The 72089-nt window shown below is 23.8% G+C and overlaps 7 protein-coding genes and 1 non-coding gene across 8 annotated transcripts; 3 read left to right on the top strand and 5 right to left on the bottom strand.

Annotated features, from left to right (window-relative positions):
• The first annotated feature begins 2390 nt into the window (after nt 1-2390).
• On the top strand, nt 2391-2462 carry Trnaw-cca (transfer RNA tryptophan (anticodon CCA)). Its single transcript has one exon. It is a non-coding gene; the product is annotated as a tRNA-Trp (tRNA).
• A 25815-nt stretch (nt 2463-28277) lies between these two features.
• Nucleotides 28278-32031, top strand: LOC128964978 (uncharacterized). Its single transcript, XM_054311634.1, has 5 exons — nt 28278-28281; nt 28396-28484; nt 29482-29605; nt 29824-30740; nt 31972-32031. Exons 1-5 carry the CDS (start codon nt 28278-28280, stop codon nt 32029-32031), a joined length of 1194 nt encoding a protein of 397 aa, XP_054167609.1.
• Nucleotides 32032-33547: 1516 nt separating this feature from the next.
• Nucleotides 33548-35793, bottom strand: LOC128962995 (aldehyde dehydrogenase X, mitochondrial-like). The gene is made up of 8 exons (XM_054309455.1): nt 35739-35793; nt 35420-35572; nt 35077-35358; nt 34921-35007; nt 34572-34853; nt 34196-34491; nt 33709-34024; nt 33548-33596 (listed from the first exon to the last, which is right to left on the bottom strand). The coding sequence occupies exons 1-8, from the start codon at nt 35784-35786 to the stop codon at nt 33564-33566; spliced, it is 1497 nt and encodes a 498-aa protein (XP_054165430.1). The 5' UTR covers nt 35787-35793; the 3' UTR covers nt 33548-33563.
• Nucleotides 35794-48984: 13191 nt separating this feature from the next.
• LOC128963972 (aldehyde dehydrogenase, mitochondrial-like) lies at nt 48985-51345 on the bottom strand. The gene is made up of 8 exons (XM_054310529.1): nt 51209-51345; nt 50794-50946; nt 50431-50712; nt 50255-50341; nt 49894-50175; nt 49537-49820; nt 49129-49444; nt 48985-49017 (listed from the first exon to the last, which is right to left on the bottom strand). Exons 1-8 carry the CDS (start codon nt 51245-51247, stop codon nt 48985-48987), a joined length of 1476 nt encoding a protein of 491 aa, XP_054166504.1. The 5' UTR covers nt 51248-51345.
• A 1343-nt stretch (nt 51346-52688) lies between these two features.
• LOC128963943 (aldehyde dehydrogenase, mitochondrial-like) lies at nt 52689-55103 on the bottom strand. The gene is made up of 8 exons (XM_054310495.1): nt 55048-55103; nt 54632-54784; nt 54268-54549; nt 54093-54179; nt 53741-54022; nt 53376-53659; nt 52972-53287; nt 52689-52876 (listed from the first exon to the last, which is right to left on the bottom strand). Exons 1-8 carry the CDS (start codon nt 55084-55086, stop codon nt 52844-52846), a joined length of 1476 nt encoding a protein of 491 aa, XP_054166470.1. The 5' UTR covers nt 55087-55103; the 3' UTR covers nt 52689-52843.
• A 1265-nt stretch (nt 55104-56368) lies between these two features.
• Nucleotides 56369-58956, bottom strand: LOC128963934 (aldehyde dehydrogenase, mitochondrial-like). Its single transcript, XM_054310483.1, has 8 exons — nt 58741-58956; nt 58330-58482; nt 57954-58235; nt 57775-57861; nt 57417-57698; nt 57052-57335; nt 56650-56965; nt 56369-56553 (listed from the first exon to the last, which is right to left on the bottom strand). The coding sequence occupies exons 1-8, from the start codon at nt 58777-58779 to the stop codon at nt 56521-56523; spliced, it is 1476 nt and encodes a 491-aa protein (XP_054166458.1). The 5' UTR covers nt 58780-58956; the 3' UTR covers nt 56369-56520.
• Nucleotides 58957-61840: 2884 nt separating this feature from the next.
• On the bottom strand, nt 61841-65699 carry LOC128964987 (aldehyde dehydrogenase X, mitochondrial-like). The gene is made up of 8 exons (XM_054311643.1): nt 65501-65699; nt 65318-65380; nt 64449-64601; nt 64080-64361; nt 63902-63988; nt 63516-63797; nt 62232-62515; nt 61841-62156 (listed from the first exon to the last, which is right to left on the bottom strand). The coding sequence occupies exons 2-8, from the start codon at nt 65351-65353 to the stop codon at nt 61841-61843; spliced, it is 1440 nt and encodes a 479-aa protein (XP_054167618.1). The 5' UTR covers nt 65354-65380; nt 65501-65699.
• A 3906-nt stretch (nt 65700-69605) lies between these two features.
• On the top strand, nt 69606-70442 carry LOC128965000 (acireductone dioxygenase-like). Its single transcript, XM_054311656.1, has 2 exons — nt 69606-69772; nt 69944-70442. Exons 1-2 carry the CDS (start codon nt 69632-69634, stop codon nt 70382-70384), a joined length of 582 nt encoding a protein of 193 aa, XP_054167631.1. The 5' UTR covers nt 69606-69631; the 3' UTR covers nt 70385-70442.
• The last annotated feature ends 1647 nt before the right edge of the window (nt 70443-72089 follow it).

Genomic DNA, 72089 nt, shown 5'->3' with positions numbered 1-72089 from the left:
TATAATAGTTATAGTTAATATAATTAATATAATAATAGATTATTAGTAATATATTGTAAATATATATTTTTTTATATTTAATTATTATTATTTTTRAAAAAAATAATAATAATATTGTTTTACATACAGTTGTTTYAATATTATTATATATCAGTACAATATAACTTATTTATTTTAATACAGTGTACTGGTATATTATTATTATTATTATGTAATATAAAAATATTTTAATTATATATAAAATAACTACAGTATAAACAATTATATTAAATAATTTTTATTTTTACATTTATAAACATAATATTTTTTTAAAAATCTAGCGGGACTGGTATCCAGCTATGTTAACAAACAATTGGTGTGCACTGTTAGCCTAATTATCTACGGTATAGCCAGCAGCCTGACAGCCAGTATGCCGTCCTATGGCTATCTACTACTTGTTCATATCATATCGGGATTGTTTCACGAAGGCTATCGACTAATCATCGATATCTGGATTATTGAACTCTGGACCCGACAGTGCGGCTCATACCTACAGGCACTGAGTTTTGCCGATTCGTTGGCCTCGATAGTCGGCCCGTTGATAGCCGAACCGTTTCTATCGGATCTGTCTATCGATAGTATCATTGACGACAACTACACAACAAATAGCACATTAAATATTAATAATAATAATCATAATAATAATACAAATATATATAATATAAATGAAACTAAAACCATATCTAAAATCTATATACCGTTCCTTATATGCGGTTCACTGACAGTAATTTCGGGGATATGTCTGGCCGTACTATACTTTATCAATGGCTACGAACCGAGACAACTGGTAGTACCAGATAAGGATATGGAGTCAGACTATATGGATGATCAAGTGGTGACGGATGATAACTRTGCCAAATATAGTACCACATTATGGACAAGTCTTAAGCTGAAACTCGCTGGAGAACTGGCACCTAATTCGCGTATACTATCCATAATAATCACCTGTTCAGTGGTAATGGGCTTGTTTTGGTCACTTGGTTCGCCATTCAGCTACCTGTCCACATTTGCCCAGCTATCCACTGTGCGGCTAACACAAAAAACATCAACATTTCTATTGGCCGTACTATCCATTGCTACGGCCATCAGTCAACTAGTATGCATACCAGTGTCAAAATATCTACCTGTCCGCTACATAATGTTTCTATCGTTAGCCCTAATACTRTTGGCACTGTTACTCATGATGTTTGCATTGGATCAGTCACCAATGATCATATGGTCGGCCAGTATAATGTTGGGCATAGGTAACGGTCCACTAAGCGGTTGTCTGATGAACTATATCGAGCGTATAACACCCTATACCGATATTGTCGGTATGTTTATAGCATTTATGGCTAATCTAATCTATTTGCCAATGTTTTACATACTGGGCAAATTTATGACTGCCTATCCCATGATATTTGTCTATTATAATTTAGTAACAGTTTTGTTGGCAATAGTATTGTTAATATATATCGATAAAATTTGCAAAAAATTGTAATTATTAAGTGGAAAAAAACAAAATAATTTAAATAGAAAAAAATTGTATAATAAAAAAATATAACTTAAAATGTTTACAAATGAGTATTAATACAATTAAATTTAATAAATAYAAAAAAWATTTTTTAATGRCTAGTAATAATTGAATAGTAATAATACTAMTACTGAAAAAAATAGATTAATAGTATTAAGTGAAAAAAAATAAAATAATTTAATAATATAAAAAATTGTATAAAAAAATATAACTTAAAATGTTTTACAAATGAGTATTAATATATAAATTTAATATTTAACTAAACTTTTTGAATAGTAATAATATTACTACTAAAAAATAAAAATTTTAAATAACATAATATTTATTTATAAAATTTTTTGTGGCTTAGTGGGGGGAGAGGGTTCAGTAGAGTGGTGCAAATAAATAGATTGAAACTCTTGGGAATTCCCGGTTAGGCGGGTCGGGGGGGGGGGGGGAGCAAAAAATATATGGATTTTTTATAGAAAACAATAAAAAGGAGTGAATTTATCATTTAAATAAACTGTATATATATATATATATATATATATATAGTTTATGCCACTTAAAAGTATAAATTTGAGTAATATTATGTAATGATTTAGCCAGGGTACTTTATATAACTTACCTAATATAAGRTTGACTGTATTAACTAAGTTACCTTGCTAAGCATAAAGTTAACTGTATATGATATTACTTAAAATTTAAACTTTTAATTAGCATTATCTGGTATATAAGTGCAGTTAAAGTTATATAACAACACACACACACACACACACAGTCAGTATGTTTTAAGTATAGGCGCTTTGCATTGAAGGTTACGCGTACTGATTATCATTGGCACCTGTAGTTTATTGACGACTCGGTGGCGCAACGGTAGCGCGTCTGACTCCAGATCAGAAGGTTGCGTGTTCAAATCACGTCCGGGTCAATTAAAACATTTTTTCGTAAATATTTTTTTTATTAATTAAAAATATTTTTGCACAACTTTTTTATTTGTTACTAAACTAGAGATATAAATTAATTTTTTATATGTATTTTTTTAAATAATAATAATAATAATTGATAGGTTTTTATATTTGCTATTAGTTTTATATAAACTATACAAGTTTTCAATCTCAGAGAGAGAGAGAGAGAGAGAGAGAGAGAGAGAGAGAGAGAAAAATTTAGAGAGAGAGAGTATATTGGATTTTTAAACAACAATTTTTTTACCAAATTTTAGTAAATCCCTAATAAATTCATTTTCAAAAAAAATCTCAAGTAATACCAACAAATTTTCCATAAATTCACTAAAAATAAAATCAATTAAAAATATTTTCTAAAAATATTTTCTCAAACTAATAATATGTATTTTTACTAAAATTTAGAAAATATGAAGTTTTGCATATATATATATATATATAATATACAACATATATAYAGTATAAGATAAAAACAACTACAATAATTACTTGTTTTAACTAAATTAATTATAATCATTAATTTTTAAAAAAATTAAATTAAAACTTTTAATATTCAAATAAATATTATGTTGTCAATTCAACAAAAACAAAAATACTAATATTGTACTTTATTTATTTACAAATAGGAAAATAAATAATAATAATAATAATACTGTCTGTCACAAAATAAACAATTAATTTTTTGAATATATATAGGTCATACGAAAACACTATTTAAAAAATTTAATTTTTAAAAAAATTATAGACAAACATGTGTACACTAATTGACTTAAATATAATAGTAGTTATATTTATTTATACTACAGTATATACAGTATATTAATCAATAAAAAAAACAAATTTAATAATTTAAAAAAAACAAATATTTGTATCATTACGTGTGGGCGACCAACTAAGCAAAGTCATCATTAATTAACTTAAATTATTATMAGTTTTCATTACTAATATAATTGATTTAATAATAATAACACGTGTATTATTTTTATTTTAATTGTATAAATAGTCGCATTAATAAATTTATATTGTATTTTTTTTGATTATATTGTTCTTATATTTACTGTATTTTAGTAATATAACTAAATTTTAAATATTTTATAATATAACTAACATTCAATACTATATATATATATGTTTATTACACTTTATGTGCAGTTACTTTGTTGTAAATTGTTTTGTTAAGTTATTCATATGATAATTAAAAAAATAGATATATAAAATACATGAAATTTTTGTTAAATATTTTTATATTATTATTATTACTACTACTAATACTACTATTATTATTTAACTTATAATTGTAACAAATTAAATTATTTAAACTATTATTATTATTATTAAAATGGAAAAACAAATATCTGTTTGATTAAAAAATTAGTTTTAACTTACAATTCACAACATATGTATGACCAGATACTCTGGTGACTAACCGGACGGTACCGTTTCGACTCAATACTTGAGTCCTCATCAGCGGTCTATGACTGTCCTCTCAAAGAGAGAGACAGCTTTTAGTCTACTATTTTGGTATTCATGGGAAGGGAGAGTCATGTGTTTATTTGTTTTATATGTTATAAATTAAGTGATATTTTTTAACAATTTTTGTTTCAAACAAATGTAAATTAAAACTATATTTACAATTTAACTTGTATTCATTTATATGCCATAGAAACTGGCCTATATCTAGGCCAGTTTCTATAGCATAAATATATATTTTATTAATAAATTTTATTTAATTAATTCAAAATATTGATTGGGTATATTAGTTTGAGAATTATGTTGGTCATTCATAATTGGGTTATTATTCAATTTATTAGCTTGAATGTCCCACATTTCTAAAAACTTTCTGGCACTAGTATTATAATTTTGATAAATTATTTTGGGATTTGAAAAATTAATATTATGATTGAAATCAATTGAATGGTCCGCAACATTAGATTTATAATTAATACTATTTAAAGCTTTTTTATGCTCATCAATTCTTTTATATAATTTTCTTTTTGTTGTTCCTATATACTTATTAGGACAATTATTACACATTAAATTATATACTACATTTGATTTATTATTAATGTCATATGATGGCTTATTATTTTTAAAAATACTTTTTAAATTATTACCTCTCTTATATACTACATGTACATTATATTCAGATAAGAGTTGTTTAATTTTATAACTAATCTCTCTGATATAAGGAATAACTATACATTTATTGATATCAAATTCAAATTTTTTATCTGATTTATTATTATTATTTATAATATTACTTATTAATTTTTTAGGGTAATTATTGTTTTCTAAGATAGTACTAATAAAATTTAATTCAGTATTTAGCAAACTAGGTGTATTACAATGTGAATATGATCTATCTATTAAATTTTTTATTACAGAGATTTTATTATTGATAGGATGATATGAATTAAAATTTAGATATCGGTTAGAATGTGTCTCTTTCCTAAAAACACTTGTTAATAATTTATTATCATCACGTTTAATAAAAACATCTAAAAATGCAATTGTATTTAAATTAGACTCTCTTTCAATTGTAAATCTAATTGTTTTGTAAGGTATACAAAAATTATTAATATGATTGTAAAAATAATCAGCATAACGTTTATTAATTATAATAAAAGAGTCATCTACGTAAAATCTTAAATATTTAGGTTTATATTTAGATGTTTTAATTGTATTTTCAAATATATAGCTAACTAAAGCTTCGGCAATTACCGGAGATAGGTTACACCCCATAGGTGTACCTGATATTTGTAAATAAATTTTATTATTAAATATAAATGAATTATTTTGTAAACAAAATCTAATTAAATTAATAATATTATTTATTGGTATTTTAGTAGTATTTTTAAATTCATTATTATTTTCTAATTTATTTTTAATTATTTTTAAAGTTTCAACAATAGGAATATTTGTAAAAAGATTTTCAATATCTAAAGATATCATAGTTTCATTATTTAAAATATTTAATTTTTGTATTTCACAACAAAATTGTTTAGAGTCTTTTAAACTATATTCACTATTTCTAATTATAGGAGATATTAAGTTTGATAAATATTTAGCAATTTTAGATAACGGGTAGTCAAAATATGGACATATTATACGACATGGGTTATCTTGCTTATGTATTTTAATTAGTCCATAAATTATTGGTAAATTGTAGTTATCAGGATAAACTTTTCTATATGTTTCATAAGTAATAAAATTATTTTTATGTAAATATTTTAAATTATCTATTAATTTATTAGCTATTGTTTTTGTATTGTCTTTACCAATAATATTATATACAGTTTTATCAGATAAAATATATTCAATTTTTTCTATATATTCACTTTTATTTAAAACAACAGTTTTATTTCCTTTATCTGAATTGGTTATTATAATATCATCATATGATTTTAGTTTATTAATTGCAAGCAATTGATTTTTATTTAAATTATAATCTGAATTTTTATTATGTTTTAAAATATTAACTAATTTATTTCTAATAGTTGCGCGATCACTTTGATTTTCAATTAATTTTGTTAATTTAGGTTCAATATTTGCTAAAAATAGTTCAGGTTTATATGATTTGCATGGGATTTGAAATTTAGGGTCTAAACTTAAAATATACATTTCATCCTCATCAAATATTTTATTTGATAGGTTAATTACCCAATCATTACAATTAATTTTTAACTTATTATCATATTTAACAATCTTATTATTTAAATTATATAATTTATCTTTTAAATGATTTCTAAGTTTATATTTTTCGCTATTACAATATTTTGTTATACGATTATCTAAATTATTATATAAATTTATATCTAATTTGTTTTTTAAATAATTTAAAATAAATTTTATGTTATTATCTAATTTGTTTATTTTAATTCGATTTTGAACAATTCTACTTTTTAAAAAATCATAACTGCAGTTTATTGCAGCTTTTTTACTAATATAAAAATTATCAATAGGTTTTACTATTAAACTTTTAGGTATTAATTTATTTTTTAAACATTTAATATTAAAAGTTAGGTATTCCTTACATTTGATTAGTTTAATTCTCTCCCTTTCCCACTCTTTACCTTTACGTAGACATTCATCTCCGGCAGCATTAATAATTTGTTGATTTATATTTATGTTGTTGTGAGAGCACATATTGATTAAAAAATTAGTTTTAACTTACAATTCACAACATATGTATGACCAGATACTCTGGTGACTAACCGGACGGTACCGTTTCGACTCAATACTTGAGTCCTCATCAGCGGTCTATGACTGTCCTCTCAAAGAGAGAGACAGCTTTTAGTCTACTATTTTGGTATTCATGGGAAGGGAGAGTCATGTGTTTATTTGTTTTATATGTTATAAATTAAGTGATATTTTTTAACAATTTTTGTTTCAAACAAATGTAAATTAAAACTATATTTACAATTTAACTTGTATTCATTTATATGCCATAGAAACTGGCCTATATCTAGGCCAGTTTCTATAGCATAAATATATATTTTATTAATAAATTTTATTTAATTAATTCAAAATATTGATTGGGTATATTAGTTTGAGAATTATGTTGGTCATTCATAATTGGGTTATTATTCAATTTATTAGCTTGAATGTCCCACATTTCTAAAAACTTTCTGGCACTAGTATTATAATTTTGATAAATTATTTTGGGATTTGAAAAATTAATATTATGATTGAAATCAATTGAATGGTCCGCAACATTAGATTTATAATTAATACTATTTAAAGCTTTTTTATGCTCATCAATTCTTTTATATAATTTTCTTTTTGTTGTTCCTATATACTTATTAGGACAATTATTACACATTAAATTATATACTACATTTGATTTATTATTAATGTCATATGATGGCTTATTATTTTTAAAAATACTTTTTAAATTATTACCTCTCTTATATACTACATGTACATTATATTCAGATAAGAGTTGTTTAATTTTATAACTAATCTCTCTGATATAAGGAATAACTATACATTTATTGATATCAAATTCAAATTTTTTATCTGATTTATTATTATTATTTATAATATTACTTATTAATTTTTTAGGGTAATTATTGTTTTCTAAGATAGTACTAATAAAATTTAATTCAGTATTTAGCAAACTAGGTGTATTACAATGTGAATATGATCTATCTATTAAATTTTTTATTACAGAGATTTTATTATTGATAGGATGATATGAATTAAAATTTAGATATCGGTTAGAATGTGTCTCTTTCCTAAAAACACTTGTTAATAATTTATTATCATCACGTTTAATAAAAACATCTAAAAATGCAATTGTATTTAAATTAGACTCTCTTTCAATTGTAAATCTAATTGTTTTGTAAGGTATACAAAAATTATTAATATGATTGTAAAAATAATCAGCATAACGTTTATTAATTATAATAAAAGAGTCATCTACGTAAAATCTTAAATATTTAGGTTTATATTTAGATGTTTTAATTGTATTTTCAAATATATAGCTAACTAAAGCTTCGGCAATTACCGGAGATAGGTTACACCCCATAGGTGTACCTGATATTTGTAAATAAATTTTATTATTAAATATAAATGAATTATTTTGTAAACAAAATCTAATTAAATTAATAATATTATTTATTGGTATTTTAGTAGTATTTTTAAATTCATTATTATTTTCTAATTTATTTTTAATTATTTTTAAAGTTTCAACAATAGGAATATTTGTAAAAAGATTTTCAATATCTAAAGATATCATAGTTTCATTATTTAAAATATTTAATTTTTGTATTTCACAACAAAATTGTTTAGAGTCTTTTAAACTATATTCACTATTTCTAATTATAGGAGATATTAAGTTTGATAAATATTTAGCAATTTTAGATAACGGGTAGTCAAAATATGGACATATTATACGACATGGGTTATCTTGCTTATGTATTTTAATTAGTCCATAAATTATTGGTAAATTGTAGTTATCAGGATAAACTTTTCTATATGTTTCATAAGTAATAAAATTATTTTTATGTAAATATTTTAAATTATCTATTAATTTATTAGCTATTGTTTTTGTATTGTCTTTACCAATAATATTATATACAGTTTTATCAGATAAAATATATTCAATTTTTTCTATATATTCACTTTTATTTAAAACAACAGTTTTATTTCCTTTATCTGAATTGGTTATTATAATATCATCATATGATTTTAGTTTATTAATTGCAAGCAATTGATTTTTATTTAAATTATAATCTGAATTTTTATTATGTTTTAAAATATTAACTAATTTATTTCTAATAGTTGCGCGATCACTTTGATTTTCAATTAATTTTGTTAATTTAGGTTCAATATTTGCTAAAAATAGTTCAGGTTTATATGATTTGCATGGGATTTGAAATTTAGGGTCTAAACTTAAAATATACATTTCATCCTCATCAAATATTTTATTTGATAGGTTAATTACCCAATCATTACAATTAATTTTTAACTTATTATCATATTTAACAATCTTATTATTTAAATTATATAATTTATCTTTTAAATGATTTCTAAGTTTATATTTTTCGCTATTACAATATTTTGTTATACGATTATCTAAATTATTATATAAATTTATATCTAATTTGTTTTTTAAATAATTTAAAATAAATTTTATGTTATTATCTAATTTGTTTATTTTAATTCGATTTTGAACAATTCTACTTTTTAAAAAATCATAACTGCAGTTTATTGCAGCTTTTTTACTAATATAAAAATTATCAATAGGTTTTACTATTAAACTTTTAGGTATTAATTTATTTTTTAAACATTTAATATTAAAAGTTAGGTATTCCTTACATTTGATTAGTTTAATTCTCTCCCTTTCCCACTCTTTACCTTTACGTAGACATTCATCTCCGGCAGCATTAATAATTTGTTGATTTATATTTATGTTGTTGTGAGAGCACATATTGATTAAAAAATTAGTTTTAACTTACAATTCACAACATATGTATGACCAGATACTCTGGTGACTAACCGGACGGTACCGTTTCGACTCAATACTTGAGTCCTCATCAGCGGTCTATGACTGTCCTCTCAAAGAGAGAGACAGCTTTTAGTCTACTATTTTGGTATTCATGGGAAGGGAGAGTCATGTGTTTATTTGTTTTATATGTTATAAATTAAGTGATATTTTTTAACAATTTTTGTTTCAAACAAATGTAAATTAAAACTATATTTACAATTTATGGCATATAAATGAATACAAGTTAAATTGTAAATATAGTTTTAATTTACATTTGTTTGAAACAAAAATTGTTAAAAAATATCACTTAATTTATAACATATAAAACAAATAAACACATGACTCTCCCTTCCCATGAATACCAAAATAGTAGACTAAAAGCTGTCTCTCTCTTTGAGAGGACAGTCATAGACCGCTGATGAGGACTCAAGTATTGAGTCGAAACGGTACCGTCCGGTTAGTCACCAGAGTATCTGGTCATACATATGTTGTGAATTGTAAGTTAAAACTAATTTTTTAATCAATATGTGCTCTCACAACAACATAAATATAAATCAACAAATTATTAATGCTGCCGGAGATGAATGTCTACGTAAAGGTAAAGAGTGGGAAAGGGAGAGAATTAAACTAATCAAATGTAAGGAATACCTAACTTTTAATATTAAATGTTTAAAAAATAAATTAATACCTAAAAGTTTAATAGTAAAACCTATTGATAATTTTTATATTAGTAAAAAAGCTGCAATAAACTGCAGTTATGATTTTTTAAAAAGTAGAATTGTTCAAAATCGAATTAAAATAAACAAATTAGATAATAACATAAAATTTATTTTAAATTATTTAAAAAACAAATTAGATATAAATTTATATAATAATTTAGATAATCGTATAACAAAATATTGTAATAGCGAAAAATATAAACTTAGAAATCATTTAAAAGATAAATTATATAATTTAAATAATAAGATTGTTAAATATGATAATAAGTTAAAAATTAATTGTAATGATTGGGTAATTAACCTATCAAATAAAATATTTGATGAGGATGAAATGTATATTTTAAGTTTAGACCCTAAATTTCAAATCCCATGCAAATCATATAAACCTGAACTATTTTTAGCAAATATTGAACCTAAATTAACAAAATTAATTGAAAATCAAAGTGATCGCGCAACTATTAGAAATAAATTAGTTAATATTTTAAAACATAATAAAAATTCAGATTATAATTTAAATAAAAATCAATTGCTTGCAATTAATAAACTAAAATCATATGATGATATTATAATAACCAATTCAGATAAAGGAAATAAAACTGTTGTTTTAAATAAAAGTGAATATATAGAAAAAATTGAATATATTTTATCTGATAAAACTGTATATAATATTATTGGTAAAGACAATACAAAAACAATAGCTAATAAATTAATAGATAATTTAAAATATTTACATAAAAATAATTTTATTACTTATGAAACATATAGAAAAGTTTATCCTGATAACTACAATTTACCAATAATTTATGGACTAATTAAAATACATAAGCAAGATAACCCATGTCGTATAATATGTCCATATTTTGACTACCCGTTATCTAAAATTGCTAAATATTTATCAAACTTAATATCTCCTATAATTAGAAATAGTGAATATAGTTTAAAAGACTCTAAACAATTTTGTTGTGAAATACAAAAATTAAATATTTTAAATAATGAAACTATGATATCTTTAGATATTGAAAATCTTTTTACAAATATTCCTATTGTTGAAACTTTAAAAATAATTAAAAATAAATTAGAAAATAATAATGAATTTAAAAATACTACTAAAATACCAATAAATAATATTATTAATTTAATTAGATTTTGTTTACAAAATAATTCATTTATATTTAATAATAAAATTTATTTACAAATATCAGGTACACCTATGGGGTGTAACCTATCTCCGGTAATTGCCGAAGCTTTAGTTAGCTATATATTTGAAAATACAATTAAAACATCTAAATATAAACCTAAATATTTAAGATTTTACGTAGATGACTCTTTTATTATAATTAATAAACGTTATGCTGATTATTTTTACAATCATATTAATAATTTTTGTATACCTTACAAAACAATTAGATTTACAATTGAAAGAGAGTCTAATTTAAATACAATTGCATTTTTAGATGTTTTTATTAAACGTGATGATAATAAATTATTAACAAGTGTTTTTAGGAAAGAGACACATTCTAACCGATATCTAAATTTTAATTCATATCATCCTATCAATAATAAAATCTCTGTAATAAAAAATTTAATAGATAGATCATATTCACATTGTAATACACCTAGTTTGCTAAATACTGAATTAAATTTTATTAGTACTATCTTAGAAAACAATAATTACCCTAAAAAATTAATAAGTAATATTATAAATAATAATAATAAATCAGATAAAAAATTTGAATTTGATATCAATAAATGTATAGTTATTCCTTATATCAGAGAGATTAGTTATAAAATTAAACAACTCTTATCTGAATATAATGTACATGTAGTATATAAGAGAGGTAATAATTTAAAAAGTATTTTTAAAAATAATAAGCCATCATATGACATTAATAATAAATCAAATGTAGTATATAATTTAATGTGTAATAATTGTCCTAATAAGTATATAGGAACAACAAAAAGAAAATTATATAAAAGAATTGATGAGCATAAAAAAGCTTTAAATAGTATTAATTATAAATCTAATGTTGCGGACCATTCAATTGATTTCAATCATAATATTAATTTTTCAAATCCCAAAATAATTTATCAAAATTATAATACTAGTGCCAGAAAGTTTTTAGAAATGTGGGACATTCAAGCTAATAAATTGAATAATAACCCAATTATGAATGACCAACATAATTCTCAAACTAATATACCCAATCAATATTTTGAATTAATTAAATAAAATTTATTAATAAAATATATATTTATGCTATAGAAACTGGCCTAGATATAGGCCAGTTTCTATGGCATATAAATGAATACAAGTTAAATTGTAAATATAGTTTTAATTTACATTTGTTTGAAACAAAAATTGTTAAAAAATATCACTTAATTTATAACATATAAAACAAATAAACACATGACTCTCCCTTCCCATGAATACCAAAATAGTAGACTAAAAGCTGTCTCTCTCTTTGAGAGGACAGTCATAGACCGCTGATGAGGACTCAAGTATTGAGTCGAAACGGTACCGTCCGGTTAGTCACCAGAGTATCTGGTCATACATATGTTGTGAATTGTAAGTTAAAACTAATTTTTTAATCAATATGTGCTCTCACAACAACATAAATATAAATCAACAAAATATCTGTTTGTTATAAATATGTTTTAACTATAAGTCTATGTTTGTCGCTATTTATTTCGGTAAATATAAATATAATTTATAATATATAATGTATACAGTAGAAATATAAGATATATAAATGAATTTCAAAATAAATAAAAAAAAWATATATATATATATAATATTTATTGCCACTTATTAAATTAAGTAATACTAAATTTAATTAAAATATTTTATAATTAAATAATTATTTATTTAGAGATTACCAAATAGTTTAATGCGTGCATCGATGACTGATTATCAACTAATATATGGYATAACATTAAAACAATTATCATATGCTATTTCAATACATAATTTTATAGCAATGTTGGGAGCAACGGGTATTTTTTATATTAAATTACTTTWTATCTAAATATCAAATGAAAAACAAAATTAATTTTTTTTWAAAAACCTACAATTATTACAATTTTATACAATATATTAGTTGGTCTAATATCAAGTTATATAAGTAAACAATTGATTTGTATGGTTAGTTTGGTTGTATTTGGCGCATGTAGTGCTGTWTGGGCCAGTCTACCGACGTATGGATGGCTTTTAGCATCGATGGCAGTGTCCGGTCTGTTTTACGAAGGATTTTATCTATTGAGAAACGTATGGTTAGTTGAATTGTGGTCCAAACAGTGCGGTCCATATCTGCAGGCATTGAACTTTGCCGATGGTCTGGCCAGTATAGTGGGACCACTATTGGTTACACCATTTTTATCGGACACAATACAAAACGGTACACACATTCAGCATACAATGCCGACTGAATCGCGTATATACATACCGACAATAATAACCGGATCGTTGACTGTCGGGTGCGGCATATATATTGGTATACTTTATTGTTGGAAACGGTATGAACCGAAAAAAGTGGTCACTAATACACAGAATGATACAAATAAGTCGATACCGTTTTATAAAAATTATTTAAATTGTTTACGTATTGAATTGGCACCCAATTGGTACCATTTTACACAATTATTGTTGTGTTCAATAATATTGGCAATGTTTTTTGCATTTCAATCGCCACTGTATTATTTGTCAACATTTGCACAGTTATGTGATCTACATATGACTCAACAATCGGCCGCATTTTTGGTGTCCGGGTTTTCAATAGCATCGGCCGCCAGTCAACTGGTTTGCATAATTGCAATAAAATACCTGAACGTCAACATAATAATGTATACATGTTTGGCACTGATAGTTATCGCACAATTACTATATCTATTTTTGGCCACCCATTCACTGGCCATTATRTGGACGGCAACCATACTGTTTGGTATCGGTTTCGGACCACTAGCCGGTTGTATAATAAATTATATGGAAATCCTATTTCCCGTAACCGATATGGTCGGCATGTTTTACTCATTAATTTTTTACATTGGATTCATATTAATGATACAATTGTTAGGAATTTATATTACTATTGATATCATGTCATTAGTTTATTGTAATTTATTAGCCGCTATTTTGGCAATTATTTTACTAATTTGTGTTAATATTTTGCATTATTTACACAATAAAAACAATTGAATAYTATATTGTGATAATYCTGATGTGATTTACMATTAATTATCTATTAATTAAATTATTTATAGTTATTTTACTTACTGTTAWATTCAAAACTATTATCTATATATAGATTTTAATATAGATTTATTATAATATATACWTTAATTGTTTGTAATATTAGTATAATACTGTATTAATTAAGTTAAAATATTAATARATATAATTTTTWWAAATAATATAAAGCAACTATTATTTATAAAAAATTTTACTTTATTATATTAATATTTCTTAATAAACAGATTAATTAATATTATTACTTTTTTTAATTATATAATTATTTTTATATATATTTATATAACTCAAATATTTCACAATAAAATTTACAAAACAAWTTTAARTTATTTATTTTATATTATATTATATACTTATTAATATATATATATACTGTATATAAATAGTACTATTATATTAAGTATATAGTATTAAAATTAATATTTAAGTTACATATCTGATAAACGCTAAWAAGTTTTATCATTAAAAAAACATTATTTTTATTTTAATTTATTTTTTAAATATATAATTCAATAAAACAAAACWAACTGTATTTACTAGAATTAGCTAGATAAATATTTTGTTAATTGATAAAATTATCATAAATTATATATATAATTTATATATTAAWTACAACGAAACATTTTAGTTTTTCAAAAAAAATAAACAATAATATAATATTTAAATTATTTATTGCTAATTAATTAAATTATTTTTAATAATTAGTTTTAACAAAAAAAACATAAATGCATACTTGTTTTTACTTGTTTAATGCATTTTATAATATAATRTTTTAAATAATAATATATGATTTAAATCATAATATATATATATGTGGATAATACTCACGCAAATAAACACGTGTAAATTATTTTTGTGTAAACAATTATAATTTTGTTTATAAGTTTGTATATTTGTAAAATTATTAAATATTTTTTTATAATTAAAAACAAAATATTCAGTTTTTATTATACAATATATTAAATAATCTTTTATTTTTTTCTGTTAAGTAATTCAATTATTTTATATAATAAATTTAATGTAAAGTTTAGATAAATAAATATTTTGTTTAATCATTTRACTATCGATAAGAAATCGCTATAAAAATATTTTATACAAATACGTAAAAACTTAAATCAAAAACGTGTTAATAATCATATATATATATATATACATTATATACAGTATACATACACCTACAACATGTGATAATTTTGACATAAAATATGGCWATTTACTTATCATATAATTATCTATATAAGCTACTGGTTAGTAACTGAAAATTTAAATATTTAAWTATTATAAACTATTGTATTTTTGTTGTTGTTGTTGTTGTTTTGCTTTTTAGTTGTAATATTTTTTTTCATATATTAACTATACTATACATTGTAGACTAGTATATAAAAAATATATTTATTTTTTTTTTGAAAATATGAATAAAAACATATCTTTGGTCTATAAATATGTTTTGACAATAAGTTTATGTATAGCACTATTTAATGCGGTAAATATTATTATCTTTTTTTAAAATTATTATTGCTATTAACTAAAAGTTAATTAATATATTATTTTTATAAAAGTCTTTTTATAAATAAAGATTATTAATTACATTATTAATTATTAATTAAATTATTCAATTTTATTATTAGATATTTAATTATAATTATTATTTAATAATCAAATTTAGAGTTTTTAATGGTATATAATTTTTATTTTGAAATTAAACAAATATATTAATAAACAAATATTTGTGTTTTGAATATATTGAACAACAAGTTTTAATTTTTTATTACTATTTATTTTATTAAATAATATATATATATATAAGTTATGCACATTAACTTAAATTACTATAATATTATAAATAATTTTAAATTGTTTAATTAATATAAGTTTTTAATTATATATATATATATATATATATAAATTATTTTTAATTGTATAGAGATTACCCAATGCTATACAACGTGCATCAATGAGTGATTATGAGCTAATATATGGCATAACATTAAAACAATTATATATATAAATAATTAATAATTATAAATTATATAAATTATATAAATTATATAAATTATATAAATTATATTTATATAAATTATATAAATTATATAAATTATATAAATTATATAAATWTAWATAAATTATAAACACTATAATTGTGAACTATTTACTAAACGTTGTCTACTAAATATAATATATTAAYTGAAAATAAATAAATAAATTAWAGCATTTATTTACTGTATAAAAAACTAMATTTTATAATAAYAATTGTTTATTATTTAACTAATCTAACTATAAAATTATCTATTTTTTTATGTAATATCAATAAAAACAAAGTCGGTTTGGTATCAAGTTATGTGAATAAACAAGTGGTTTGTATGGTTAGTTTGATAGTTTATGGCACCTGTAGTGCCGTATTTGCCAGTCTACCCGCTTATGGATGGCTAATGGCAATGATGTCGGTGTCCGGTCTGTTTTACGAAGGTTTCTATCTAATGAATAACTTATGGATAGTACAAATGTGGTCCAAACAGTGCGGTCCATATCTRCAGGCATTGAATTTTGCCGATAGTCTGTCCAGTATAGTGGGACCACTACTGGTCAGACCGTTTCTATCCGATTCAATACAAAACGGTGCACACATTGATCATACAGTGGGCACCGAATCTCGTATATACATACCGACACTAATAACAGGATCGTTGACTGTCGGGTGCGGCATATATATTGGTATACTTTATTGTGTCAAACGGTATGAGCCGAGTCAATTGGATACTAATCAAAATGATAAAAATGATTTTAAACAGCTTTTAAAAAAATTATTAAACCGTTTACGTGTTGAACTGGCACCCAATGGCTATCATTTTGCACAATTATCTATGTGTTCAATAATATTGGCCTTGTTTTATGTATTTCAATCGCCACTATATTATTTGTCAACATTTGCACAGTTATGTGATCTACATATGACTCAACAATCGGCCGCATTTTTGGTGTCCGGGTTTTCAATAGCATCGGCCGCCAGTCAACTGGTTTGCATAATTGCAATAAAATACCTGAACGTCAACATAATAATGTATACATGTTTGGCACTGATAGTTATCGCACAATTACTATATCTATTTTTGGCCACCCATTCACTGRCCATTATGTTGACGGCAACCATACTGTTTGGCATTGGTTTCGGACCACTAGCCGGTTGTATATTGAATTATATGGAAATCCTATTTCCCGTAACCGATATGGTCGGCATGTTTTACTCATTGATGTTATATATTGGATTCATATTAATGATACAATTGTTGGGCATTTTTATTACCATTGATGTCATGTCATTAGTTTATTGCAATTTATTAGCCGCTATTTTGGCAATTATTTTACTAATTTGTGTTAATATTTTACATTATTTACATATTAAAAAACTTTAAACACTCAACAGTTATTAATTATATTATTAAATTACATTATCCATAAAATTACATAATTGTATTTAATAAGAAATTTTAGATTATTTTTTACTTTAATTTTTATAAACATGTATACAATAATTATGTTATCTAGTTAAATGTTTAGTTAATTAATTTATTTATCTTAATTAATATGTAATTTATTTTTTTTAATTAATACTGTATTCTAGAATTAACTAGATGAGTTTGAACTCATTGATATAATTATCATAAATTTAAAAAAATGAAAAAAAAATAAAAATTTTATTTTTGTCAATAATAATAAGCTTACGTATTAAATAATAATAATAAGTATTATCTCTTTTTTTTTTGCTAAGTAATTATAACGGGTGGCTCATCAAGAGTTATTTTCAAAATACACCATTTATTTCAAAAATTATTAATTGAAATTTATTTTAAAAATATATATCTTATTTATGAATACATGGGATTTCATATTTTATTAAATTTAATTTTTAAATTGGCGCCATTTTATGGCAATAAATTTACAAAGTTGCAAGTCAATTTTTTTCGAAACTTTTCTAGCATATTCTATAGAATATTTGTGTAGTTTTTCACGAAAAAGTTATACTATATATTTTTAATAAAATTTTAATTATTGTTAAAAATACATTTAGTTTCTTAAACATTATCATTAAAACTAGAAAGAACTTAAAAATTTTTAATTAATAATAAAATTTAAAATTTTGTAAATTATAATATTTTTAAAAATTCATAACTAAACATTGGCTTAATTTTTGACAAATTTTTTTCTATTTATCAAACAAGTATCTATATCCATTTACACTGACATGATAACCAAAAATTTTTAAATAGAATATTTATACCTATTTAACTTTTAGTATAATTTTAGTTATGTTATGTACAGCCGCAATTTTGATTTTTTAAAATTTATTTTTTAAAAATAATAAACGCCAACTACCCCACACTAAATCTACATTAAAATATTTTTGATTTTATTTAAAGTATAGAAATAGCGTTATTTTTAAAAAGATAATAGGTGTTGGGCCAGTCGTTAGTATTTTGCATCATAAATAAAATTTTGTTTGAAAATACTTTTAAATTATTATTATTATATATATATATTTATAGATAAAATCATATAACTCTAATTTGTTTTTTGTTAAACTATAACTATTATCATAGATTGGATTCTAGATGTACTCAAATTTAAAGATTATTTAAAAATACAATTTATATCACATTATATGAATATGTTATAGACATAGACTATAATGTTTATACACTTAGTATTAGTTAATACATTTTTAATGTATATTTATATATACAAATATATATATCAGGGTCAAGTTAGAGAGGGTAAGTAGTAAAGCAAATTAATCACCAACATTTATTTATTTTTCAAAAATTATGTAATTTATTAAAAATATATAATAATAATTTACTTATTTTCTTGGAAAATTTACATGGAAATGTTCTAGAATTAAATGATTTTTTTTTGGGAATTTTATCTTGATCTCCTAATCCCCGCCCCCTATTAATATTTAATTAAAAATTTTATTTTGTCATATCATACCTTTATAAAATCCTCAAAAAACTTTGTTTAACCCTAATATTTTTCATAACATTTTTTTTTATTTAGCAGAATCGAGATTTAATTATTACAAGTTTTTATATATTGAACATGATTTATATCATTGAAATGTATTATTTTATTTATAATAGATTTCAATGGAAAATTTGTAAATCCTAATAAATTTTGTTTAATCATTGAATATACTATTATAAAATTTAAAAAAAACTTGCGTTTAACACATGTTAACACACACACACACACACACAACACACACACACTCACACACACACATACACACAAATACACACAAATACACACACATACACACACATACACACACATACACACACACACATACACACACATACACACACATACACACACATACACACACATACACACACATACACACACACATACACACACATACACACACATACACGTTATTTTGACATAAAATATGAAAATTAATTTAAATGACAATTTAGTTGATACTATGGTACAGTAATAACAGCAGTTATAGTATTAATAATTAAACTTATATTTAAAAAAACAAAATTATTTATTTTATATTTGTTTTAAAATAAATATCATTACAATTTATCAAATGTTAAAAATGATTTATTTTATATTTTATTTTAATTATAACAACAATCTGTTTGATATTCATTTTATTAATACTATTATAAAATTATTATTATTATTTATATAATTTTTATTAATATTAATAATATAATTATTATTATTACTATTTAAATTTTATTTAACACTAAATGGACAAACAAATATCTGTTTGTTATAAATATGTTTTAACAATAAGTCTATGTTTATCATTGTTTATTGCGGTAAATATTAATAAAAATTTATATTATAGTTAAATTTATAATAATAATAATTATTATCTTAATGATAATATTATAATAAATAATTATTAAAATAATTGTTTGTTTGTTATTATTTTAGAAACTACCCAATGCTATACAACGGGCATCGATAACTGATTATCAACTAATATATGGCATAACATTACAACAATTATCATTAGTATTGACTATTAATAATATTATGTCAATGTTTGGATCATTGGGTAAGTAATTTAACAAAAAAAAATAACAAAATAAGCTTTTTAGTTGGTTTGTTATAGTATATTATAGATATTAAATATTTATCATATCATACATAATATAATGTATATTATATTACAGTAATAAACATAATTAACAATTGAGTAAAATAAAATAATTAGTGAGAATTTAAACATTAAATATAAAGTTTAAAAATATTTTTGACAATTTTATTAAATTTGATAATCTAATGTATTTTTTTTATAAAAATATCAATATATATATAGTTGGTTTGGTGTCAAGTTATTTTAATAAACAATTGATTTGTATGGTTAGTTTAGTAATATATGGCACCTGTAGTGCCATGTTTGCCAGTCTACCCACATATGTTTGGCTAATGTCAATGATGTCGGTGTCCGGTCTGTTTTATCAGGGATTTTATCTAATGAAAAACCTATGGATAGTACAAATGTGGTCCAAACAGTGCGGTCCATATCTGCAGGCATTGAATTTTGCCGATAGTCTGGGCAGTATAGTGGGACCACTACTGGTCACACCGTTTTTATCGGATTCAATACAAAACGGTATACATATTGATCATACAGTGGGCGCCAAATCACGTATATATATACCGACACTAATAATGGGATCGTTGACTGCTGTTTGCGGTGTATATATTGGTATACTTTATTGTATCAAACGGTATGAGCCGAGACAAGCAGCAGATACTAACCAAAATACAGATACAGTTAATTCAATACCGTTTTTTAAAAAACTAATAAACCGGTTATGTGTTGAACTGGCACCTAATTGCTATCAGTTTTCTCTGTTAATATTAAGTACAACAATATATTCAATGTCATCAATACTACTGTCACCAGTGTTTTATTTGTCAACATTTGCACAGTTATCTCAACTACATATAAGTCAACAGTCGGCCGCATATTTGGTTTCCGGGTTTTCCATTGCATCGGCCGTCAGTCAACTGGTTTGCATACTTGGGCTTAAATACCTGAAAGTCTACATCATATTGTATATATGTTTTGCACTGATAGTTATCGCACAGTTATTGTATCTGTTTTTGGCCACACATTCACTGGCCATTATGTGGACGGCAACTATAGTGTTTGGCATCGGTAACGGACCAATAGTCGGTTGTTCTCTAAGTTATATGGAAATCCTATTTCCCGTAACCGATATGGTCGGCATGTTTTACTCATTCAACTATTATATTGCATACATATTAATGATACAATTGTTGGGCAATTATATTACTAGTTATATAATGACATTTGTTTATATCAATTTATTAGCCGCTATTTTAGCAATTTTTTTGCTAATTTGTATTAATATTTTTAATAATTTACGACATAGAAAATTAAAAATTAATCAATAATTTTAATAAAAAATTAATAAAAATATAATTTAATGCAATAATTAATGCAATTATTTATGTATATATTTAGTTAATAGTTAATAATATTAATTTACGACATAAAAAATTAATAATTATTCAATAATTTTAATAATTCATTAATTTAATGTAATTATTTGTTTATGTGTATTGTATTAAATAAACAGAAAAAATAACTAATAACTAATAAAAAAAACTAATCAACAAATAATAAATAAAACTTTTTATGAAATGTTGAAATTTATGAAAAGTACTATACTTTAAATAATCTAATTATTATTAATGTGTTTTCAATTAAATTACAAAAAAATATTGTTTTAGTTTTATTGTTTTATAATGTTATTTATATATATATATATATATATTTGTATATATTATATCATATAACAGTATAATTATGTATAAGCGATGTTTATTAATAATTAATATATTTTGTAGAAAAAAACTATTAAATATTTTTACCCAATTTATACCACAATATTTCTATTGCAATAATATTTATCAAAATAATTAGATTTTTTTAATTATTATTTTTTGTTGTTCCGTATACTGTATATACAAAAAAATATAATTAATTTCAATTACATTATGATAGCTATAAAAGAAAATATTTCATTAATAATTTATTAATTTATATTATATTTTATCTATAAATTTTAGTAATTTCATTAATAAATTATATACAACATTAAATTATAAATGTTAATAAATAATTAATTTTATAATAATTAGAAATATATATTTAGTACCAGTGTCATACAGATATAATAATTTACTTACAAAAAACAAAACATCTATAATTAACTGCATTTAGTTGCTATTATTTAATACGATAATTAATAAATTAAACTAGACTGTTTTAATTTTTGTAACTGGTACGATTTGTTATTATCAAAATTTTAATTATTGTATTTATAGATGAAATATAATATAACTTAATAAATTATTAACGAAATATTTTCTTTTATAGCTATCATAATGTAATTGAAATTAATTATATATATTTTTTTGAATATACAGTATACGAAACAACAAAAAATAATAATTAAAAAAAATCTAATTTTTTTCTACAAAATATATTAATTATTAATAAACATAGCTTATACATAATTATACTGTTATATGATATAAATGTATATATATATATATATATATATATATATATAAATAAAAATAACAATATAAAACAATAAAACTATGACAATATTTTTTGTTGTAATCTAATTGAAAACACATTAATAATAATTAAAGTATTTAAAGCATAGTATTTTATATAAAATACATCATTATTATAGTGTAATATCAATAAACAGTAACTTTATTGTAAATTTGATAACTAAAGCGCTTTTTAAAAAAATAGTTATATTAATTAATTGTGTAAAATACAATAGAAAAAATACTAATAAATAATATACTAAAATAAAAATAATAATTTAATTCAAAAAAAAAAATCATAAATTAATTACTAATAATGAAAATTAAAGCTATTATCATATTATTATTGTGGACTTTATTTATCTATAAAATACTAATGCTTTCAACAGAGTATTTGAAATATAAGACAAACAATGAATTGTATTTCAATAAATCTATTAATGTTTTCGATGTAAACACTATGCCATCGATAACATTGTGTTTCAATGATACCGATCAATGGATTAGTAATAAATTATCAGATACTGGCGATCCGTTTAAATATTTGTTTGAATGTTCAATAAATTATCATAAATGTCATCTATTTTATGATAAAAACTATTTGCGTTATACCTATTCTGGTAAACAATGTTTATGTTTATTTTACCAGGGCAACTTTACCAAATTGCCAAAAATTATAAATTTATTAAGCAATAGTATAAAGATATATGTTTATAATATTACAAAAATAAAAATAGGATTATCAACTAGCAATACGCCGACACATTTTCAATACAGCTATAAACGATAACTATAAATATTTTGTATATCTTATAGAAACAAATCTTCAACAATACCTGCCGTTTCCCTATCAGACTGATTGCCAATACTATGATATCGATGATGGGGTCGACAAACAATCAACTGATGGACGACTACTACAACTACAACCAAAATCACGAACTGAATGCATGTTAAATATAATGACTGATAGAGAGTATAGAAAATGTAATTATAATTACTATTGGATTCAATATCCTATAGATAATAATATTTCAAGAATTTTTGAACTTAATAAACATTTTGATAAATTAAATAATAATAATAATAATATCAACGATTGTATTGTCGATTATAAAACTAGTGAATTATATACTAAATGCAAACCCGATTGCAATCATTATAAGTATGATATTTCAGTTTCGGAAAGTGTAAATTAATTCAATAATAAATATAAATTACAATTATTATTGAACACATAAATCAATTAAAATTAATTATAATACACTCACCAGTGATGTCAGCCATTGGCTATTGGTGTGAATTGGGAGGACTGATGAGTATGTTTTGGGGATACAGTTGTTATTCATTAATAGTAACTGTAATTGAAATGTTTTCATTGATAAAATTGTTTACAACTAAATTTGAAACAATATTTAAGTTTAATATTTTCAACAAATTCTATAATTATATTAAACAACTAATTCATTATTTAATATTTATTATATGTTTTTTGGTAATGTGTTGGCATTTATTGTCGATAATAGCAACTTATAAAAGTTATAAAATAATACCACAAATAAAATTTAAAAACAATATTAGACTACCAATGATTTCATTAGTAAGCGGTACTTTAGTACCATTGGTTGTAAATAAATTTGAAGATGATATGGATAAAAATAACATTGATATTTCTAAACATATTGTAACAATCGGTTACAACCGTTACCCAACTTTTGCTAATTATATTTGTTGCAAAATTATTATTGATTGTGTTAAAAATAAATATTAAAATTATGAGTGAGTGTGATTAATTAATTAATTAACAACCAGCCAGCGATCAGCAGCCGGTCGGACGACCGGGAGCCCGAATCACGACCACCGCCCGTCCACAGGAGGTGAAGCAGATCTTTATTCAAGTAGCCAACGATGTCTGGCCAGCGGAAAGCGAGATTGCCGACACCGATGACTCTTTTATCAGAAGTGGGATTCGAACCCACGCCCACGGTTGTAACCGATTGTTACATAACAACTAATTGACTCTCCTGTAGTCTCTCTTTTTTTCCTCGACTATCCACTTAATTATATTAGACCGACGACCGAGTTGTGCGCACCAACCCCGTCGTCGGCCCAAATACGGGTGTAGGGCGGAACAACGATTTACATATCTTACTAAATAAGTCTTTAATATAATGATTCAGCTATTACGCACAAAATACTGTTACAATCGCCACCCAACCATTGTTGATCGTCCCTGATCGACTCAAAATTACAAATCAGATTAAATAGAGTACAATTGCATGCATTTTCTGAATTCAAAACAACAAGTGTTTCCAAAAAACCGACGTCAAACACCTCTTCTAGTAGGTCATCGATATCGATGTTGAATCGTCGATCAGGCCAGCTTCCTATCGACAAATGACGTCGACTTAATATCCAATTAAGTCGACCACGACTTATAACACATTGAACGTCTTCAATGGGATGCGCTTAATGTATGGACATAACGAAGGCTCGCATACAGTTTCTTCAGTACTGAATAACTCAGGGCTCTAATGAACCCTCTGCGAAATCGTTATCCTATCAACATTCTGTTATACAAAATACTGATAAATAACAAATGTGTTCTGTCTTTGTGTAAAATGTCTTTGTGTATGTATTAGGTTAAAATTTAAATTAATCATTCAAACATAAAATAATAGAATAAAATAATAATAACTAATAAAAAGTTATCTGCGGGCGGTCAGCTTTGACTCCACAAGACGCGTATACAGATACCTTTTAATATGAGCAATCTAAAATATTCAACCATTATTGGTTGAAACACAACAGCTGATGATTCCTGATGACTCACTCGGTAGGCTTTCTCTACAGTCAACAACGGCAATGACGTGGAATTCGACTTTCATTTGTGTGTCAATTATTGGATAATTGAAAAACGGGTCCTTACTACTTAGTAGATTAATCCGAGACCAGAATCCTTGTCCTTCAGGTTTCATCTGAACTATGAACTCACAGCCAACCACTGATCCAGGTGATTCCCATAATAGTCCAAGATGTTTGTCGTCCCTTTTTCTTAAAAATGGTCTCCCCGGTCTGTCGATATAACTTGGGAGCCGAGCGGCGGTGTCCCTTACCAAGGATCTGGAAAGATGTAACCTTTTGTATTGTGTTTTAATTTCTGTTGTGATTTTTCTCTTCCTTGTTATCCGGCACTGTTTTTCTGGTAACTGATAAGGTTGGCTTAATGCGTAAAATGGTGTTCCATGCATGTCTTTAGACGTTATTTTGAATCTGTACTGTCGACCATATCGTTTACTCGAAAACTCGGTCATGAAATCACTGCATCGTTTGATATGAGTCCATACATTCTGTGTATAGTCTATGACCTCGATGTCAAATACCGGGTTGTCATTCTGATAATCAGGTGAAATTTCGTCCCAACATAACAACTGTGGTGTCTTCGAGTTGTACGTTCATTGGATATACCCGTTCATGATCGTCTGTGATGTCCGAAGTTATAGATAGAGATTTACTTTGTTTAACTCTATGGTCTGCTTTTGAATAGACCCCACTATTGTATGTTATTCGACTCCATAAGCATCTTAACTTTTCCACTAATACACCTTTCGTCCTTAGACAAGGTATATGTATACCTTTCTTCAATTGCTTTAATTGGCCGAGTGACAGTCCTTCAGCTCCAAGAATTTTGATTGCGCTGCCTTGCTTTGTTTCTTCTGTTCTATTTACGGATTCGTCTTTAGCAATGGTGCAAATAGAATCGGTTGTTTCTGTGGTCACCATTTGACTGATAGTTCTCAGTAGTGGCATCCGTAATGGCAATTGAATCCGTATAGGGAGTCTCGGAAGCCATTGGAGGCGCCGTCGTATAAGATGACGGTTGAAAGTCGGTTACTTCAGTACTCTGTCAGACACTTCTGAGACCTTTTCGGCTTGAACAGCAAAATGTTCTCCACTTTCACGTTGCAAAATCAAAAGATATTCTTTATTATCAGGGTTTTGAACCAACGATACTATCGTATATCGTTCGCCATTTACTTCAATAAATTGATTGTCCACATGTATCACGTTATTAGTGTCCTTATTGTTCAGATGAGTGTAAATATTCTGATCACTACTCTGGTTAGAGTTTAAACATAATAATTGTTCTGCAGCGATGCTTGTATTATTGTTTTGTATTTGCTTCTTGTTAGCCGTAGCCAAGTTAACCCTTCTGGCTTTATATCGTGTACTTCTGAACCAGTTGCCGATTGATTTTCTACTACAGTTTAGTAGTTTCGTCAAATTTGCCATATCGACAGATGATGGATATGTGTTAGAGTTATAAAATTCTTTTAACATTTTTCTTTGATTTTCAGAAAATCGGGGTTTATTTGTTTTTGGATTCGTCAGGATCTGACCACTTGGGTTAGCAATTCCCGAAACACTGACAGCGTCTGTAGTTGTTGAGGATTTATTTTTAGTTTCGATGGGTATCGTCGATTGCAGTACTTTGTCCAATACTATATTAACAAATATGGTATAAATATGTTTAACTCAACTAATAGACAACGATTACGACAATTATATGATTCAGTTATTTATTGTCGCTTTATATTTACTAATCACTCGGAAATTGATTGTCGAAAAAAATGGAAATTATTTTTGAAACCATTTGATGTAAGAATAGCATCGAATCAATTGATTATCTTTTATACTATTATATATAAAATGTTAATGAATTTAACAGATAAAACAATTGCTAATATTAGACAAAATATATTAAAACATTTAGTTATTAGATTTGATAATTTGAGAAATAATAATAAATATCTGGTATTATTAAGTGAATTTGACGATTGGACTAATGGAAATATTATTCATATAAAATTAAATAGTATAACAAATATTATTTATACGACTAGTCATCAAACTTTTGCCGACAACAATAACATCCAGTAGTAGTAGTAGTAGTAGTAGTAGTAGTAGTAGTGATACAATCAGTCAATGTTTAGATACAATCGACAATCCATTTGATCGCTTAGTTTCGGAAAATAGCAAAACGGATAAAATCAATGATTGTATCAAAAATGAATATTTAAAAACAAATAGTTGTTTTCCATTTATATTTAATGATTTAGATTTATCAGAAAACAATGATATAAGTGATTGTCAGAGCAATGATTTAATTGATTTACACTTTCGTATTGCAATGAAATGTTGGAAACAATTGATGGGTCAGTGTTTCCGAATACTGGCGGATATCAGTTCAACAACAGTCGGGTTGTAGTCGACATCGACGGGATTCCCGAACTATACTCAGATCAATATAATACCCAAACATGGATTAGAGCCACAAATCACTGAACAGTTAGCTATGGATATCTATTCGCTTATCTATGAAATCGGTTGTACTATTGGTATGTGGATCGGCATATCTGTTATCACTTGTAGTCAACTATATTCATACATATATATTGTTATTAAAACATTATATAACATATATATAAATTATAAAAATCGTGTTATAATTATTTAAATTTAATATATTTTTTTTGTCATAGATAAAAATATTTATTTTTTTAAAAATAATTTATAGTTATTGATTATACAATATTTATAATAAAACTATTAGTATATATTAATTTATATTGTTTTCTGTTTTTATCAATATTATTTAATATAAATAATTTATATAAAAATTATAAAAGATTATAAAAAAAAGTTAAAAATTAATGGATAATTCTCATAAAAATTAAATTTATCTAATTTGATTTATTTATTTTATGTGTGTTAACATGTTAACAGTATAGCAAATTTTAACTAATAATTTTAATAAAGTTTTTTAAAGATTATTTAATTTAAATTTTTAAAGTAAAATTAAGTAATAAAGTTTAAACTACAAAAAAACTAATCTAGCTTATAATTAATTACTCTACGTGTTAATGTACGTAATAGGTAAATGTTATTTATAATAATAATAATAATAATAATAATAATAATAATAATAATAATAATAATAATAATAATAATAATAATAATAATAATAATAATAATAATAATAATAATAATAATAATAATAATAATAATAATAATAATAATAATAATAAAAATTTCTGATGATTAATAATGATGATACAATTTTTATAAACATTAAAATTATTTTACTAAAAATGTTTAACTATAATATACAATACAAACAACTTTTTTGTTACAAAAAAAAATATGAATAAAAACATAACTTTATGCTATAATTATGTATTAACAATAAGTTTATGTATATCGATATTTATTGCGGTAAATAATTTTTTATCTATAATCTTATATATTATTATTATTATTATTAATAAAATTAAATAATATAAGAAATATGTTTATAAATTTTTGTATTAAACCATTTAATTTGATTAATATTTTATTTTTTATTATTTAATTAGAGATTACCCAATGTTATACAACGGGCATCGATGACTGATTATCAACTAATATATGGCATAACATTACAACAATTATCATATGCTTATGCTATCAATAATTTTATGTCAATGTTAGGATCAATGGGTAAGTTTATTAAAATTAAAATTAAATAATAATTACTTATTAATTAGTAATATATATATTTTTAAAAATATTACATTTCAATATATAGTATTTATTTATTTTTGTTTACTATAGATTATTATCATAAAATTGTCAGTAAAATAATTAAATAATATGTTTATTATTAAACTAATTTAAAAATAAAATTATTTATTTGTTTTGTTTATACCGTACAGTAGGTTTGGTATCAAGTTATGTAAATAAACAATTAGTTTGTATGGTTAGTTTGGTAGTATATGGCACCTGTAGTGCCTTGTTTGCCAGTCTACCCGCTTATGGATGGCTAATGGCAATGATGTCGGTGTCCGGTCTGTTTTACGAAGGTTTCTATCTAATGAAAAACTTATGGCTAATACAAATGTGGTCCAAACAGTGCGGCCAATATCTGCAGGCATTGAATTTTGCCGATAGTATGGCCAGTATAGTGGGACCACTAATGGTCAGACCGTTTCTATCGAATACAATACAAAACGATACACACATTGATCATAGAGTGGGCACCGAATCACAGCTATATATACCGACAATAATAACTGGTTCGTTGACTGTCGGGTGCGGCATATATTTAGGTATATTTTATTTTGTAAAACGATATGAGCCGAGACCAGTGGAAAGTAATCAAAATAATTTTAAACCGTTTTTAAAAAAATTATTAAACCGTTTACGTATTGAATTGGCACCCAATGTCTACCAGTTTATACAATTATTATTATGCTCAACAATATTGGCACTGTTTTATGTATTTCAATCGCCACAGTATTATTTGTCAACATTTGCACAGTTATCTCAACTACATATGAGTCAACAATCGGCCGCATATTTAGTGTCCGGGTTTTCAATAGCATCGGCCGTCAGTCAACTGGTTTGCATATTTGTAATAAAATACCTGAACGTCAACATAATAATGTATACATGTTTGGCACTTATAGTTATCGCACAATTACTATATCTATTTTTTGCCAATCATTTACTGTCCGTCATGTGGACGGCAACCATACTGTTTGGTATTGGTTTCGGACCACTAATTGGTTGTATATTGAATTATATGGAAATCCTATTTCCCGTAACCGATATGGTCGGCATGTTTTACTCATTGGTTTTATATATTGGATTCATATTAATGATACAATTGTTGGGCATTTTTATTATCATTGATGTCATGTCATTAGTTTATTGTAATTTATTAACATCTATTTTGGCAATTAGTTTACTAATTTGTGTTAATATTTTACATTATTTACACAATAAACAACATTAAACACTTATATTTAAATTATTAACTAATTAAGTGTATATACTGTATATACTGTCTACTAAATATATATATAATTACTGTATATTATTAAATTACATCATTCCTACAATTATAATTATAAATATTATATGTTTTTATATATGTTTATATTTTTAATTATTTTAATTTTAAAATGTTCTTTTGAGTTAAAGTACAAATCAACAAATAATGGATRAAATTATTTTTTAAAAATAAAGTTTATGATAATTTATTTAATATATTTACATATTTATTATATACTGTGTATAGTTTATATATAAATTTGTTTAATACAGTTGTATTTTTTTAAATTTCACATTACATTATAATTTTCAATAAATTTTTTATAATTTTTTTTAATATGATTATGTTATTTTTGATTACTTTAGATTTATTTATTTTTTTATTAATTTTTTTATTGAATAACTTCAATAAAAATTTTGTACATTATGTACAAATCAAGTAAACATTTTTGTCTAATCATTGAATATACGTTTATAAAATTGTATAACACGTGTATAAAAACTTACGTAAAACATATATTTATAGTACACACACACACACACACTCACGCGYGCGCGTAATTTTTAACATAATATATAAAAAAAGTAATTTAATTTACAATTATTAGGTTTAATACAATAGTTTTACAACTTTAGTTTAGTATAATAGTTTAATAAATCAAATTTTAATTTTTAAAACGCTCAAAAAATTATTTAATAATAAATAATAATTTGTTTGACATTCCTTTTGCTTATTACTATTACATGTCTAAAAAATTAAATTTAGTATTAATTTTATTGTTAATTTAATTGTTAGATAATTATTATTTAACATATATTTGAACACTAAATGGACAAACAAATACTGTATATGTTTGTTATAAATATGTTTTGACAATATGTAAATGTTTGTCAATTTTTATTGCAGTAAATATTAATAAAATTTAAATTATAATTATATTTATAATAAAAACCAGTTGAGAATGCTAGAAAGCATTTCCATACGAACTCCTAATCCAAATTAAAAATTAAATTAAAATCGAATGATTAAGTATGACATGGATGTGGACTCCACATTGTGGAGTAACAAATCACTCAGTATCACAGAATAAACTCAACTTTAGTAATATGGGGTATCAAATGACTCAGTATGACAAAATAAACTCAACAATTCATATAGGTTATCTAATGACTGTATGCAAAAAATAAACAACCTTAGTTATGTGGAGTATCAAATGATTCAGTATAAAAAAATAAACTTTACTATAGCCATGTAGGGTATCAAATAACTCATTATGACAGAATAAACTAAACTTTAGTCATGTGGGGTATCATATGATTCAGTATAAAAAAATAAACAACAATTCATATAGGGTATCAAATGACTAAATATGCAAAAAATAAATTCAACCTTAGTAATGTGGGGTATCAAATGACAGTAGGACAAAATAAACTCAAACAATTCATAGAGAGTATCAAATAACTAAAATATATTATTAGTTTTACTATAAATATAACTTAAATTTAAAGAGTATTAACTCAAGCTTTATTTTATCTATTTTATTTAAGATATAAAAATTTGTTTGCTAATTTCATATAACTTATTTTTAATGTTTAATTCCAATCCAAGTATTAAATATTAATTTTAAAATTTTTGTACTTTGGCCGCCAATTTTATATACGTTCTTAAAGATATTAAATTTTTTATACTAATCAATATATCTTATTTTTGAAGCTTTATTCAAATTTATATTTATAATGTTTTCAAATTTTTGTACTGTAACCGTCATTTTCTCTTTGTTCCCGAAGAGATATAAAAATTTTAATGCTAATTCCTTTGCTAGTTTTTGATGCTTTATTCAAATCTATACTTAAAAATTTTTACCTAAATTTTTTTTAACTTTGGCCTCCATTTTCTCTATATTCTGATGAGATATCAAAATTATATAGATTTATTGAAAAATTATAAAAAATACAACTGTATTAAAAAAAATTTATATAATTTACTATAATATAATATCCGATATGGTCGGCATGTTTTATTCATTCAACTATTATATTACATACATATTAATGATACAATTGTTGGGCAATTATATTACTAATTATATAATGATATTTGTTTTATATCAACTTATTAGCCGCTATTTTGGCAATATTTATGCTGATCTGTGTTAACATTATTAATAATTTACGTCAGAAAAAAATAAAAATTAATCAATAATTTTAATAAAAATTAATTTATATTGTATTTAACAGTTTTGATTACATATTATTATTATTTTATACTTATATTACAGTATTCATAATATTTCATTTGTTTATTRCAATTTATTTATTATTTTAATAATTATAGTCAATATTTTGGCTAAATTACATAATAAATTAATTTATATATAATTTTTTAAATTTTAATTTATTCATATTTATTTATTATTAAATGTAATTAATTTTATTATAAAAATTTTTTTATTAGATGTATTTATTTTAATATTTTCTAATATTTATATATATTTTATATTCACTATATACTGTATATTATAATAGTAACTAATAAAACACTATAACATTAAACATTACTATATTGTTTGAAATATTAAAAAAAAATTAAAAAAAACAATTAAAATGACCTCGCCAAATTTTTTTATGAAATTTTTTGCGCAACTTTTGTTATAATCTAAATAAGTAATAAATAAATAAATATATATATTATGTATATATTATATAATATAATACATATCTCATTAAATCATATAAAGTATTATATAAATAAATATCAAAATACATACCGATTTGGTTTCCATGTACTCSAGTATGCCGTCCTCACCGGCTTCGCGACCCAAACCGGACTCATTATAGCCRCCAAACGGCAGCTGCGGTGCAACCGCTATAAACGTATTGATCCAGACATTACCCGAAYGGACGGCCTGWGCAAAGCTGAGGGCTTTGTCAATGTCTTGGGTAAACACACCGCTGGCCAAACCGTAAGCCGTATCGTTGCACCGGTCGATAACGTCGTCCGTTTCCTTGAACTTGATTATACACTGAACCGGACCGAAGATTTCTTCTCTGGCTATTGTCATGTTGTCGGTAACGTCGGTAAACCTATGGATAAACAGTGAAACAGKTTGGGAGACATACCTTAGTTACASTGATTACTACTACTACTACTACTACTACTACTACTACTACTACTATACTATAAAACTAACAACTACTACTACTACTACTACTACTACTACTACTACTACTACAATATATAAATAATAKMATTACACTGTTGGCTGTATAAAATAGCCGCCGCCGMCACTAGCSGTGTCCASTCGTTTGCCGCCGACARCAAGTTTGGCGCCCTCTTGTCGACCGGTTTCGATGTATTTGAGTACTGTTTGCATCTGCCGATCGTCGACTACCGGTCCCTGTTCGGTACGGTCGTCAAACGGATCGCCCACCCGACGATCACTGGCCAATTGGACGCACCGGTCGAYAAACTGGTCGTAGATTGACTCGTGAACGTACAGTCGGGTTGACGCACAGCAGGCCTGACCCGAGTTAATAAATACCGAGAAATGCTATAAATAGCAAAAAAACAACATTTTGTAGTTTGTATAGYGATAGTAGACTGTAGTCGTCCTAATCAAAAAAAATGTACCGCAGTTTTGGCGGCCAACTCGATGTCGGCATCGGGAAACACAACGAGYGGCGATTTGCCTCCAGTTTCMAGAGTTACACGCTTTAGGTTACTATCGGCCGACGCCCTGAGTATAAGTTTRCCAACTTTAGTGGAACCGGTAAACGATATCAWACGGACATCCATATGTTGGGCCAGTGCAGCACCGGCAGTCTGGCCAAAACCGGGTACAACATTGACCACACCGGCCGGAATGTCGGCCTCTTTGACCAGTTGTGCTAAATAWAGTGCCGTCAACGGTGTCTATCGGGCGGAAACGGTGTTTTCCCCGAGTGTTATTATAATAGGATAGTATCAAAAATGTAATTACCTGTTCGGCTGGTTTGACAACTACTGTACAACCGGCTGCCAATGCCGGAGCCAGTTTGATGGYTAGCAAATAAAACGGTAGGTTCCACTAATATAAAGTTGTTATTTAACAATTAATAATTATTATCATTATTACTGAATAATGTGATTCAATTACCGGAACGATTAGTCCGCAAACACCTATCGGTTCTTTGCGAGTCCAGGCCATACATTGGCCATCAGCTGGTATACAAGTGCCGTGTAGTTTGTCGGCATAGCCGGCATAATAGCGTATCATATTGACCGCCCACTGGCACTCAGTACGGGACTCGCCAATAGGCTTACCGCTATCTAGTGTTTCCAAACTGCAAATGTAGTCCAGGTCTCGCTGGCACAGGTCGGCCAATCGCCATAAGCTCTGTCCTCTCATCGATGCATCAATTGTACGCCAAACCGATTTCTTTTGGTTAGAGTTTTAATTAATTAATTTAATTAATTATTATTATTATTGATTGTAATACCCTATTGAAGGCATCGTTGGCCGCACGTACGGCCCGATCAATGTCTTTATTGTTGCCCTCCTGTATCCGACATATGGTCTCACCAGTTGATGGATTGATTGTTTCAAATGTCTGACCAGTTATAGAGTCAACCCATTCATTGTTGATAAATAACTATCAATACACAAAAAAAATAATTAATTTATAGACAATAATAAATTAATAATATTTAAATTATATAAATAAATTATTATATCTACAATATAATTATAACTAACCATAAAAAAATAAAAATATAATACTTATTATGTTATATTATATAAACAAACAAAAAACATACCTGGGTAAATTTAATTTGTGGATTACGTTCAACTATAACAGTTGCCATTGAATTGTTTTATATAATTTATTTATATATTTATACTAATTTATATTTATAATAATTATAATAATATACTATATATATATATATATATATATGAMAGTGCTAAATTTTGATAGTAATTGTGATTAAATTATCACTGATAAGTTATAAATAAATTTTAATGTTTATATATAATGGTATAAAAATTATAAATATGTTTTTGATGTTTATATATTAATATATTATAGATATATTATTATTATTATTAAGATATAATTGATGATTAAAAAATCATAAATTTTTAAAAGTATTTATTAATTATGACCGCCGGCTATATTTATTGGCTTAATATGATATTATTTTTAATAAAATGTTTTAATACTTGTCATCAATGATAATATATACATATTATACTGTATATACTATATACTTATTGATAAAATTAATAAATAATTTATGTGTAAATGTATAATATGTACAGTATATTATTGATTAAGTCAATATCTATAATATTTTTATTTATTATATAATACTTATAAATTTGTTGAGAGTTTAAATGATTTTGTTGTAATAATTTTATTTTTTATTACTAATAATTTTGAAATTGAATAAAACAATAAACTTTTAATTTTTTTAATTAACATCAAAACTGACAAAAATGTTAAAATATTAATATGTTGTCAATATATATCATATTTTTTTATCAATTTTTTTTAATTATACAAATGTTATTCAAAATTAAAACATTAGTTTATTTGTCAAAATCATATTATTATTATTATTATTTTGTTAATAACACAAATATTATAACTACCGTATAATAAACTATACAATAAATTTTAATATTATTTGTTTGAAAAAATATACATTAAAAAATCAATGATAATTATTGATTATCTTTTAATACTTCAATGTCATTTAATTTTTATATATAGTATATTTTTTATAGTAATATTTAATAATAAATATATTAATACTTATTATTTTATTAATACTGTAAATCAAATAGATTTTTAAAATATATTATAAATACTTATAATTATAAATTATTATTTKTTTTGTTTTGTTTTTTAATGACAATTTGATGCCAATTATAATTTTCCAGATGAATGATATTTTATAATAAAATGTTAATAAATTATTATWATTATTATATAATATTAGTGTATTATTATAAATGATTGATAAATTATAATAAAAWYTTTTTAAAAAAATTATTTCTATATTAAACTATTACTGTTCTAATTATAAATTWGTTTTTATTATAATTATATTAACAGTAATTATTAAAAATATTTATTAAAAAAAWTTTTATATCCTGAGTACAAATTTAATGACTGTAAAAAAATTAATGTTTTTTTTGTACATAAAAAGTTTTTTATGAGATATATTTTAATTAAATAAATTTTTTACTATATATAAGAATTTGTTGSGATGAAATGAAAATGATTTTCAAAAAAAATTGTTATTTATTTTAACACTTAAAAAGTCGAATATTTTATTTATTTTTTTCACAGAAATATTTAAGTAAATTAAAAATAAAATAATAAGTTATTTGATATTTTCTTAGGCATTATACAAAAATAGATAATCTTATAAAGACAATTAATGATAAATTATATAATAATTTTAATAATTAAACATGATGATTTTTAAAAAAATGTATATTTGTTATATAAAATATTCAATAAATCATATGAAAGCAGAAAACATATATTTTTTTAGTAAATTAAATTAAATCTTTTTTAAAATAATTATTTACTAGTATTTAAATAATTTATTATTTTTATAGTTAATATTTTATTCAATTTTTAGTTATCTTAATAACAATTATAAATTATTTTACTTGTTTAAGTTTTTATGACAATTGTCAAATTATTATTATTATTATTATTATTATTATTATTATTATTATTATTATTATTATTATTATTATTATTATTATTATTATTATTATTATTATTATTATTATTATAATAATAATAATAATATATTAAAGTGTTATAAATGATATATTATTACAGATAATCCTGATATAATAATGATAACAAATAAATAAATTATAGTTAATCTAAATAATGACATATGTTTTTTAAATTAGTTTATTTTAATTGAAAATTACATAAAAATTTATTAACTAATGAATTGAATGGAAGAGATTTTTGAAAAAATATTTAAAAATAAAATTGATTTTTAAAAAAAAACTTGATTTTGAATATYATATTAAACTATTTATGAATGAAATTTATTATCKAAATATTTTTTATTTATTTTAATTAAAATGTTTTTTAGTTATTTTTATTAGATTATTAATTATTACTACTAATAATAATAATACTAAAAATAATTAAAATAATCAGTAACTCAACTACCAATATATTAATATTTTTCATATATAAAAATATTTTATTTTATTTTTAATGACATTGCAATTTAAAAGTTACAATGTATTATAATAATATTTGTAAAAATATCTGGTTAATATAATAACGATAGATAAATAATTATTTTTTATTACAAACAAAAAATTAAATTGTTTAATCACAAAATTTTAGTGATAATATTATTTTAATGATTAAACTATATAATAATAACATAATGTATAAATTTTTTTGAAAAAAATTATAACTAAAAAAGTATTTAATTAATTAACTTTATAAATAATTTTTTTTACATTTTGGTAAAATATATATATATATATAAATTAATTATATTAATTTTATAATTATTGTTATAAAAACTATTGAATTGCAAATAAACAAAAACAAAACAAAAATGACTAAAGAAATATCTGTTTGTTATAAATATGTTTTAACAATAAGTCTATGTTTGTCACTATTTATTGCGGTAAATATTGTTTAAATAATAATAATAATTAAATTGTTTTATTTTTTTTAAAAATTATACTAATATTAATGGGTATTACAGATATTATTTAATAATTTAAGCATTTTTTTTATGTTTTTTTTTGTTATTTAGAAACTACCCAATGCTATACAACGGGCATCGATGACTGATTATCAACTAATATATGGCATAACATTAAAACAATTATCATATGTATTGACAGTTAAAAATATTATGTCAATGTTTGGATCATTGGGTAAAACAAATTAAAACAATATTTATTTATTTATTTATTTATTTTTTATACAAAAAAATTATCACTTATTTATTTATTTTTTTTAGTTGGTTTGATATCAACTTATGTTAATAAACAATTGGTTTGTTTGATCAGTTTAATCATATTTGGCACCTGTAGTGCCCTATTGGTCAGTCTACCCACATATGGTTGGCTAATGGCTGCGATGTTTTTGTCCGGTCTATTCTTCGAGGGTTTCTATCTAATGAAAAGTCTATTAGTAGTTGAATTGTGGTCCAAACAGTGCGGTCCATATATGCAGGCACTGAATTTGGCCAATACATTGGCCAATATATTGGGACCAGTTATGGTCACACCGTTTCTATCGGATTCAATACAAAACGGTACAGAAATATCATATACAATAGGAAGCAAATCACGTATAGATATACCGACTATCATAACAGGATCGTTGACTGTCGGGTGTGGCATATATATTGGTATACTTTACTATTTTAAACCGTATGAGCCGAGAGAAGTAGACACCAGACAACAACAACAACAACAGGAAGATACAGATAATTCAATTACTTTATACTCGAAAATATTAAACCGTTTACATAGAGAACTGGTACCCAATTGCTATCATTTTTTTCAATTACTAATGTGTTCACTGATATTAGGATTGTTTTATGTGCTTCAATCGCCACTGTTTTATTTGTCAACATTTGCACAGTTATCTCAACTACATATGAGTCAACAATCGGCCGCTTATTTGGTTTCCGGGTTTTCAATAGCATCGGCCGTCAGTCAATTGGTTTGCATACCGGCGTCAAAATATCTGAACGTCAACCTAATAATGTATACATGTATGGCACTGGTATTTATTGCACAATTACTATATCTATTTTTGATCAACAATTCACTGGCCGTCATATGGACGGCAACTATATTGTTTGGTATGGGTTTTGGGCCACTAATTGGTTGTATATTGAATTATATGGAAATACTATTTCCCGTAACCGATATGGTCGGCAGTTTTTATACAATCGTAATATATATTTTATATATATTAATGACACAATTTCTAGGCATTTATATTACTATTGATAAAATGTCATTTGTTTATTGCAATCTATTAACTGTTATTTTAGCAATTGTTTTGCTAGTTATTGTAAATATTATGGCTAAATTACATAATAAATAAAAAAAATTCGTATGTTTTAATTGTTTATTAATTTTATTATTTTATAATAATAATAATAATAATAATACTAACTATCATGCATCTAGAATATAGCATAAAATTATAATTAAAAAAACTAATTTATAATTTAGAACAATAATAGTTTAATATAGAAATAATTTTTTTATCTATTTGATCTACATTATTATAATTATAATAATAAGTATTAATGTATTTTTTATTAAATATTAATAAAAAAATATACTGTATATAAAAATTAAATGACATTGAAGCAAAAGATAATCAATAATTATCATTGATTATACAAACAAAACAAAATTAATTAATTAATTAATACTAACAATAAACAAACTAATAATAAACATTATTAACATTTATAATAATAATTATTATTTTTGAAAATTTAATTAACATTTTAATTTTTATTATTATAAACAGTATTAACCGCAATAAATAGTGACAAACTTATTGTTAAACATAGACTTATTTATAACAAACATATTTATAACAAACAGATATTTTTTGATTAACAATTAATTGAATTCAATTATTTTTAATTAATAATAWTAAATAACTTTATATATTTGAAAGTTATATTCAAAAAAAWRTAATCTATATAATAAAATAAATTAATTGGTAATCATTGAAATTATATTATCAATAATTTCTATGATCAAACAAATTTTTTTATATATGTAAAATAAAATTATTATTTATCTATTAATGTTAAGCAGATTTGTTTTATATATATATAATAATAATACACTAACTGTTCAAATTGCAATGTCATTTACGATTAATAAAAAATTAAATAACTTTATTTYWWAATCAATCAATCAATTATTATTTAWTMRATYAATCAATTATTAAAATGTAATAGTAGTAGTAATAAAAATTTAATAAAAAAATGATTTTATTACTAATTTTTCTTTATTTACATTAAAAAATATTTCCATATTACATTAATTAAGTATTRCAAGTMTAAAACAATAATAATTTAATAATACTGAAATAAGTTTTTAAAGTTTTTATTATGACATTGAATTAATTATTAAAATAATAATTATTGATTTGTGCGTAAATTTTTTAATTCAACAAKTTAAAGTAATGTACAGTAAAACATATTTATAATTTTTTTAAATGTATAACTTCAATCAATAATTCTGTATAATATATATATATATATATTATTTTATATACCGTATACTGTACTACAGTATAATATAACATTTACACATAAATTATTAATTTTATCTATAAAAATATATATTAAATATGTAAATAGTATTACTAAATTTTATGCAAAATATTATTTATTTGTTATTTTTTAGGGTACTATTTAATATAAAAATACTAAATATATATTTCTATCTAATGATAAARRGATGAGAATTTTTGAAAAAAAACATATTTTTCCTGATTTCCGGGAAAATTATAAGGGATTTTATCATTTTGAATATCATATTAAACTATATGAATCTAATTTATTATAGAAATATTTACAATTTATTTTAATTTAAGTGTTAAAATAAATTATTTTTTATTAGATCAATACTACTAATAAAAATAATACACTAATAATAATTTAAATAATCTGTAATTTTTGTTTTTGAAAGTTGCCTCAACACTAATTATATAAAGTTAAATAGTAAATTAAAAATAAATAAATATTATTATTATAAAAATAAATAGATATTATTATTATAAAAATAAATAGATATTATTATTATAAAAATAAATAGATATTATTATTATAAAAATAAATAGATATTATTATTATTAAAATAAATAGATATTATTATTATTAAAATAAATAGATATTATTATTATAAAAATAAATATATATTATTATTATAAAAATTAAAATATTAATATTAATAAAAAACTAAATCCTAAGTAAAACAAAATTATTTATTATGTAATTTATCCAAAATATTGACAATAATTAGCAAAACAATTGCTAAAATAAMAATTAATAGATTGCAATAAACAAATGACATTTTATCAATAGTAATATAAATTCCCAACAATTGTTGCATTAATATGTATTCAATGTATTTGAAAATTGTGTAAAACATGCCGASCATATCGGTTACGGGAAATAGGATTTCCATATAATTCAATATACAACCGACTAGTGGTCCGAAACCAATACCAAACAGTATGGTTGACGTCCACATGACTGGCAGTGAATTGTTGGCCAAAAATAGATATAGTAATTGTGCAATAAATACCAGTGCCATAACATGTATACATTATTAGGTTGACGTTCAGATATTTTGACGMCGGTATGCAAACCAGTTGACTGACGGCCGATGCTATTGAAAACCCGGAAACCAAATAAGCGGCCGATTGTTGACTCATATGTAGTTGAGATAACTGTGCAAATGTTGACAAATAATACAATGGCGATTGAAGACAATAAAACATTGCCAATATTATTGAACACATAAGTAATTGATGAAAATGATAACAATTGGGTACCAGTTCTCTATGTAAACGGTTTAATATTTTCGAGTATAAAGTTATTGAATTATCTGTATCTTCCTGTTGTTGTCTGGTGTCTACTTCTCTCGGCTCATACCGTTTCACACAATAAAGTATACCAATATATAGACCGCAGCCGACAGTCAACGATCCCGTTATGATAGTCGGTATATTAATATGTGATTTGGTGGCCACTGTATGATCAATATGTGTACCGTTTTGTATTGAATCCGATAGAARCGGTGTGACCATAACTGGTCCCAATATATTGGCCAATGTATTGGCCAAATTCAGTGCCTGCATATATGGACCGCACTGTTTGGACCACAATTCAACTACTAATAGACTTTTCATTAGATAGAAACCCTCGAAGAATAGACCGGACAAAAACATCGCARCCATTAGCCAACCATATGTGGGGAGACTGACCCATACGGCAGTACAGGTGCCATATATGACTAAACTGATCRWACAAACCAATTGTTTATTAACATAAGTTGATATCAAACCAACTAAAAAATAATTTAAAAAATATGAATTATTATTTTGAAATTTAGTGAAAACTTTTTTTTCAATATTGTTTTAATTTGTTTTACCCAATGATCCCAACACTGCCATAATATATTTAACAGTCAATATATATGATAATTGTTGTAATGTTATGCCATATATTAGTTGATAATCAGTCATCGATGMMCGTTGTATAGCATTGGGTAGTTTCTAAATAAAATAAAAAATGCATAAATTATTAAATAATATCTGTAATAACCATTAATATTAGTTTAATTTTTTAAAAATAAAATTATTTATTTATTATTATTATTAAACAGTATTTACCGCAATAAATAGTGACAAACATAGACTTATTGTTAAAACATATTTATAACAAACAGATATTTCTTTAGTCATTTTTTTTGTTTGTTTGCAATTTAATAGTTTTTTAACAATAATTATAATATCAATAATTAATTTATATATTTTTTCAGAAAAGTAAAAAAAATTATAATCTTTATTTGTAAATATAGTATAAATATTTATTTATAATTTTTTTTAATTTTATACATTATGTTATTATTATATTAAAAAATAATAATATTACTAAAAWTTTGTGATCAAACAATTTATTAATTTTTGTTTGTAATAAATATAATTGTTTATCTATCGTATTATATTAACCAGATTTAAAAAAATATTTTTATAATACATTGTAGCTGTTTAATTGYAATGTCATTAAAAATAAAATAAAATAATATTATTTATAAAAAAATATTAATACATTGGAATTTGAGTTATTGATTAATTAAATTATTATTATTATTATTATTATTATTATTATTATTATTATTATTATTATTAGTAGTAGTAGTAGTAGTAGTAGTAGTACTGATCTAATAAAAAATAATTTATTTTAACAAATAAATTAAAATAAATTGTAAATATTTCTATAAAAAATTAGATTCATATAGTTTAATATAATATTTTAAATCAAGTTTTTTTTAAAAAAAATCAATTATATTTTTAAATGTCTKAAAAAAATCATTTCYATTCAATTCAATTGTTAATTAATTTTTTTATGTTATATATAATTAGTTTTGGGGCAACTTTCCAAAATAAAATTCCTCATAATTTTCSCGGAAAATTAGAAAATTATGTTTTTTTTATTAATTCTTATCCCTTCACCATTAGATAGGAATATATAAATTTTATATATATTTATATATTTTTACAATAAATATTATCCAAAAAAACAAATRAATAATATTTTGCATAAAATTTATTAAATACTATTTAACAATATAATAAACAATTTTAGTAATAAAATTAATAATTTATGTGTAAATATAAACATTATACAGTATTATTGATTAAGTTATACATTAATAAACTTATAAATAACTYATAGTACTTTATATTACTTTATTTGTTGAATTAAAAAAAATTTACGCACAAATCAATAATTATTATTTATCTAAATTTATATAATTTATAAATATATATAAATAAATATATATAAATATATATAAATAAATATATATAAATATATATAAATATATATAAATATATATAAATATATATAAATATATATAAATATATATAAATGTATATAAATATATATAAATATATATAAATATATATAAATATATATAAATATATATAAATATATATAAATATATAAATATATATAAATATATATAAATATATATAAATATATATAAATATATATAAATATATATAAATATATATAAATATATATAAATATATATAAATATATATAAATATATATAAATATATATAAATATATATAAATATATATAAATATATATAAATATATATAAATATATATAAATATATATAAATATATATAAATATATATAAATATATATAAATATATATAAATATATATAAATATATATAAATATATATAAATATATATAAATATATATAAATATATATAAATATATATAAATATATATAAATATATATAAATATATATAAATATATATAAATATATATAAATATATATAAATATATATAAATATATATAAATATATATAAATATATATAAATATATATAAATATATATAAATATATAATCTTAATTACTTCAATGTCACAATAAAAATTTTAAAAACTTATTTTAGTATTAAATTATTAATGTTTTAGAGTTGTAATATAATACTTAATTAATATAATTTAAGTTTATTCAGTATAAACTGTAATAATAAAAATATAATAAAAATTTTGAATATTTAATAATTTTTTTCTGATAGTAAATCAAATGCTTGTAATGCCAATAATAAATTAATATATTTATAATAATAATATAATTTATTAGACTAATATATTTATTTCTTTATTATAAAATKAAAACTAGTTAATATAAAATTTACTATTTATTATATACATAAAATATATAAATATACTATTATATTGGTATTTAAAAATAAATTATATTTATTTAAATATAATTTATATCAATATTTTCAATTTTCAGAGAATTATTTAATATTCATTAATTATATAAATTAATATTATAGATTATAAATTAGTGTATAGTATTTTATGATATTAATGTATTAAATACTGTATAATATATTCAATAAATTCAATATTAATTCAATTCAAATTATGATATTAAATTATATTATTATTATAAATATATTAATTTATTATATGGCATTACAAGCATTTGATTTAGTATCAGAAAAAAATTATTAAATATTCAAAATTTTTACAAGAAATATTTACAATTTATTTTAATTTAATTGTTAAAATAAATTATTTTTTATTAGATCAATACTACTATTACTACTAYTACTACTACTACTACTACTACTACTACTACTACTACTACTACTACTACTACTACTACTACTACTACTACTACTACTACTACTACTACTACTACTACTACTACTACTACTACTACTACTACTACTACTACTACTAAATTTTTTAAAATCTGGTTAATATAATAACGATAGATAAATAATTATACACACAATTACAATAATATTACAAACAAAAATAAATAAATTGTTTTATTAAAAAATTTTAGTAATAATATTATTTTTTAATAATTAAACTATATAATAATGACATAATGTATAAAATATAAAAAAATATTAATACTATATTAACTAAATAACTTAATAATTATTTTTTTTACTTTTCCAAAATATATATATATTAATTAATTATTAATATTATAATTAATTCAAACAAACAAACAAACAAAAAAATGACTAAAGAAATATCTGTTTGTTATAAATATGTTTTAACAATAAGTCTATGTTTGTSACTATTTATTGCGGTAAATATTGTTTAAATAATAAAAATAATAATTAAATTGTTTTATTTTTWAAAAAAAATTATACTAATATTAATGGGTATTACAGATATTATTTAATAATTTAAGCAATTTTTTGTTTGTTATTTAGAAACTACCCAATGCTATACAACGGGCATCGATGACTGATTATCAACTAATATATGGCATAACATTACAACAATTATCATATGTATTGACTGTTAAAAATGTAATGTCATTTTTWGGAKCATTKGGTAAAATTTTTTTTTAAATAAAAAAATTTACAACTTAATGAAACAATTTATATACTTATATATATATATAAACAGTTTGTTTGGTATCAAGTTATGTAAATAAACAATTGGTTTGTACGGTTAGTTTGATTGTATTTGGCGTATGTAGTGCTGTGTCGGCCAGTTTACCCACATATGGTTGGCTAATGGTAGCCATATCTGTGTCCGGACTGTTTTACGAGGGCTACTATATGATGAAAACCTTATTGTTAGTACAATTGTGGTCCAAACAGTCGGGTCCATATTTGCAGGCACTGAATTTGGCCAATATATTGGGACCAGTTATGGTCACACCGTTTCTATCGGATTCAATACAAAATGGTAGCGAAATTTCATATAGAATAGGAAGCAAATCATGTGTAGATAYACCGACTATCATAACAGGATCGTTGACTGTCGGGTGYGGCCTATATATAGGCATACTTTACTATTTTAAACCGTATGAGCCGAGAGAAGTAGACACCAGACAACAACAGGAAGATACAGATAATTCAATAACTTTATACTCGAAAGTATTAAACCGTTTACATAGAGAACTGGTACCCAATTGCTATCATTTTCTACAATTACTTATGTGTTCAATAATATTGGGAATGTTTTATTGTTTTCAATCGCCACTGTTTTATTTGTCAACATTTGCACAGTTATCTCATCTACATATGAGTCAACAATCGGCCGCTTATTTGGTTTCCGGGTTTTCCATTGCAGCGGCCGTCAGTCAACTGGTTTGCATACCAGCGGCAAAATATCTGAACGTCAACCTAATAATGTATACATGTATGGCACTGGTATTTATTGCACAATTACTATATCTATTTTTGGCCAACAATTCATTGGCCATTATGTGGACGGCAACCATACTGTTTGGCATCGGTTACGGACCGTTAATCGCTTGTATAATAAATTATATGGAAATACTATTTACCGTAACCGATATGGTCGGCATGTTTTACACAATTTTCAATTATATTGAATACATATTAATGCAACAATTATTGGGAATTTATATTACTATTGATAAAATGTCATTTGTTTATTGCAATCTATTAACTGTTATTTTAGCAATTGTTTTGCTAGTTATTGTAAATATTATGGCTAAATTACATAATAAATAAAAAAATTCGTATGTTTTAATTGTTTATTAATTTTATTATTTTATAATAATAATAATAATACTAAATATCATGCATCTAGAATATAGCATAAAATTATAATAATAAGTATTAATGTATTTATTATTAAATATTAATAAAAAAATATACTGTATATAAAAAATGAAATGACATAGAAGTAAAAGATAATCAATAATTATCATTAATTATACAAACAAAACATTAATTAATTAATTAATAGTAACAATAACATTATTATCATTTATAATAATAATTATTATTTTTGAAAATTTAATTAACATTTTAATTTATATTATTATAAACACTATTTACCGCAATAAATCATAAAATTACAAACTTATTGCTAATTATAGACTTATTGTTAAAACATATTTATAACAAACAGATATTTCTTTAATCATTTTTTGTTTGTTTGTTTGCAATTCAATAGTTTTTTTTAACAATAATTATATGGTTAATAATATAATAATTAATTTATATATTTTTTAGAAAAGTAAAATATATATATATAATCTTAATTTGTAAATATAGTATTAATATTTTTTTATTAATTATTTATTATTTTATACATTATGTTATTATTATATAGTTTAATTATTAAAAAATAATATTATTACTAAAATTTTGTGATCAAACAATTTATTAATTTTTGTTTGTAATAAATATAATTATTTATCTATAGTTATAATATATTAACCAGATTTTTGAAAATTCACTGCCAGTCATATGGACGGCAACTATATTGTTTGGTATGGGTTTTGGGCCACTAATTGGTTGTATATTGAATTATATGGAAATATTATTTCCCGTAACCGATATGGTCGGCAGTTTTTATACATATTTTATATACATTAATGACACAATTTCTAGGCATTTATATTACTATTGATAAAATATCATTTGTTTATTGCAATATATTAACAGTTATTTTGACAATAGTTTTGCTAATTATTGTCAATATTTTGACTAAATTATATAATAATAAAAATACATAATAAAATTTGTTTTTTATAAGCTATTTATACTGGTCTAACAATCATTTATGATATCATTTATAAATAGGGTATAATACTTTAAATCTTTTATTTATTTGTTTAAATACAATTTTTGTTAATATATCATAATTTTATTGATTCAACATTTTATTACAATGATTTCACAACAAAATTGTTTCAGATTTTTCAAATTAATTAAATATATATATATWTTTTATGAGTTTTTCTCATCTACTTTGAAGACAACCTATTAGATTAGTATTAGAAACAAAACAAATAAAAAACTTTTATAAACTATTAATTAAAAAAACAATTAATTAAAGTTTAAAATTAAAAAATCAATCAAACAATTGTATACCGATTTGATTTCGAGATACTCGTGTAGGCTGTCTTCGCCATGTTCGCGGCCAAAACCCGATTGTTTGTAACCGCCAAACGGCATCTGCGGTTTGACCGCCAAAAACGTATTGATCCAAACGTTTCCCGATTCAAGCGACTGAATCAGCTTCAATGCTTTGTTGACATCGTTGGTAAATGCACCGGCAGCCAAACCGTAGGTCGTATCGTTAGMCCTATCGACCACTTCATCCAATGTTTTGAACTTCAATATAGACTGAACCGGTCCGAAGATTTCCTYCTTAGCTATCGTATGGCTGTCCTTTACGTCAGCAAAACTATATATATATATAAGTAGTCATACAATCATACAATTAGTACAGTTTAATATATTAAGTGGTCATATAATATATAATCCAGTAATCATTACACAGTTGGCTCGACATAGAAACCCCGGGTACCCCATCGTTTGCCACCGGCCAACAGTTTTGCACCCTCCTGGACACCGGTATCAATCAGTTTAAGTACTTTAGCAAATTGTTTGTCATCGATTTGCGGTCCCTGTTGGGTAGTCGACTCGTACGGATCGCCCAGTTGACGTTTTTTGGCCAACTCTACCGATTTTTCTACAAACTTGTCGTAGATGGTGTCTTGGACAAACAAACGGGTGGCCGCACAACATATCTGTCCYTGRTTAAYAAACACTGTTTCGTGCTATAGATATACAAAACCAACAAATTATTATATACGTATATGATTGGAACGGTATGTTGTTTATAATACTGACCGCTACGAGTACGGCCTCATCGATGTTGGCGTCGTCGAAGACAATGAGCGGCGATTTGCCGCCCGTTTCCAGTGTCACACGTTTGCCGTTTGATTTTCCGGCCGCTATCTGWATAAGTTTGCCGACTTCGGTCGATCCGGTAAAAGCTATTTTGTCGACATCCAGATGCTCGGACARGGCGGCACCGGCTGTATGGCCATAACCGGGAACAACGTTGACAACGCCMGGCGGGAAACCGGCCTCTTTGACCAAATTGGCTACATATAGGGTCGTCAATGATGTCTATAATATATGAGATAAAAAATATATTAATAATATAAGTAAATAAAATAAATATTGAAAATATTTTTTTTTTAAATACCTGTTCAGCTGGTTTGACAACAACGACGTTACCGGTGGCCAATGCGGGTCCCAATTTGCCGGCCAATAAAAATAACGGGTAATTCCACTAGAAATTTAACCCAAAAAAAATCAAAATTAAAGATTCAAATTCAATAATCTATTAGTTTTTTTTTTGATGATATATATGACACTTACGGGTATGATTTGACCGCAAACACCGATTGGCTCGACTCGGGTAAAGGCAAATACTTGGCCATCGGCTGGTATTACTTTGCCGTGTACTTTATCAGGCCAACCAGCATAGTATCGGAGCAGTCCCAGACCACCCCGAATCTCGTGGACAGCTCTTTTATAGGGCATTCCATTGTCCAGTGTTTCCAATGAGGCTAAATAGTCGACATCTCTTTCGATAAGATCGGCCAATCGGTTCAACAGTCGTCCTCTTTCTGAGGCATCGATTGTACGCCAAACGGATCCCTAAATAAAATAACAAAACAAAATGATATATTTATTGAAATACAATTTCAATCACTGCTTCAATTACAACAAACTACTAACCCGTTTGAAGGCCAGTCGGGCGGCTTTAACAGCCTTATCGATGTCGGCTTTGTCGCCCTCCTGTACCCGAGTGATCACTTCACCAGTCACTGGGTTTATCGTTTCAAATGTTTTACCGCTAACCGAGTTAACCCATTCATTGTTGATGAAGATCTTGAAGTAAAAAAAAAATATTATTAATAATTTTTTAATATATTTTATTTTTTCTATATACATATAGACATATAATAAAATTTCAATACATTATATACAGTATAACCAAGTTAAAAATCTTATAGTATATTATGCTAACTCATTATATTAGTATAAAATTATAAAAAGTAATAATAATAAGTAATTACTAATATATAAAAAAATTTAAATTAAATTATTATTATTATTAATTAATTAATATTATATTTAAATATTTACTTACCTGGGTATATTTGATTTCCGGATTACGATTGACGGCCATTATTTATTTATCTAAAAATTATTTAATATTATTTAATTTATTTTTTAAATATATATCAATATAATTGTAATGAAATGTTTAACCACAAACTCTTGATATTAGTATTTTTTTGTTTAAACACAGGCACTGGTATGTCTAGCACTGGTATTAAAGAAAATATTTCATATAACTGTTTTGTTAACTATGTATAAAATTTAACTGATTATAAAAATTTTAACAATATATATATACTGTATAATCAAGTTATACTATACAATAGTATAAATAGACTAATATTATACTTAAATAATAGTATAATTAATTTATATTATTAAAAATTGTATCAAAATATGCTTAATAATAGTTTAATGTTTTTCTTTAATTGATTTATTTAAAGTCATTTGTTTTTGTTTTATAACTTTTATTTTGCTATTAATTTATAATTTTGTAATTCATATGAGTTTACATTAATTATTGAATTAAACATTAAATTTTTTGATATCTCATTGTTATTTTAGTTATTACAACAATATAAAACACTGTTAATTAGAAATTATATATATATTTTTGAATTAATATTTAAATCAATCAAACAATTTAATCTATTGTACAAAACATCCTAATGTTTAATATTTCCTAAAATTTTTTCTATTTATATAAAATCTAATATTAAAAATAAAATAATAATAAATAAATAAACTGAGTTTTAATATAAACAAATAGCTTATATTTACAAAATAAAAAATAAACCATCTGAGAATGCTTTAAAAGCATTTCCACACGAATTCCTTAACTTAAAAAGGAAAAAAAATTTTTAAAAATAAAAAAACAAGTTGAAAATGCTTCAAAAGCATTCTCATACGATCTCCTTAACTTAAAAAAGAAAAAAACCAAAAAAAATCAAAAAAAATTTTGTAGCTGAGCCTGGATTCGAACCTATGTCCTCGTGGGACAGACAGACAGACGGACAGACGGACAGACTTTTAGAATGCATATACGTATTCCTTTCAGGAATTCGTGAAAAACTAGTTAAATACTGAAATAAATAATTAATTAAATGAATATAACATTATTTATATTTAATATATATATTTGTATGTAATAAAACAATAAATGTTTAATTTAAAAAAATATTTTTAAACATAAAAATTATGATTTATTTATTAATTAATGCAAAATATGATTTTAAAAAATAATAATGAAAAAATAATATATTAATAAAAATATTATATATGTAGAGTTCGGGCACAAACAACAAGTGAGGAAAGTTTCCTACAGAAATATTCTACAATTTTTCTGAATAATTATTGATAATTTATTTATTTTTTTAACCCGTTATAAAACAAAGTATACATAAAACTTTGGGCAAAACTTTTAAATATAACGTCAAAAACATATTTTATTTATGATAGCATTTATATACATAAAATATATTAATTATTGAAAAAATTATTTTTGTTAAAATATCAAGAATTTATTGATTCAACATTCATTACAATGATTTGACAAAAAAAACAAAATTGATTTCAAATTATTAAATAATAAACAATTTTATGTTAAAAATAAAATAATTATCAATTATTTTGTTTTCTTATAATAATTTTTTTTTAAAAAAAATTATGAGTTTTTCTCATCCACTTTGAAGACAACCTATTAGATTAGTATTAGAAACAAACAAATAAATATTAAAATATAAAGTATTATTTAAAAAAAAAAAATTAAAAATCAATCAAACAATTGTATACCGATTTGATTTCGAGATACTCGTGTAGACCGTCTTCGCCAAACTCGCGGCCAAATCCCGATTGTTTGTAACCGCCAAACGGTGTCTGCGGTTTGACCGCCAAAAACGTATTGATCCAAACGTTTCCCGATTCAAGCGACTGAAACAGTTTCAGTGCTTTATTGACATCGTTGGTAAATGCACCGGCAGCCAAACCGTAGGTCGTATCGTTAGCCCTATCGACCACTTCATCCAATGTTTTGAACTTCAATATAGACTGAACCGGTCCGAAGATTTCCTCCTTGGCTATGGTATGGCTGTCCTTTACATCAGCAAAACTATATATATATATATATAAGTAGTCATACAATTAGTACAGTTTAATATATTAAGTGGTCATATAATATATAATCCAGTAATCATTACACAGTTGGCTCGACATAGTAACCCCGGGTACCCCATCGTTTGCCACCGGCCAACAGTTTTGCACCCTCCTGGACACCGGTATCAATCAGTTTAAGTACTTTAGCAAATTGTTTGTCATCGATTTGCGGTCCCTGTTGTGTAGTCGTCTCGTATGGATCGCCAAGTTGACGTTTTTTGGCCAATTCTACCGATTTTTCAACAAACTTATCGTAGATGGTGTCCTGGACAAACAAACGGGTGGCCGCACAACATGTCTGTCCCTGATTAACAAACACTGTTTCGTGCTATAGATATACAAAACCAACAAATTATTTTATATACTGTACTGTATATGCGAGGAACGGCATGTTATTTATACTACTGACCGCTACGACGACGGCCTCATCAATGTTTGCGTCGTCGAAGACAATGAGCGGCGATTTGCCGCCCGTTTCCAGTGTCACTCGTTTGCCGTTTGATTTGCCAGAAGCTATCTGAATAAGTTTGCCGACTTCGGTCGATCCGGTAAAAGCTATTTTGTCGACATCCAGATGCTCGGACAGGGCGGCACCGGCTGTATGGCCATAACCGGGAACAACGTTGACTACGCCCGGCGGAAAACCGGCTTCTTTGACCAAATTGGCTACATATAGGGCCGTCAATGGTGTCTATAGTATATATATACGATAAACAAATATATAAGTAAAGTATTTAAATATTTAAAAAAAATTTAAATACCTGTTCGGCGGGTTTGACAACAACAACGTTACCGGTAGCCAATGCGGGTCCCAATTTGCCGGCCAATAAAAATAACGGGTAATTCCACTAGAAATTTAACCCAAAAAAAATCAAAATTAAAGATTCAAATTCAATAATCTATTAGTTTTTTTTTGATGATATATATGACACTTACGGGTATGATTTGACCGCAAACACCGATTGGCTCGACTCGGGTAAAGGCAAATACTTGGCCATCGGCTGGTATTACTTTGCCGTGTACTTTATCAGGCCAACCAGCATAGTATCGGAGCAGTCCCAGACCACCCCGAATCTCGTGGACAGCTCTTTTATAGGGCATTCCATTGTCCAGTGTTTCCAATGAGGCTAAATAGTCGACATCTCTTTCGATAAGATCGGCCAATCGGTTCAACAGTCGTCCTCTTTCTGAGGCATCGATTGTACGCCAAACGGATCCCTAAGCAAAACATCAAAAACAAAATGATATATTTATTGAAATACAATTTCAATCACTGTTTCAATTACAACAAACTACTAACCCGTTTGAAGGCCAGTCGGGCGGCTTTAACAGCCTTATCGATGTCGGCTTTGTCGCCCTCCTGTACCCGAGTGATCACTTTACCAGTCACTGGGTTTATCGTTTCAAATGTTTTACCGCTAACCGAGTTAACCCATTCATTGTTGATGAAGATCTTGAAGTAAAAAAAATATTATTATTAATAATTTTTTAATATATTTTATTTTTTCTATATACATATAGACATATAATAAAATTTCAATACATTATATACAGTATAGCCAAGTTAAAAATCTTATAGTATATTATGCTAACTCATTATATTAGTATAAAATTATAAAAAGTAATAATAATAAGTAATTACAAATATATAAAAAAATTTAAATTAAATTATTATTATTATTAATTAATTAATATTATATTTAAATATTTACTTACCTGGGTATATTTGATTTCCGGATTACGATTGACGGCCATTATTTATTTATCTAAAAATTATTTAATATTATTTAATTTATTTTTTAAATATATATCAATATAATTGTAATGAAATGTTTAACCACAAACTCTTGATATTAGTATTTTTTGTCTAAACACAGGCACTGGTATGTCTAGCACTGGTATTAAAGAAAATATTTCATATAACTGTTTTGTTAACTATGTATAAAATTTAACTGATTATAAAAATTTTAACAATATATATATACTGTATAATCAAGTTATACTATACAATAGTATAAATAGACTAATATTATACTTAAATAATAGTATAATTAATTTATATTATTAAAAATTATATCAAAATATGCTTAATAATAGTTTAATGTTTTTCTTTAATTGATTTATTTAAAGTCATCATTTGTTTTGTTTTATAACTTTTATTTTGCTATTAATTTATAATTTTGTAATTCATATGAGTTTACATTAATTATTGAATTAAACATTAAATTTTTTTATATCTCATTGTTATTTTAGTTATTACAACAATATAAAACACTGTTAATTAGAAATTATATATATATTTTTGAATTAATATTTAAATCAATCAAACAATTTAATCTATTGTACAAAACATCCTAATGTTTAATATTTCCTAAAATTTTTTCTATTTATATAAAATCTAATATTAAAAATAAAATAATAATAAATAAATAAACTGAGTTTTAATATAAACAAATAGCTTATATTTACAAAATAAAAAATAAAATCTGAGAATGCTTTAAAAGCATTTCCACACGATTCCTTAACTTAAAAAGGAAAAAAAATTTTTAAAAATAAAAAAACAAGTTAAAATTAAATGAATATCAAAAAAAATTTTGTAGCATTATTTATTTTAGAATTATAATATATATATTTAAATAATTAATTAAATGAATATAACATTATTTATATTTAATATATATATTTGTATGTAATAAAACAATAAATGTTTAATTTAAAAAAATATTTTTAAACATAAAAAATTATGATTTATTTATTAATTAATGCAAAATATGATTTTAAAAAATAATATATTAATAAAAATATTATATATGTAGAGTTCGGGCATCAACAACAAGTGAGGAAAGTTTCCTACAGAAATATTCTACAATTTTCCTGAAAAATTATTGATAATTTATTTATTTTTTTTAACCCGTTATAAAACAAATTATACATAAAACTTTGGGCAAAACTTTTAAATATAAAGTCAAAAACATATTTTATTTATGATAGCATTTATATACATAAAATATATTAATAATTGAAAAAATTATTTTTGTTAAAATATCAAGAATTTATTGATTCACCATTCATTACAATGATTTGACAAAAAAAACAAAATTGATTTCAAATTATTAAATAATAAACAATTTTATGTTAAAAATAAAATAATTATCAATTATTTTGTTTTCTGATAATTTTTTTTTTAAATTACGAGTTTTTCTCATCCACTTTGAAGACAACCTATTAGATTAGTATTAGAAACAAACAAATAAATATTAAAATATAAACTAATAATTAAAAAAAATAATAATAAAAATCAATCAAACAATTGTATACCGATTTGATTTCGAGATACTCGTGTAGTCCGTCTTCGCCAAACTCGCGGCCAAAACCCGATTGTTTGTAACCGCCAAACGGTGTCTGCGGTTTGACCGCCAAAAACGTATTGATCCAAACGTTTCCCGATTCAAGCGACTGAAACAGTTTCAATGCTTTGTTGACATCATTGGTAAATGCACCGGCAGCCAAACCGTAGGTCGTATCGTTGGCTCTATCGACCACTTCATCCAATGTTTTAAACTTCAATATGGACTGAACCGGTCCGAAGATTTCCTCCTTGGCTATGGTATGGCTGTCCTTTACGTCAGCAAAACTATATATAAGTAGTCATACAATCATACAATTAGTACAGTTTAATATATCGAGTGGTCATATAATATATAATCCAGTAATCATTACACAGTTGGCTCGACATAGTAACCCCGGGTACCCCATCGTTTGCCACCGGCCAACAGTTTTGCACCCTCCTGGACACCGGTATCAATCAGTTTAAGTACTTTAGCAAATTGTTTGTCATCGATTTGCGGTCCCTGTTGTGTAGTCGACTCGTATGGATCGCCCAGTTGTCGTTTTTTGGCCAACTCTACCGATTTTTCGACAAACTTATCGTAGATGGTGTCCTGGACAAACAAACGGGTGGCCGCACAACATGTCTGTCCTTGGTTAACAAACACTGTTTCGTGCTATAGATATACAAAACCAACAAATTATTTTATATACTGTACTCTATATGAGAGGAACTGTATGTTATTTATACTACTGACCGCTACGAGTACGGCCTCATCGATGTTGGCGTCGTCAAAGACAATGAGCGGCGATTTGCCGCCCGTTTCCAGTGTCACTCGTTTGCCGTTTGATTTGCCAGAAGCTATCTGAATAAGTTTGCCGACTTCGGTCGATCCGGTAAAAGCTATTTTGTCGACATCCAGATGCTCGGACAGGGCGGCACCGGCTGTATGGCCATAACCGGGGACAACGTTGACTACGCCAGGCGGGAAACCGGCCTCTTTGACCAAATTGGCTACATATAGGGCCGTCAATGGTGTCTATAGTATATATATACGAGAAACAAATACAGTATATAAGTAAAGTATCTAAATATTTAAAAAAAAATTTAAATACCTGTTCGGCGGGTTTGACAACAACAACGTTACCGGTGGCCAATGCGGGTCCCAATTTGCCGGCCAATAAAAATACCGGGAAATTCCACTAGAAATATAACCAAAATCAAAAAATCAAATAAAAATAAATTTCTAATGCTATATCATTATATATTTATATGATATATATATGACACTTACGGGTATGATTTGACCGCAAACACCAATTGGCTCGACTCGGGTAAAGGCAAATACTTGGCCATCGGCCGGTACTACTTTGCCGTGTACTTTATCAGCCCAACCGGCATAGTATCGGAGCTGTCCCAGAGCACCCTGAATGTCGCCGACAGCATTTGTATAGGGCTTTCCATTGTCCAGTGTCTCCAATGAGGCTAAATAGTCGGCATCTCTTTCGATAAGATCGGCCAATCGGTACAACAGTCGTCCTCTTTCTGAGGCATCGATAGTACGCCAAACGGATCCCTAATTAAAATAAATAAAACAAAATGATATATGTATTGAAATTTGAAGACTATTTCAATCACAACAACAACGACAACAACAACAAACTACTAACCCTTTTRAAGGCCAGTCGGGCGGCTTTGACAGCCTTTTCGATGTCGGCTTTGTCGCCCTCCTGGACCYGAGTGATCACTTCGCCRGTCACCGGGTTTACCGTTTCAAATGTTTTACCGCTAACCGAGTTAACCCATTCATTGTTGATGAAGATCTTTAGAGTATAAAAATATTTATCAATATTTTTTAAAAATAACATAATATATGATAAAATTTCAAAAAAAATTTAATTTTTTAAACATTAAATACAATATAGTTATTTAAATCATTGTATATTTAAATGCAAAATCATTATATTWAGTATTATATAATTAATAATAAATAACAATAAGTAATTACTAATATATTTAAAAATACAATTAAAATTTAATTATTAATTAATAAATATTATTTAATTTAAATATTTTATTACCTGGGTATATTTGATTTCTGGATTACGATTGACGGCCATTATTTATTTAACTAAAAAAATATTTTATTATATTATAATATTTTTTCTTTTAAAAATATAAAATATATTATAATTGTAATGAAATGTTAAACACAATAAACTCTTGCTATTATTATTTTTTTATCTACAGTATGTTTAAACAAACTACTGGCACTGGTATGTCTAGCACTGGTATTTAAATACAAATGTGCCTCTTTATATACCGGTGTATATAACGATTATAACTGATTATAAAAATTTTTTTTAACAATGTAATCAAGTTGTACTGTATATAATAGTAACTATTATTAGTAGTAGTATTAGTATTATTATAAATATTATCTCAAAATATGCTTTAAAATAAAAAGTTTAATGTTTAACATAAAAATTTTTTTTGTATCAATTGATAGCTATTTTTTGTTGTTTTTCAATTTGTTTTTTTCTAATCATTTATACAGTAACTTAATAATTGATATTAGTTTACATTAATATCTATAATATCATACATTAATTTTTTTATTTTTTTTAAGTATAAAGCACTGACCAAGGTCATTAAATATCATATTAATCATAATTTAATCAATTGAACAAATCTTATAATATTTTTATACATTTCCTAAAATACTAATTCATAATAATTTTTTTTTACATAATATTAAATTATAATAATTATAAATAAATAGTTATACAGTTTTTTTATTACTATATACAGGATATAAGTTTAAAGTTTAATTTTTTTTAATTTATCAAGATACTTACATTAATTTTTGTTTGTTTGTAATTATCACAATTTAACTACAAAAATGGATATTTATAATTAATTTTTATTTAAATGTTTTATTTAATTAATAAATTTAATTAAGTAATTTATTAAATAAAATATGTTATTACATATGTTACATAATGTTATTACATTTTATTATTTTGAATTTATTAAATTTTTTTTATATATTTTATAAATTTTATATTATAAATAAGTGATTATATTTTATATAATATACAATATTTTAGTAAATAAAATAAATTGAAATATTTTAAATTATAATTTATAGTATAATAATAATTATAATTATTATTATTAATTATTAATTATTATTAGTTTATATTAAGGTCATATTTAGTACAATATCTGCAATATTGTCTAATATTACATTAAATAATATATAATATTTATTTCATTGAAAATGTACTTTTATAAATTATAGTTTATAATTATTGAAAAAAATAAATCATTTTTTTCTTATTATGCAACTTTTGTTATATATATATATATTATATTATCATTTATTTGATGATATAAAAWWWTTTTTTCAGATAATGTACTTTAAGTAGTGTTGGCAAAAAAAATATAGAAATTTATAAAAAATAATAAAGAAATTTCTAGAAAGTTTCTATTTAAAAAAAATTCTATTATATCTATGGAATGCCCATGGTTAATTTAGTTTTCTCTATATTTGTTATCATGTAACATTTGTTTTGTAACAAGTAATAATTAAATATTATTAGTAGTATTACTATTTTAAAAATAGATGAATAAAATTTTTACAAAACTTATTTTTATTTAATAATTACAATTATTTATAATATGGATCCCATTTGTATAATAATGTAATTACATTATATAGCATAATATTATATGTGTCTCATTAATATATTTATAGTTATAATTATAATATAGCTATATAGGGATCTCATAGTATAACAATAAATTTTCTAGAAACTTTTTATGGAAAATCTATTAGGAAATTTTCTATTTGTCCATATCTATGTACTTAATGTAATAGTAACATATTTTATTTTGACATAATTTATTCATAATAAAGTCTAAATAAATCTAAATCTAAAGTTTATAAGTGTGAATAAACTAATAAAATTTTARAGATATCTTTTTTTTTGTTAAAAATTWTTAATTTTTAATATAAACAACGTTTTTTTAATTGTCTAGACATATACCATCAAAAAAATCAAATGTAAAACAAAATTATTTAATTTTATTTAATTCAATATAATATTATTTATATCGTATATTATTAATTAATATTATTATTTAGCAAATATATAGTTAATATCAGCAAAAAAAAATGATTTTTATAATTATGTATATTTACTATAATTATAAATATATAATTATTTAGTTATTCACTATAAAAAGTTTACTAATTAATATTGTTTTATACTATTAATAATTTAATTAATTATTTTCTACAATAATTTCTAATTTGAAATTCAAATTTAATTATTGAAATTTTGAATAATGTTTACAAAATTATTTTTAACGTCACTTATTGTATATAAATTTATATATATATATATATATATATATATAATATGTATATATATTAATCAATTACTATTTATATATAAATTTAACAATAAAATTAAAATTTTTAGTATACAATTTTTGCATAAAATATAGTTTATTTTTTTATTTTTAATTCAATTCAATACATATAATATATTCAGTTTTCCTCTATGACAGACAAAATTAATTATTATTTAACCACAAAAAAAACTATTGCAAATTATTTTTGTTACCGGTAAGTTAAAAAAAAAATTAAAAATTAAAATCTACAAACAAACCAAAAATTATTAATTATTAAATTTTAGTTTTAACTATAATATCCTGTATATTATATGTATGTATTTATATCTAATATTAGATTTATATTTACTGTATATATAAAAGAAAAAAATATTTGTTTATAATTAACTAAAATTTTGTAAAAAAATTGTGAATTGATTATTCCCATTGTCCAACATTATAGCCAAACACATCCGATAACTGGCAGTTCCTCTTTAAAATAAAAACATAACTACCAGTCCCTCCTCCTCTATCTATCGTAAGTTTTTTTCTATGAATGTTTGTGTGGATTATTGATAACAACCTGCAAAACAAAAAAATATATGTAAATAAATACAGTATATTATACAGTAATCTGTAAGCTAACTGTCTCTCTCTCTCTCTCTCTCTCTCTCTCTCTCTCTCTCTCTCTCTCTCTCTMTCTATCTATCTATCTCTCATCTTCTATATATATATATATATATATATATATATATATATATATATCTATCTATCTATCTCTCATTTGACTTCCAGATACTCGTGTAGGCCGTCCTCGCCGTTTTCGCGGCCAAAACCCGATTCCTTGAAACCGCCAAACGGTGTCTGCGGTCCCAGCGCTAGAAACGTATTGATCCAAACCGAACCCGCCTGAACCTGTTGGGCAAAACGTATGGCCCGATCGATRTCCCGAGTAAAACAACCGGCCGCCAGACCATAGTTGGTATTATTGCATCGTTCAATAACTTCGTCGAAAGTGGAAAACTTGAACAACGACTGAACCGGTCCGAAGATTTCCTCAGTGGCTATAGTCATGTCGTCGGTAACGTTACTGAAACTGTTTTTTTTTTTTTTATAAAAGGAAAGATCATTAGCACCGGTAGCTATAAATAACCCCCCACTTTTCACTTACACAGTTGGCTGAATAAAATAGCCTTTACTACCGCAMCGTTGGCCACCGGTCAACAAGTTGGCACCCTGTTTGCGTCCAGTGTCGATCAATGCCAGAATCTTGTTGAACTGTTCCTCGTCCACTTGCGGTCCCTGTTGGGTGGTCAGGTCAGTCGGGTCGCCGACCACTCGTTTTTTGGCCAATTCGACCGATCGCTGGACAAACTTGTCGTAGATGGAGTCGTGGACAAAGATACGGGATGAGGCACAGCAACACTGGCCCTGATTGATGAATACACCGGCATGCTAAACGGTGTGGGTGTGTGTGTGTGTGTCCATCAATATGGTATATCAGTGGGGGACAGTTGGTTATTTAAAAAAAATTAGTACAGATTATTAGTATATGTGTCTATATGTTATGTAGTGTATGTATGTGTTTGTTTGTTAGTGTGTGTATCTATTAATTACAATTTATATACAACTATCCTATTATTTATTATTATTATTATAAAGTATATATAATATTGAAATATTATATTAAATTAATTAAAGTTTTTAAAAATGTGTGTTTAAAATGTATATTTCATATTAATAGCTACAGCTATAGTAATATATGGGGTGAATATCAGTCAATAGATATACTGTGTGTATATATATACTAATATATTTAATTTTTTTAAATTTTTTTAGATAAATAGCTGGTTTGGGTACACTGATATATTAAATATATTGATATATAAAATAAAGTATTTAATATGTTTATGCTATGCTATTACAAATTGTAATTTACAATTATATCAATATATTAATTTTTTTGTGATACAGTAATATAAACTTTGAAACTATGATACCAAACTTTAAAAAAAATAAAAAGCACTCATTGTTTTAATTTTAATTAAACTATTTTTTTTCTAGTCATGATATTTTCATTAACATAAAGAAAATAATATCTGTTTTTTGTTTGTTTGATTGATTGATTTATCAGCAATTTTTTTTTTAAAAAAATTTAGTTAAAAAATCTATATTTTTTCCCATTAATTCAATGAAAATCACTGATTAAAAAAAACTGATTTTTTTGAACTGATTTTACTAATAAAACTAATATATAGAAAATAATTATTAATAAATAATAATTTTGTTTTTCAAATAAATTTTTTAAAAAACGATTACTAAATAAGTATGCAATACATATATGTTGTTAAAAAACAAAATACTAAATATGTACTCATATTTTAGGTGTGTTTGGGATCAGGATATCTGGGCAATGGATATATAGATAGATAGATAGGCCCCCCCATTCACTTACCGCTGTCAGTACGGCCGCATCGATGTCCGCGTCCTCGAAGATAACAAGCGGCGATTTGCCGCCCATTTCCAGTGTCACCCGTTTAGTATTGCTTCGGCCGGCACTGGCCTGTATGATACGGCCGACTTCAGTCGATCCGGTAAAGGCTACTTTGTCTACACTACGATGTTCAACGAGTGCAGCACCGGCAGTCGGTCCATAACCAGGTACAACATTGACCACACCGGGCGGAAAACCGGCCTCTTTCACCAAACTGGCCAAATATAGTGCCGATAATGGTGTCTAATATTCATATTGTGGGCGAAAAACACATAACAATTAGAGTATATATGTGTGTATATAGAGGGAGGGGTTGGTATCGATAACCTAACGCAACCATAACATACCTGTTCGGCTGGTTTGACAATACACACGTTACCAGTGGTCAATGCGGGACCGATTTTCCAGGCCATCATAAATAGCGGAAAATTCCACTGTATTTATTATATCAATAATATTTTTTTATTAGAGCACAGGTAGCATAAAAATTAATAAATACTGTGTGTGTGTATCGATTTTTCATACCGGTATGATTTGTCCGCACACACCGATCGGTTCACTTCGGGTAAATGCCAAAAACGGACCGTCAGCTGGTATAACTTTACCGTGAATTTTATCAGCCCAGCCGGCATAGTAGCGCAATGAGGCAATGGCCGCATTCATGTCCCATAGGGCATCCTTAAACGGCTTTCCATTATCAAGTGTTTCCAACGAAGCCAAATAGTCGATGTCTCGTTCAAGTAGATCGGCTAACTTGAAGATTAGTCGACCTCTTTCGGAGGCATCAATGGTACGCCATTTGGAGTTCTGGTATTATAATTAGTTAGAAGGGAAAGGGATGTATATTAGAAACACCCATTTGCAGCCAATTACAATCGACTCAATGACACCTACCAGTGCAAAGGCCTGTCGGGCAGCTTTGATGGCCTTTTCGATGTCGGCTTTGTCGCCCTCCTGKACCCGAGTAATCACTTCGCCGGTCACCGGGTTTACCGTTTCAAATGTTTTRCCGCTAACCGAGTTAACCCATTCATTGTTGATGAAGAGCTAGTTAGGGGGGGGGTTAACAAAAAAATAATTGATTTTTAAAAAAATATGATATTTGTTTTTAATAGACCATAGATTAAAAAAATTTGAGATACAAATTAATCACTACTTTAGTTTATAAAATAGTTTTATAGAAATTATTTATTTTTTATACATAAAAAATTAGTCTAATTATTCACTTAATAATTATTTATTATTATTATTATTAAAYTAATAATTAATTTTTTATATACTGTATATACAGTACTACTTATATATATATATTTAATAAATTTTAGTAAACAAAAAATTATATATTTATGATTATCTTATAGCAAACAAAATAAAATTATGTAATCAACATATTATTATAATTGTACTGTATTATCTATATTATTAATATAAAATCAATTTATGTTAGGTGGTGGGGGGACAGGGATTGCCTACACTACCAAGTWTTAGCAGTATTTGCAAAAAAAATTAAACACATATTTTTAGTTAAGTTGTCCTTCAAAAAAAAATAATAATAAATTTGAAAACAATACATACAATACATGTTTTCAGATATTATATATTTATATATTGATCATAAAAAATCTAAACTAAAATTATATATATAAAAACAAGCATTTATTATAAATTAAATTAAATAATATGAAACTTTAAAATAATAAATTAAAATAATATTATTAAAATAGTATTATAAWTATATATATATATATATATGTTTTAAATACCTGAGTATATTTGACTTCTGGATTTTTGATAACCATTATTATTATTATTATTACTAATATAAACTAAATAAAAATTATTATTTAATTAATATAWTTATTAGCCAACAAAAAAAAACGTTTATGTCTTTCAATTATAGCTACAATTAAACTATAATTATAATAATAATAACAATGTATACTAACCACTATCTAGCAATATATCTAACAAAACAAATTAGTTTTGTAAAAAATTTTTTAGTATGGGAACTGGGAGTTTAAACTGATACTATATGTTTGTTGTTAGCCCTGTTGAGCACTGGTAGCCGACAACAACAACAAAAATAACAACTAGTTTTARCTAGAATTTATTGAACACTAATTTTTTTTTGTTAAAATATTTTCTTTTAAAAGGGAACTGGAATATATAGTTTAGTATAGTATATAAAACAGTCGACTAATTTATTATATTATATATATATAGACTCTTCCTAACCATATGTACAGTACATATGCTATATATATATATATACTGAAACTTTTAGTGACATTGAAACTCTCTCTCTCTCTCTCTCTCTCTCTCTCTCTCTCTCTCTCTCTCTCTCTCTCTCTCTCTCTCTCTCTAAAAAATAGTAGACAAATTGTTAACATTTATGTTTGAACAGTGACTAATAAAAAAATTTATCAATGTTACTTTACCAATATTTTATTAATTGAATTAATTAATTATTAACTATTAATTAAAAACAAAAACTAATTGTATTGTACAATACATTTATACAGTATATGAATTATTAATATATTTCTAAATGAAATACTGTATATAAATTACACAAATTATACAATCATATAATGTATATATAGTTTTATAATAGGATTTTAAGTTTAGAATATTTTTTATTATTAGGTATATATTGTTTAGTAGATATAAATTTGTTTAATAAATTAAAATTATTATATAATTAATAATAATAATAATAATACAAATTATAGAATTATATACATTAATACTATCTCTATTATTGTTGTTAATTTATGTTATATGTATTATTAATATTATTATAAATATTAATAAATTTTGATATATATTCAAAAAAAAAAAAAAACTTGAAAAAGTTTTGTTTTCTGAAATCTATACGAGCCTTTTGGTCTGTGTGTGTGTAACATTACATTTTGCGAATTTTGAAATTCTGACTTCAGATTCGGTTAGAGGACTACTAATAATCTATTGAAAAGTTTAATTAAAATTTTGATATCTCTTCGGGAACTTAGACAAAATGGCGGCCAAAGTAAAAAAATTAAGTAAAAATTTTAACGTTTAGAATTGTAAAGAGCATCAAAAATATGATATAATACAATATATCAGTATAATTTCTTTTAAAATGGCGGCAAAAGTATAAAAAAATTTAAGAAATTTTTTTTAAGTATAGATTTGAATAAAGCATCAAAAACAAGGATAAAAATATGCATTAAAATTTTGATATCTAAGGAACAAAAAGAATAATAAAGTATAAGCGGCAAAAGTATAATTATAGATGATTATTTTGTTATACTAAATCATTTGATACCACACATGAGTAGTTATTTTGTAAAACCGAGTCATTTGATACCCTACATGACTAAAGTTAAGTTTATTTTGTCATACTGAATCATTTGATACCATACATGACAATATTTATATTATGTATATTTGACCAGTTTTTAAATTTTTATATGTTACTATATATAGACGCTATAATTATACAAACTATTGGTTTTCAATGCTATTCAAGTTTTTTTTTGTGAAAATGCTTTCTAGCATTCTTAACTGGTTTTTTTATGTGATACATGGATTTATTTATTTTTTATTTATTTAATTGTATTTATGTTTTATTATTATTATTATCTATAAATTATGAATTTATAGATAATAAATAGACATCTCTATAGTCCGGGAGAGAGAGAGAGAGAGAGAGAGAGAATTGTCATCAGGAGATACATACAGATGACTATACATGTTGTGATGTCTGTTTTTTTTTGGGAGGGGAGGGTATTAGCCTTGTTTTTTACATAACTATTCACTACATAACTACTACATTATAATAATTTATATTATTATTATTAGTATTAATAGTAATTTTTTTGTCGTCAATTTTTTAAATTTAATAAACTTTTTTTTTATAAATATATCGTAATTAATTAATTCAAACTAATTTATAATTGATTTATTTTATAATTTATATTTATCTGTAATTTTTATTTGYTATATATATTTATTCATTTTGTTTTCTATTTTTTTAAAAATGTAGTTTTGAATTAAATATAATATTWWTTATTTAGTAAAAATWWATTTTTTAATTGTCTATCATAATATATTWATAAAAAATCATATAATTATACAATTTGATTAAAATTTTWAATATTAGATTATCTAATTAATTAATTAATTTTTTTAATTAAAAATGATTATGATTAAATTTAATAATTACATGTAGTTATTGTAGTATTGCAAAAATATTAGGTAGTAATAAATTTTTTTAGAAATTATTATTTTTATTATCTTTTATATAAAAATTAATTATTAATAAATTAATAATAATTTTTTTTTATAATTTATAATTAACTTTAACAATCTACTTGATTGAATAATAATAATAATAATAATTAATAATACTAGAAATTAGTGAAATTATACATTTAAATAAATAAGTTTAAACCTAATATTTTTGTACTTTTTTTATTATCCACATATTGTCTTAATTGATGATTGTAATTGATTAATATTATGCAATTAAAAATCATAACTAAAATATAATAAATTAAATAAAAAAAATTAAATAATTTACGTACAATTGAAAGTGAAATTGATTACAATTGTCTTAATAATTTAATGTGACTTTATTTCCCATAATAATCTTTATTAAGTATTTTTTATAAAATGTACCTATCATAAATTATCAAAAAAAATACATAATAATAATAATAATAATAATACCTAATATTATAAATAATTGCAGTACTAATCAGATAACTTATTATATTATTATGTAATAAGAGTGAAATGCATTTATTTTTATTTTTGTTAYATAATGTATAACAGTATAACAATTATACGATWAAAATRAGTACTAAAAAAATATACTAAATATTATATTATTATCATATATATTATAATTTATAAATATACAGTAGTAATTAACTATTACATACATAATTAATATAGGGATAAATTAAATGTACTTAAAAAAATTTTTATATAAAGTTCATTATTAAGTTTGTTTAGTACTTTAATAATAATAAACAGTTTTAAAAAGTAGATTATTATTATTACTATTACTATAATTTTATTAATAATGAAAATTTATTTTTAATTATAATTTATAAAATAAATATAAATTGTAAATAGTTAAATTATTTTTTTAAATAGTTTAACATTATTATTATATAACAAAAAATATTGAAATATTAATGTATTACAAGTGTTATAATAGTAATAATAATTTCAATATTTTGTTATACAACAATACTGTTAAACTATTTAAAAAATAATTTAACTAATCACAATTAAAATTATAAATATAATATAATAGTTTATAAATTTGAATAAATTTGATAAATTTTTAGTTAAAAAATCTAATTTTAAACAAAGAAAATAACTTATAATAAAAATAATTATAAAAAGTAATAAAATAATTATTTTAAATATATTTATACAGAAATTATGGAAAGAATTTTTTTTGTTAAATATAGTTTATTTAGACAAAAACAAAAAATAAAATTGAATTAAAATTTTGATTTAAAAAATCAATTTGTTATATATTTCAATTCAATCGATTATCTCAATTATATTTAACATATACATAGTTATCATTAATAATCAAATRTTAACATTGATATAATTATTGACAGCTTTTTTACAATTTTAAATTAAATATTTTAAACATATTTATCACTCACTCACTCACTCACACACACACACACACACACACACACACACACACACTCACTCACTAAAACATGTACACTATATTGGCTATAATTCAAGTACAAATTAATTAATTTATAATTTAAAAAAAATTATGATACCATCAAATATTGATGCATTAGCATCTACTGTATACTGTATGTATATATAAAAATTATTATTTTATTATTTATATTTATTACACAATTTTCAAGTTCAAATTAAGTAATCAAAAAATAAGTTAAACAATATTGAAAATTATTACTTTTTTTATTATCAATATATAAATATATATTATTTATATAAATTTTAAAAAACATTTTTGCTAATACTTGAAAACAGTTATTATTTATTATATATTTTATTTTTAAAAAATCATAGCTTAACCCAACAATATGGTAAACGCCTGGTATATAGACGATAGCCTACGGGAACCGTTAGATGAATCGGTCAAACGYAGTGACCGTCATCTGAATCCACCCGAGTATCTAACACTGGATGAACTTCGTAGGAAAACTGGTGTTACCATTGAAACAGTATGTAGAAGATAAAGTAGTCATAGATTTTTACTTAACTGTCCCCTATATATATATATACAGTATATATATATATATTTAAAAAAAACTAYCAGAATATTCTATAAAAAAATAATATAATTTTTTTAATTTATTTATTACCACCCAACCCTACCCCACCCCGACATCCAGGTCAATGTGGACAAGTATGACAACGACAGTGACAACAACAACATCGAGGAAGAGTTGGCCAAACATGCGTCGAGTAAGGGCTATGTCTATACGGATGTACTGGACATACATGCGGAACGTTTGGATAATTATTCGGAAAAATTGCGTGCATTTTATACGGAACACTTGCACTCGGATGATGAGGTTAGGCTAGTATTGGTCGGATCGGCCTATTTCGATGTACGCGACATCGATAATAGGTGGGTGCGTATACATGTTAGACGTGGCGATCAGCTAAACTTGTTGGCCGGAACCTACCATCGATTTACTCTGGATGTCGACAATTATGTCAAATTGTTTCGGCTGTTCGGCTCGAAACCCGATTGGTCGTCGTTTAATAGGCCGGCCGATGAACATCCGGCCCGAGTCGACTACATGAGCCGTGCGGTTAAAGGGTTTTAATAATAATAATAATAATATTGATTTTTAAAAATACAAACAATATTATGATATTATTATTATTGCTTTWATTTGTTAAAATTGTTTTAGTTATAAAAATAAATTTGAAAACATTTTTGAAATATATTATATAATTATGTTTATACWGTATATTATTTAACTAATGTTTAAGTTAGTGTTTTTAGATTTAATTCAATTAATTAATTAATAATTTCTAAATATATTTAATTTTTTAAGTATAGATAAATACTTAAATACAATGTTATATATTAATAATTTTTAAAAATATAATTTAAAATAATTTTTTATGTTAATATTTATTTTAGTCATTATAATTAAATCATAATTTTTATTTTTTGTATACTTAGTTTAAAGTATTAAACAGTAATTTATTATTATTATTATTACTATTACAGTGTAGTTAACATTTTCAGCAATACTTATAAATTACAATAGCATTGCACTCTAGTGACTGATTAACTTATTATTATTGAATGTTAAAAATTTTTACTGTATATACTTTAGTTTAATTATTATATATATATTTTTAAAAATAATAATAATATTTTAATTTGTGAAAATAAAATATGGCTTTTTAAAAAAATTAAAAATTATCAAAAATCAAGTTATATATTTTTTAAATAAATATATTATTACCAATAATTTTAGAATAAGATTAATATATTACTTAAATAAAAATAGATAAAAAAATTTAAAATTTTGTTTTAAAAAAACATCCAATTATTTCAAGTAATTAACTACAAAATATCAATATATAAAAGGAAAATAGATATAWATATATATCATATGATTTTTAAAAAATTCATGTTTTTTGTAACAAACTTTGTTTGTCTTTAAGTAAAAATCCATTACTTTTTTCAGTTTTTTTTGTGTATGTATTCTTAGTAATCATTGAATGATATTTTTGTTTCACTTTTTTTCTTAARWTTGAAACAAACAGTGAATTTCAATCACTGTTTTATTTTTGCTATTTATTTTTAACTCAAAAAATATTTYAATAGTATATAAGTATGATGTGTATGTGTATGTGTATGTGTATGTGTATGTGTATGTGTATGTGTATGTGTATGTGTATGTGTATGTGTATGTGTATGTGTATGTGTATGTGTATGTGTATGTGTATGTGTATGTGTATGTGTATGTGTATGTGTATGTGTATGTGTATGTGTATGTGTATGTGTATGTGTATGTGTATGTGTATGTGTATGTGTATGTGTATGTGTATGTGTATGTGTATGTGTATGTGTATGTGTATGTGTATGTGTATGTGTATGTGTATGTGTATGTGTATGTGTATGTGTATGTGTATGTGTATGTGTATGTGTATGTGTATGTGTATGTGTATGTGTTTTAATATATTCTCGGTATTTYYATTATGAATAAATAAAACATTTTTTATATAATCGTTTATTAACATTTCTAATTAACAAAATATTTAAATTATTTATCATTATATAATCATTAAAATCTAATTTGTTTAACATATTTTTAAAAAATAAAATAAATATTTTTCAATAAKTTTTAGATTTACAAAATCAACAACAACAAAAMTACAGTAATATGTATATTATTACTAAACATGATTGTATTACACACACACACACAAATAGCTATCTTTAATGTAGTGTATATATAATTTATATGTTAATTATGTGTTAAAATAGATTTTATTTTTGCTCTCAATTTT

Source organism: Oppia nitens, unplaced genomic scaffold (genome assembly GCF_028296485.1).
Source record: "Oppia nitens isolate AA-2021 unplaced genomic scaffold, nextdenovo-longstitch-racon4-pilon3 scaffold15_pilon_pilon_pilon, whole genome shotgun sequence".
In the NCBI taxonomy this organism is placed as follows: Eukaryota; Metazoa; Arthropoda; class Arachnida; order Sarcoptiformes; family Oppiidae; genus Oppia; species Oppia nitens.
This window is presented reverse-complemented; position numbering and strand designations above follow the sequence as displayed.

Coding starts and splice junctions, on each gene's coding strand:
- LOC128964978 (XM_054311634.1), top strand. Junction 29,606..29,823: donor GTCAATGTTAGGATCAATGG/GTAAGTTTATTA, acceptor ACCGTACAGTAG/GTTTGGTATCAAGTTATGTA. Junction 30,741..31,971: donor TCGGCATGTTTTACTCATTG/GTTTTATATATT, acceptor CGAATGATTAAG/TATGACATGGATGTGGACTC.
- LOC128963943 (XM_054310495.1), bottom strand. CDS start 55,086: ATGGCCGTCAATCGTAATCCGGAAATCAAATATACCCAG. Junction 54,550..54,631: donor CCCGACTGGCCTTCAAACGG/GTTAGTAGTTTG, acceptor TGTTTTGCTTAG/GGATCCGTTTGGCGTACAAT. Junction 53,660..53,740: donor ATGAGGCCGTCGTCGTAGCG/GTCAGTAGTATA, acceptor GTATATCTATAG/CACGAAACAGTGTTTGTTAA.